At 37.1% G+C, this 72,089-nt stretch overlaps 4 protein-coding genes across 6 annotated transcripts; 2 read left to right on the forward strand and 2 right to left on the reverse strand.

Moving 5' to 3' along the window:
* Nucleotides 1-15,244: 15,244 nt before the first annotated feature.
* LOC131008027 (uncharacterized) lies at nt 15,245-16,608 on the reverse strand. Its single transcript, XM_057934931.1, has 2 exons — nt 16,413-16,608; nt 15,245-16,317 (listed from the first exon to the last, which is right to left on the reverse strand). The coding sequence occupies exons 1-2, from the start codon at nt 16,606-16,608 to the stop codon at nt 15,245-15,247; spliced, it is 1,269 nt and encodes a 422-aa protein (XP_057790914.1).
* Nucleotides 16,609-19,848: 3,240 nt separating this feature from the next.
* LOC131011314 (OBERON-like protein) lies at nt 19,849-23,173 on the forward strand. Of its 2 annotated transcripts, none has more exons than XM_057939097.1 (3): nt 19,849-20,194; nt 20,751-21,907; nt 22,384-23,173. In XM_057939097.1, exons 2-3 carry the CDS (start codon nt 20,770-20,772, stop codon nt 22,971-22,973), a joined length of 1,728 nt encoding a protein of 575 aa, XP_057795080.1. In that variant the 5' UTR covers nt 19,849-20,194; nt 20,751-20,769; the 3' UTR covers nt 22,974-23,173. The 2 variants fall into 2 exon arrangements, with proteins under 2 accessions (XP_057795080.1, XP_057795079.1); XM_057939096.1 differs by having other exon boundaries at nt 19,897-20,318.
* Nucleotides 23,174-23,983: 810 nt separating this feature from the next.
* LOC131011315 (glucan endo-1,3-beta-glucosidase 1-like) lies at nt 23,984-26,944 on the forward strand. Its single transcript, XM_057939098.1, has 3 exons — nt 23,984-24,209; nt 24,355-24,603; nt 26,628-26,944. The coding sequence occupies exons 1-3, from the start codon at nt 24,155-24,157 to the stop codon at nt 26,666-26,668; spliced, it is 345 nt and encodes a 114-aa protein (XP_057795081.1). The 5' UTR covers nt 23,984-24,154; the 3' UTR covers nt 26,669-26,944.
* Nucleotides 26,945-41,461: 14,517 nt separating this feature from the next.
* On the reverse strand, nt 41,462-53,201 carry LOC131011316 (uncharacterized). 2 transcript variants are annotated; one of them, XM_057939100.1, is made up of 11 exons: nt 52,832-53,201; nt 52,103-52,291; nt 51,950-52,003; nt 51,512-51,622; nt 50,244-50,306; nt 49,888-50,142; nt 49,612-49,758; nt 49,500-49,527; nt 46,428-46,498; nt 45,968-46,027; nt 41,462-41,805 (listed from the first exon to the last, which is right to left on the reverse strand). In XM_057939100.1, exons 1-11 carry the CDS (start codon nt 53,057-53,059, stop codon nt 41,737-41,739), a joined length of 1,275 nt encoding a protein of 424 aa, XP_057795083.1. In that variant the 5' UTR covers nt 53,060-53,201; the 3' UTR covers nt 41,462-41,736. The 2 variants fall into 2 exon arrangements, with proteins under 2 accessions (XP_057795083.1, XP_057795082.1); XM_057939099.1 differs by lacking the exon at nt 41,462-41,805 and having other exon boundaries at nt 45,746-46,027.
* Nucleotides 53,202-72,089: the final 18,888 nt, after the last annotated feature.

Here is a 72,089-nt window from a genome sequence, read left to right on the forward strand (position 1 = left end):
TCAGCAGTTCAATTCACCTTCATCAAGCAGGTCAAATACAAGGAAAAAGGTGAAGCAATAATTCAGATTTACATGTGTCGTCAGGCCACGATCATGGTGGGCTTTCTAAACTCAAATTTGAAGTGCACACTATTTAATGATGTTTACATGAGTAAGGTTATATTAAAGTTATTGACTTGCCAAAACTTTTATGAGCTTGTATAATACCTATCTGGCACCAGAAGTTAATCGAATTCGGATCCTGTTCTATCCAGATGTTAGACAGGATTAGTGTACACAAGGGACCGTGAGCCGATCTAGCATATCGGCCGGCCTAGGACCGTGAGCCGATCTAGCATATCGGCCGGCCTGGGACCGTGAGCCAGTTTAGCGTATCGGTCGGTCTAGGTCCGTGAGCCGATTTGGCGTATCGGCCGGTCTAGGACCGTAAGCCGGTTTAGCGTATCGGCCGATCAGTGACCATAGAAGGTGGCCACCTTCTCGACACACAGTTATCATTGTAGATATGGTAGAGTACAAAGAAGTATGTCTGTAGACGCATATGATGATAATTACATGGAAGTTTTACAGTTTTGCATGCACAGGTTATTTAAATAAAACTCATGTGTGATGCTTGAGATGACAAGTTCAATTTATAGCTCTAAGAGCAATCTTTCAAGTTATTTTGGCATGTGACCACTGAGTGCTTTTTGGTACTCAGCCCTGCATATGTTTTCTAAATATGCAGGTTAAGCTGTGATGCAGATGGAGGCGAACAGAGCAATGCTTTTGATATAATGTATTAAATTAGGCTCAGGATTCCATATCTTCATACATGTAATCCACTTAAGTTACTCCGATGCAACGCTTAGTGCGTTTTACTTTATTTTGCAAAGATTTCAAACTAATAGCTTACAGAATTATGCCACTTGATACTTAGACAACTTGTCGTTATGTTATTGTGAGTTGTCTGCTTTTGAGTTTAGAAAAGATAGCTTATGATTATGATGCAGGTAGAAGCGTGAAATATATTTGATACTGATAAATATACGAACTCCGTTGATAACCATTGTATACCGGAATACGTACAATAAAGGTTAATCCGTTGATTCACTCATGAATGCTGGAAGAACACCGCGAGAAGGGAACAATCCCACCCTCTACATTTTAACTCTCAATTCAACTCCCATAAAATATAAATAAAACTCCTATTTATAATAAAACCCTAAACATCTAAAAGGAAACAAAATAACTTGACCAATAAGACAAACCAATAATTAAAGATATAATATATTATACGATTCTATCTTCATCATTCTCTCCATCCTTGAAACGATTCGTCCTCGAATCGGAAACGTCCTTGATGATGTTCTGCATAGGGTCGATCATATTGACCCTGTAGGAAGTCAAAGATCTCTCGATTCTGTGCTCGTAATTCCTTGAATTGTTGAGACAGAAGGTCGTCGTCAAGATGGAGATAATCTTGAACATTCTGAACTATTGATTGACGGGGAGACATCGCGTAGGAGCGTAGCAAGGCTCTGGATACCAACTGATGCAGGTAGAAGCGTGAAATATATTTGATACTGATAAATATACGAACTCCGTTGATTACCATTGTATACCGGAATACGTACAATAAGGGTTAATCCGTTAATTCACTCATAAATGCCGGAAGAACACCGCGAGAAGGGAACAATCCCACCCTCTACATTTTAACTCTCAATTCGACTCCCATAAAACATAAATAAAACTCCTATTTATAATAAAACCCTAAACATCTAAAAGGAAACAAAATAACTTGACCAACAAGACAAATCAATAATTAAAGATATAATATATTATACGATTCTATCTTCATCAAATTACCAAATATTTTGGTAAATTATTGTTTAAGCAGGTTAGTGATTAGTCTTGAAACCAATTTTTCTTTTTCATTTTCTTGCTCCTTTTCCAGTCACACCTTTCCCCGACTTAACTATACACTAGCTTAGGTCGGGCCGTGACAAATTACATCAGTAAAGATATCAGTTAGGCACAAGGCTTTGATTGATATTCACGTAAGGTTTCAATCTTGATTTTAAAATAGATGAGTGTTATGAATCTTACTGATTATCCGAAGATTTATCAGTTAGACTAATAACACTGGCAGCGGAAAACTTATCTTTTGAAATAGCCTTTGATTAACACGTTGTCAGATTATAGTTTCACTTTGCAATTAATCAGTTTCAGTTAAAAACAAGTTTATGCACAGATAACAAAGTAAAACTGAAAGCAATAAACGACAAAGGATTTTTATATGGTTCGGAACAAGTTCCTACGTCCAAGGTCAGTTGAACACACTGACAACACTCTGGGCTTGTGCTTGTGGGTGCACAACAAATCTTGAACTGAAAATACAGTTTTCAGTACCAGCACATCCCTAGTCCCCTCTCTCTTCTTCATAAGCTTCTCATCATCCCTCTAAGGCACCCTCCTTCATCTCTCCGTCTTCCTTCACTTCTCTGTCTCCCTTCTCATCTTCCTCCCCACTGGCGTCTTCCTCTTCTGCATCTCTGGACTCATCATCTTCTCAAATTCTCTCACGAATTTCTGAGAATAGGAGTTGAGTACCATCTGATCATAGCTTCCATCATCAGCTCTATTTTTGATGTTGCCAAAAAGGGGGAAAGTAGAAGTAGGAGAAAAATCTTCTCAAAGTTGGTTCTCTGCATCTTCTCGAAAGACTGAAGATGGTAAAGCAAAAGGATCACCAGAAGTTTTAAGGGTGGCGTTCCAGTAAGACCTCAAGTCAACGGAAAATAAGTGTGAGAGGAACAAGCTTAGGAACATGAAGATGAAGATGATGATCAAAGAAGTTCAAGGCACAGACAAGCAGACTGCTGGAGTCCATGGGTTTCCATGTGTTTTTGTTTTTCTTACTCTCCTGTATGTTTTGCTCTGTACCTTAACTGATTTCTCATCAGTTATATTCTATCAATGAAAAGAACTTCTTTTTTATCTCAACCTGAAGACAATAACTTTTTGTCCAGGCTCTGATTAATGTTTTTCAGTTTTGTCTTCGTTCAGTTTCTTTAAACTGTTGTGTTCTTCCATTAAAGTGCAAGTTATAGGTTCTATTGTTAAGGGGGAAATAGAATTCACCCTGTTTAGTAGCTTGTGCTTTGAGTTCAGTCTTTTTCTTGCTTAGAACTGTTGTGTGGTTTTGGCATCATCAAAAAGAGGGAAATTGTTGGGAACTTAATGAAATATCCTAATCCTAGTTTTGATGATACCAAAATCAGTAGGTTTCACTTGTAATATACTAGAACTGTTCGAACTCAAGTATTAGAGTTCTTTTTCTAGTTTAGTTGAAGTTCTGAAGACTAAAGACTGAAGAATGAAGGACTGAAGACTGAAGATACGGACTGATGTAACGATTAAGGCAAAGTCAAATACTGATATTTGACTTATCAGCCGAAGGATCAGTTTTGACTGATTAATTAATGCGCGCCACGTGGATACAGCAGACTGATACTAAAGTCAAAGTATCAGTTAAACATTCCTCCTCGGACTGAACCTCCAACGTTCAAAGGAAGCCACGCACTCCAGAAGTACAGTCGCATTAAATACAGAGATCTCAGGATCGTCCTTTCTCTGCAGAGGCCACTCCTTTTGGTGATTACCTTTTCAGAGATGTCCCATCTCCTGCTCTTCAAAGTAGCCGTTCTCACCAAACAAGGAACCTCGAAGATTGAAGCCTCAACCCAAGTCAAATTACTCTCTAACGGAAGAAATCTTGAAGACCATCTCCGCCAACGGATCTATTCAAGATGTGTCCTATAAATTGCGCTCGAGGATCACTTCAATCTTCACCGATTCAACAACATAAGCTGAAATATTGCCGAATTCGTTACTCAGCAAAACCAAGCCTCCCCAAAGTTTGAATCGAAGAAGAGAATCACAAAGCCAAAAATCAGTCACTGCTGATTACATACATTCTCTTAGATATTAGGCAAATATTGTATATCCAAAGCCTAGGTAAAACTGATTGCAAAGAACTTGTTCTTTGTGGTTTAGTTGGCAAGTTTTCAAACATCTTTTCAACAAACCGAATTGAGTGTTTATGTCGAAAAGAAGTTCAGACCAGTGCTCTGTCTCCGTGAGATCTTGGTGCCCAGTGTGCGCCAGGAGTGAGAAATCCAACCTAGTGTGTTGGTACTGAAGATAGGATCTTCAGTCGTCTCAGTTTGTGTGCACTCGCAAGCACACGTTCAGGTTTGTTGTGCACCCGTAAGCACACGCATCGATTTACAGTGCACCCGTGAGCACTTGCTCAATGAATTTGTTGGTCTGATCAACCGACCGTGGATGTAGGAAGTATTTTCCGAACCACGTAAAAATCTCTGTGTTATTTACAGCTTTCAGTACTTACATTTTTACTTGTGCTCTTACCTTCATTAACTGAAAACTAATTAATTGCAAAGAAAAACTTAACGACTGACAACGTGTTTAATATCACAGGCTATTTTGAAACAAAAGTTTTCCGCTGCGTGTGTTATCAGTCTAACTGATCTATCTTCTGATAGTCAGTAAGATTTATAACATCTCTTTATTTATCAAACTCGACTGAAGCCTTACGTGTATCAGTTAAAGTCTTTGACTTAACTGATAACTCCTTACTGAAGAGCATTCAGTATCAGTCGTCAACCCAGTTTTGACAAAACTCTTTTCAGTAAATAGTCAGTTTGTATTTAAAGTTTCGTTTTAACTAAGAAAAATAGGTGTATTCTCCCTATACATCTATTTGAGATCCTCCGGATCTAACATTTAAGGAGTGAGGTCTAACATTCAATTACCAACCTTCCTCTCTAAAAACCAATCCTATATACGAGGCTTGCTGGCACCTGAAAGCGGCGAGCTTGGAGCAAGGAAATTGTTTTTCTAATTCTCTATCGATGCTCCCAAATTGAGTTACCTCAACTCCAATACTCCATGTGGAGCCTTCTTATTTAATTCATTAAATCATTAGGGATGTTTATTTTGAATGATAGGATAAATTCATATATAGAAAAATGTTATGCTACATAGCTTATGTAAGCTCCTTATCTGAGCACCGCTCATGTTTAGCATTCGTTAGCGTTATCTTTTTTGATTTAAACATTTACTTTTATTCTAATACTTCATAAAATGTTATTGATATAATTAGTTTTATAAATTACATAAAAATCAAAGTCCAATTTGTTCATATTCCCTTTAACTTCAAATAATTAATAAAAAGAACAAATTGAACTTTGATTTTTATGTAATTTATAAAATTAATCATCTCAATAACATTTTATGAAGTATTAGAATAAAAGTAAATGTCTAAAACAAAAAAGATAATGCTAACGAATGCTAAACGTGAGCGGTGCTCACATAAGGTATGTAGCATAACATTTCTCTCTCTCTCTCTCTCTCTCTCTATATATATATATATATATATATATATATATATATATATATATATCAAGTTAATTTATTATTTATTTTAATAAATTAATTAATTTTACATTTATTTAATTATTTTATCTTTCAAATATTGAATCATATATTTTTTTGATCGATTAATAGTATTAAATAAAGAAATTTAAAGGTCGCGCTACGGTGGACCAGAACTTAAGACATTTAGTCTAGCTTAGACATTAATCACTTTACCACTTAACACGCGCATGCTTAATCATATGTTTTATCAATCTATACGGTCACTCAAAGTAAACATCTTTTAAGGAGGCATTTAGTTCGAGCGATAACTGATAAAATAATCAAACTTAATAAAGTGTTTGGTTTGAATGATTCGGCCCATAATATATAACTCCTGCACTTTAATCATTCAATTAAATAATAATTATTTATTACTTTAAAATTAAAGAAATTATTTAGTCTTCCTTCAATTCTATGCAGTTGGGATCTCCTGTCCCACAATTTAGTCTGTACCACCGTGTACCACTATTAATTTATTATAATTTTTAATTATTTTTTCTTTAATTTTAATTTATTATGCTTTAATATAATAAAAAGATAATTAACAAGGATTCACTCATCCAATTAGAATTTATAATTATTTTTTTATATTTATTTAAATTAATAATTGATTATTTGGGTAATTAATTTAAAGTTAAGGATATAATTTTTTAAAATTTTATTTTTTAGTGATAGATATTAATTAGAATTTATAATATTATAATCTTTTTTATTTTTATAACAAACAATTATAAAATAGACAAATTAAGGGGGGTGTATTCGTTGTGGAATTTGATGGATTTCTATGGATTTTAAAAGTCTGGGTGTATTCGTTCAAGACTTTTAAAAGTCTGCAGAAATCTAGGTGTATTCGTTCAAGACTTTTAAAAGTCCATATAAATCTGAGTGTATTCGTTCAAGACTTTTTAAAATCCATACAAATCTAGGTGTATTCGTTATTCCATTGACTTAAAATCCGGAATTACTTTCATGGATTTCATCCAAAAAATACACACGATGAAATCCGGCCAAGAACCACGAGAATTGAAATTCATGAAGTTTTAAGCGAGCGCTGAGTTCCAGCGCCGGCGGCCAAGAAGCCAGCGAGCGCCGGAACTCAGCACTCGCTGGAACCCACTTATTCCACTTATTCCCAGCGCTCGCTGGAACCCAGCGACAGCGCTCGCTGGAACCCAGCGGTTGCTGGGTTTCCAGCGGTGCTGGGACTCCGCAGGCGTTGGTTTCATGGAATTCAATTCCAAAATTATCCCGTAAAGTCTTCGAAAATCAGTGAAAATCGGGGTGAAATCCAATCACGAATTCTTTGAAAGTCGTCTGGAATCTATGTGAATTCCATGGAATTTAAATTCCATTGACTTTTTAAAGTGTGTGGAAATCCACAACGAATACACCCCCCTAAAAGTGGTACACGGAGGTACGCACTAAATTGTAGGACATATGATCTTATCCGAATTCTATGAATCTTATTTATCTCATCGACTAAATCAAACGTTATCAGAGTAATATTAATATGGTGTGACGGACTTGGAATGTAGTCAATGGATGTAGTGGGAAAAAAGGGAAGAGGAAAAGGACAAGCGTCAGAAGTGGGAATAATCTAAGGAGGTTATGATTCTTTGATTGAACTATAATGTACGATGGAAAAATTATAAAATATAAAAGTAATGTGTAACATTCCCTCTACCACCTTGATAATTGCAAAAACAACAAAACATTCTCTCTCTGTCGCAGTCTTCCTCCATTCATGTTCTTGTCTTAGTGCAACTTGGAAGGGAATGGCATGCAATAATCAAAACTTGCAGAATTGATGGGATATGCATTTAGATTTTTATATGGGAGAGGAAGAGCCCCCCACCTTTTTACATTAATTAATACTAGATATATATAATCCATCTTCGAAATGTCCAAAGATATATTGGTTCGAAAATTAAGATTAGGGGCTTGATGCTTGTCTGCACCCAGGTGTTTTATATGTTGATTGCATGTTCACATTAAACATGTTTCGAAAAATATATACATGACTTAATTTGCAAAATATATTATTTTTACTTTCATGATATCATACACATCAATGGTTTTATATGGTACATAATATTGTTAACGAGCAGCAGCAAGAATGATAAAAGCAAACGTAGCTATTTTCATAGGCACCATGATAGTTAGCATGGAAAAAACAATTCAAATTCTTGCAAGGCAAAACATAATTATTGAGAGGAGAAATTAACAGAAAGAAAAATTTGAGAAGAAAAAAGTTGCATGACCTGCAATCCCATCTTGTTCATAGGCTCATGTAGAGAGAGAGAGAGAGGGGCCAGGGCATCAATCCAACCTATTATTCCTCCAAACACACCCTTCCATGTGCTACTTCTAACTCCCTCTTTTGGCTGTTTCTCCTCAACCCCTCCCTTTGCCCTTTCTCCCCACACTAACACTATGATCGTACTTTGCAAGATTGGCTCCTCATCCTCTTCTTCTTGTATTTTCCGCGTTTTTCGCCGATTCTCCCCCTTCTTCTCCCCTCTCTCTCTCTCTATATATACGCAGAGAGAGAAAGAGATACATCCATTAATTAATTTTCTCTCCTTTGAAAAAATGGTGAGGGACGACGCGGATCACAGCGCCCTTTCTTCCATCGCCCTACTGCAGGAGAGGTTCAGACAACTGCAGAGGATGAAAGAGTTAAGACAGGAGAGAGAGCTTGTGAGAACGTCGTTGTCCGAATCCAAAATTAGTCGCCCTCCTCCACGGCCGCATTGCCAGCTGGCGCTGTCGCTCTTGCCGGATTCACACGCAAACCGCGCGCCGTCGGATCTTGCCAAACCCTACCATTCTCCCACGCAGTCGCCACACTTCAATCTCCACACTTGCGACACCGACATTGATACCTCTCTCCGTCTCTGAATAACGACGACCTGCATCCTTTTCTTATTTAGTTTTTAATTTTTTTTTTCTTTCCCGGGCTATGATGTGGAGATCTAAAGTTGATCTGGTATGAGCATCGCAGCTTATCACATTTGTACGTATCAATGTCCAAGTATTATCTATGAAATAATTCGTGGCCATCATGCATAGGTGGTAGCGGATCTAGCTAGGGGCTCAAGCTCCCTCCTAAATTTTGAGCCTTTTTAAATTTAAATATGTATTTACTTCATTCCATCTTATTTGGTCTAGTTCTTTTTGATACGATTATTAAAAATAATAAGACTTTAGTATAAACTATGTTGGACCATGATCTGTGGCGGACAAATATGTATGTTGTTAATTACATACAAATATGCATGATATTGCTACATTGATAATTCTTAATCTATTAGTTGATGGGTCGCCTAGTACAATGCATATTCGTGTGCTAAATTATGCATATATGTGTTTATAAAAAATTATCCAAATAATTCTTTTATAATTAAAAATAAATATCGCTTCACTTGAGATTAGGCATTGAAAAGTTTCTCAATCACATGATCATGTGATAAATATTTCACGTCATTAATTAATTGGATCTGAAAATGCTAACTAGAATGATACAATTGAGCGATTAAGTTGTAGTTGGTCGATGTTGTAAGTTTGTAATTTTGTATTTCTAATTGACACATTGTAAATTTGTAACTGACTTATGTTACGCAAAAATCTTTTTTTATATATAAGTTCATTGTTTAATTTATTTTGATGTACACTTTACGAATTTAAAGGCAACAATTAAAAACATATGCAAACATAGCAAAAAGTTTTTTTTTTTAAATACAAAAGAAAAAATTGGTTCACGTGGTTCGTAACCGTGAACAGGCGGTTTGAAACCGTCAATTTATGGTTTGAAACGTGAAACGTGAACCGTGAAACTCTGTACACAGACAGTTCTTGTTTCATCTCTGCCAAATAGTAAATCAGTGTTTCCGAACCGATTCGGATTGAAACTGGGTCGTGAACACCTCTAAATTTGTGTATGCATATAAAGTCTGACACATTCATCGCACGAGCAAAATAGTACTCTCCGTCCCATTATTTATGGCACACACCTTCTCAACACGAAGATTAAGGAGAAGAAAATTAGTAAAAAAAGGTGTGTGACCCACATGGATTGTGTATAAGGAATTTTTTTTATATTCTTATTTTGTGCATTTAAAATGTTTATTTTTTTTCCTGCCTGAAATTAAAACTATATATGAAATTAAAAATTTCACAATTCCTTAGTTCAATTAAATTTATTAGATTGATTTTTTTTTTTTTTACTTTTATTTCCCACCTACTGTTGTTCAAAAAACCCATTCCCACTTAAGAGCATTGGCAACGCCTTACTCGAGTGCCTACTCGAGTAAGGCGTTGCCTTCGTGTATGTACGTTGCGGGGGGGGCAACTCGAGTGCTCGTGTAGCACTCGAGCGGCGCGTGCTGTGCACGCGCCTGAAATAAAAAAAAAAAAAATCCAACGGCTGTTTTCAATATTTTTGATTTTTTTTTCAACGGCTCTTTTAGCCGTTTGAGCCCTATTTTTTTTTTCCTCTTCTTTTCTCTCTATAAATAATACTTCTCCCTCCCTCATTCATCACAACTCACTCTTCATTCATCACAACTCACTCCTTCTTCCTCATACAATTTTTCTTGCAAACTATCATCTTCGTTCTTCCAAAAATGTCGTCACCCGAACATGATTCTTCGCCCGATTCCGACGAAGTAACTGAAAATTTCATGGAGTTGGTTGAGTTGCAGAAATAAGTGCTTCAATCATACTGCCCCCAACTGGTGCCAGAGCCGGTGCGTGTCAAACGTCCCCGATCATACGTCCATCGTGATCGTGAAGAGGCCCATGTACGTCTCATGCAAGACTACTTCATCGACAATCCAACGTACGACCCTACTTTTTTCCAGCGTCGTTTTCGCATGCAGAAGGAGCTGTTTTTGCGCATCGTCGAGGCTGTTCAAGGTGAAGATATTTTCTTCCATATGAGCACTGATGCACTCGGTCGAGATTCTCTTTCTCCATTAAAAAAAGCATGTCGGCTATCCGCCAATTAGCCACCGGGGTTAGTGCGGATGTTTTCGATGAGTATCTCAAAGTGGCGGACTCAACCGGGCGTGTATGCCTCAAGAAGTTCTGCAAGGCGGTCATACGGGCTTTTGGAGCCTATTACCTGCGCCGTCCAATGCCAACTGACGTGCAACGCCTACTTCATATGCATCAGGCGCGACATGGTTTTCCCGGGATGCTCGGGAGCTTAGACTGCATGCATTGGGCGTGGAAGAACTGCCCAAAGGCGTGGCACGGCACCTACACACGCGGGGATCAGGGAGAGCCCACCTTGATATTGGAGGCCGTTGCATCTTTCGATTCGTGGATTTGGCACGCCTTCTTCGGCGTCGCTGGTTCAAACAACGACATCAATGTGCTGAATCAGTCGCCTCTCTTCTCCGACGTGTTAGGAGGAACTGCGGTGCCGGTGGTCTTTCATGCCAACCAGCGCGAATACCGGATGGGCTACTATTTGTGTGACGGCATATATCCGGAGTGGTGTTGCTTCGTCAAGAGTCCATCAATGGCAACCAATCTGAAGGAGGCAAAGTTCAAGAAGATGCAAGAATCGGCACGGAAGGATGTCGAACGCGCCTTCGGAGTCCTTCAAGCTCGGTGGGGAATCATTCGAAGTTCGGCGCGCAATTGGTACGTAGAGCACCTGAAGGATATCATGTTGTGTTGCATCATTCTTTATAACATGATTGTGGAGCACGGAGGTGAAGCGGCTGTCAACTGGAGAGATGATGACGGGGCATCTAGCAGTGCTTCGACGGAGAGTGCTGGACAAACACCGGTGTCCTTCGAGGAATATGTGCGAAGGGATACAATTCTCCGAGATAGGCATCTACATGCTCAGCTCCGAAATGATTTGGTGGAGCACCTTTGGGCACGTTTCGGACCTCTAGGGCCAGAGTAGTTAATTTTTAGGAATTGTTTTTATTTTATTTAAGTTTTATGTAATATTTAGGATTTTATAATTAATGCAATTTAAATTTGAAATAAATTGTGTTATTTAAATTTGAGCAATTAAATTTAAATGAAAAACATAAAAATCAAATTAATGTTATCAAGTAGGCTATCAAGTAACCCCAATGCAGCACTATCTACTCAATAACACAACCCACTATCAAGTAGGCTATCAGGTAGGCTATCAAGTAAGCCCATTGCGGATGCTCTAAAATAACAAAGCATTAAGGCTAAAATATTAAAGGAACACATTAGAAGTTCCTATGGGTTCGAGCACCCTGTGGCGCGGTTTTAAATTTCTTTACTTAATACTGTTAATTTATAAAATAAAAAAATAAAAATAAAAATAGCGCCACTTTTTGTGGGCGCCATTTTCCATTAAGGCTAGAATCTCAAACATACCAAAAACTTCAAATTTCATTCAAAATTCTAAAATTTTTAATTTTTCCACAAATCTAACAACTTCAGCCACCCATGAATACAAGAACTTAACCGTTTCAGATTCACAACTTCTAAAACTCCACCAAATTTAGTTTATAGCCAAAACCAACAACACTATAAAGAAGCCAAAAAAAGAACACATCTTCAAAATGCCTAAAAGAAAAGATATTTCTTCTTTTGAAAGGACATCTATCATCCAATTCCTCTTAGAAGACGACAAAGATGGAAAACCTACTAGAGGCAAAATCCAAGAAGCAATGGTGAAGTGGAGCAGTTCAAGGTGAACAATTAGTCGGATATAAGCAAGAAAACAACAACAAAATTGTGAGGTAATTACTTGAATGAGTCATAAAATCGGAGGGTTACCTTCTTGGGAGAAAGCCCGAAGAGCCTCTTCTCTGCACTTATTTTTTATCACCTTCAATTGAAGTCACGCCTCCATCGCACCGATCTAAGCCTCCTCGGATTGAGATCTATCAAAAGATAGGGCTCCATACATAGAGTACGGGACATAGGGCTCCGTGAAGATTTCCTCAAAAGATAATGGATCTACAGTGTTGGGAATAGCAAATTCCTTTAGTGTTTGGGGATCTTCCCAAGGAAATGCCATCATAGGGAGTAATCGGCGAACGAAGATAGACGAAACCACAGAGCAGGGCTTAGACTAGATTTCGACAGAAATGGTGGCGTCAGAAGATGAGAGACGAGTGTAGAGAGAGCTAGGGTTTCACCCAAGGGACGCGAAGAGAGGCGAGTGCAGATAAAGTGAGTAGAACTGATTTTAACCCAACATAGGCGGTAGAAGAATCCAAACAGATCTAGGGTTTCACCAAAAGGAGGCGAGTGCAGAGAGAGAGAGAAAGGAAATGATTTTAGGGTTTCAACTAAATACACGAGGCAAAATTTTCCAAAGAGAAATAGTTACGTAATAAAATAAGGGATTTATTATATGTTGTTACTAGTAAGTAGCCCGTCGAAATTCAACGGGGATTCATAATCATTTAATGTAATTTATTTTGAGATTTAATTTTTATCTTGAAGGCTTAGAGCTGTTTGATCGCCTTTGGACTCTGTATTTAACATCATTTAATGTAATTTTTGATTTATGAATTTCATTTCACTAAAATAGAGTATTGAATGATGAAATTGCGGTCGATATATAAAAGAAAAAAGAAAACGTTTAAAACCCTTGAAAGCACAAAGAAGCAAACTAAGGGCCGAGCCTCCTTATCAAAGAAAACTTTGATAAGGAAAAAGAGTGTAACACCCCGAATATTTAGATTTATTATATAAGTTTAATTATCAGTATTTTCTTGTTATAGCTTATTATTATTTTAGATAATTACATGATATATATATATATATATATATATATATATATATATATGCATCATTAAATTTATCTAGGTTATTATTATTATTATTATTATTATTATTATTATTATTATTATTAATTCGATTCCTATTAGAATTAGAACTCTTTTTATCATCTTAATTCCTTATCTTATTAGGAGATATACATAGAATATAATTTACATATTGATCAAACTCTTTGAAGATTAGTATAAATAAGAGTCAATTTTTCATACTAGAGACGCACCATTTTATTCGGCAAATAACTTTTTTTTTAGTTTTGAATTTAAATCCTTATTTTTTTTCCACTATTGGGAGTTGTGACGATTATTCAAGGTAATTATTTCGGTTTTAAATGTTTGATTAGTTATTTGCAAATTGGCTACTATATATGTGCATGATGTCAGAATAAAGTTTCAATTTCTTTTAAATACTTGAATGTCTCGAAAATTTTTGTTGATGATTTAAGTCAAATAAATTTCTGTCTTATTAAAATACAAACTCATCAATTGGATTTTTAAGTACAAATTTTTAGTTTTTAATTGAAGGTCCATTACGTATGTACATATACATACTTGTAAATTGACAATCACTTTTATAAAGTTTATTTTCAGTGAAACCTAAGTTTTGTTTAGGCTCTTAATAGATCTTATATTTTTTTTTCATATGATTAAGTTTTGTTTAGGCTCTTAAGTTATTGTAGGATCCATATTAAAACATTATATTTATTTAATTAGGTGCGGTGCGATTAAGACCCTCATTCCGAATTTGATTTATAAGTTTCGACATTAAGGTGATGGATTATATGCCTGTAGTTATATTCATGTATGTTTTTATATGTTCGTATTTCATGTTTGATTATACTTGCTCAGCCATGTAAAAATACATGTTCAGAATATCAGCCATGTTGAAATACATGTTCAGCCATGTAGAAATACATGTTCAGAATATCAGTCATGTTAAAATACATGTTCAGCCATGTAGAAATACATGTTTAGAAAATCAGCCATGTTGAAATACATGTTTAGCCATGTAGAAATACATGTTCAGAAATTCAGCCATATTGAAATACATGTTCAGGGGCTTCAGTTCGCCCATCAGATTATCAGTATGTGTATGACAATGTGAATTATTTGCATGTTTAAGCGTATGTGAATATATGCATGGTTCCTCACTGAGTATATTTTCAATATGCTCACCCCTTATCTTTTCAGTTTTGCAGTTCTAGAGTCGAGGTGGCCACGGAAGTCGAGAATGACTAGAGATTATGTACTTTCACAGAAATTTAAGTTGAACTTATACATTTTAGTTTATCGTTTTATACCATGTTATAACTTTAGTTTTGGCAAGATGATTTTTAAATTAGTTTTAAACTTTTGAAATTCAAGAAATTTTAATTTTCCATCTTTAGCACTTCTTAAGTTTAAAATCGTAAAGTTATGAAAATTGGGGCGTTACAAAGAGTGCTCGTCTAAAGACCAACAAACGAAACAAAACAAAGGTCGGAGATCGGGAAGGGCCACTTCAAAGACATCGGCCTAACCATTGTCCCCAAGCAGCCCCGGTCTCTCACAAGCCAAAAAAAAAACCCAAAGACGACAACCCAAAAACTAGCAAACAAAAACGCAGCAGACCATCCAAGCCTCCCCCAAAGACTCAACCTCCAAAACACCACCCAAATTCGCATGGGAACCGAGACATCCCACCGCAATCTGCACACCAACTGAACGGCGAAAAGCCAAATCACCCAAGCAGCCGACGCAACAAACACCTAGATTCGCAGCAAACGCAACAAACACCCAAGCGGCCGACGTTCCAAGAGGTCGGACACAACCAGAAACAAGCACTACTTGATACGAACAAAACTGTGACACGACATATCTTTCGAAGTAGCATTCTGGATAACATCAATACCGTAAGGCCACCAACCTTCCTCCCGATCATTATTAGCCATGATGTCCGCAGCCGCATTTCCCTCATGGAAAATATGAGTGACCTACAATTGAAACTCCGAAAGCAGCAAAATAGTGCGCTTCCAAAGCGCAATGAAACGCCAAGGGACGTCCTCTGATTTAGTGACAAGAAGTTTAACAACATAGGAAGAGTCGGCTTCAACCCAAAGTTTCAACCAACCGCGCGAATGAGCTATAGAAACCGACGTTATCACGGCGAGGAGCTCCGCCTCAAACATAAAACCTTGACCATCTTTAACATGAAAACATCCACGAACATGACTCCAATTGTCCCGATAAACACCTCCAGCGGCAATAGGGCCAGAAGCTCCTAGAGCAGAGCAGTCAGTATTCACCTTAATCCAATCTCCTGAAGGCGGCCACCAATAAACATTCACCATGTCCGGAGGGGAAGCCGCCCGAGACCGAACCCCAATGTTACGAGTAATAACATAATCCTGCCAAGCACTCGAAACATGTCCCAGTTTGGTAAAATTTTCCCCCATCTCCTTGAAGTAAACTTTAATAAACTTCAAAACACTAAGACCATGAAAAGAAGCATTTTCAAACACAACCTTGTTCCTATCCTGGCAGATTTTCCAAACCAACGTCATAATCCCCGCCTTCCAGTAACTAGTAATCTGGGAGCTAAAGTTCATATTCCAAGCACACACAAAGAAGGAATGAATGTCCACACAATCAAGAAGATACTCCACATTAAGCCAAATGAGAAACGTAGTGTAAATCTCCCTCACGCCATCACAAGTCCAGAAAATATGATCAATAGACTCTGAATCCTGCCGGCAAATATAACAATAACTAGGCATGATTAAACCACGGCGAATGAGATTATCGAGCGTAAGCAGCCGATGATGAAGAATTCTCCAGCAGGTAATTGACCGTCTAATCGGAACATACCTCTCCCAAATCCAGCTTCCCCAAGAGACTTTCGGGAAATTATGACAGTGCTCATGGAAAGCAAGTGCCGTGGAAACTTCGCCTTTCAACGAATGTTTCAAGAAGCGCACATCATTGTCCAAGCCAATAGGAAGAATGAGAATGTCATGAACAATATCAGGATAACGTTCAACAAAGCTAGCAGAAAATGCCAGATCCCCTCATAATAATAATCAGCGATCGAGAACTTGAAAAAATCATTATCAACCAGTTTATATCCTAGCCAATTATCCGTCCAGAAGAAAGTGGACTAACCCGTTCCAATGTAGAAATAAGAGTCCCTTACCAGATCAGGAACTTCCTGCTTTAACCCAATCCAAATCGAAAAAGCAGCGATATTAGGTTTGGCATTACCGAACCCATCCAAATACCGAATTCGCAGAATCTTCTGCGCCCAATCTTTACCTTTAATCACTTTCCATGCAGCTTTCATCAAAAAAGATTTGTTCATAGTAACGAAGGAACAAATACCCAAGCCTCCTTCCTCCTTAATCGCACAACAACGACTCCACTTTACCGAGCAAGCGGCACTCTTGTCCACACGACCAGTCCAAATAAAGTTTCTGCATTTCTTATCCAACTCAGAGATGAGGGATTTTGGCCAACGGAACACCATCATCGAATGGATAATGGAACTCTGGATGACAGACTTCACAAGACAAAACCTCCTGGCCATAGAAAGTTGACGCCCTTGCCAATTATAAAACTTGTGAATGATTTTATTTTATCCTTGATGCTCTTGAAGTAAATAGCTTTAGGGTTTCCAACGAAAAGTGGGGCTCCAAGATAAAATAACCGGAAGCTGACCACGAGAAAATTGTAACTCTCTTTGGATAGAAGTTCTCAACTGCCTAGAGACGCCATCTCCAAGAAATAAACTCGACTTATCATGACTGCAGATTTGACCCTCAAGAGTGTCGTAGTAGTTCAGAATCGCCTTACCTTTCCTCGCATTACGGACAAATGCTTTGCAAAAGATGATAATGTCGTCCGCATATAAAAGATAAGTAGGAAAGTTAGTCGCGCGACTAAAACCCATAGGAATCAAATGCCTAGAAGCCACACAATTCTTAACATGATGACTTAAGACGTCTTCCGCGATCCCAATTAAACAAGATAAGCGATAATGGATCACCCTGCCGAACACCTCTTGAACAACCAAAGTAGCCAGAGTATTGAATAAAATAGTTGTAAAATAAAAAATTGTAACATTTATTTGAAATTGACCTAAATTAGATGTCTTCTAAAATGTATATCTAAGAAGATTAGTGACCTAGAAAATTAATATGGTTCGGATCAGATTGAATTTTAGAGAAATTTTGAATTTTCGATCAGATCAGATCAGAAATTCGATTCGAAATTCAAATGCTCACCCCTAGGTATAATCCAACTAGTTACATGGAATTGCCTTATCTGAAATCGAATAAGAAATTTAGTGAAATCCGATAAACTCATAATCATTCTGGCAATGGAAAACTTCTTGCCCGTGTTATTTTTTAAAATGAGTTTGCCTTAAATTACGTGTTCCCCAAGTTGAATTATTATCAGCCTAGTGTTTCTAAAATCTAAACCTACACTCTCATCTAGGTGGATTATAATTAATGATTTGTTTATTAGGACTTTAATTTGATCGTAATTATCTAGTTGGTTAGGCTGATATGCATTTCGATTTTTTTTTGTTTTCGAGTTTTTTTTTACTGTTCAGATTTTTCGATTTGGATCGAATTTTATTCGAATTTTTTTGAATTATCGGATTTGAATTTTTGGATAGTATGGTTTGGATCAGATTGAATTTTAGGGATAATTCGGATTTTCGGATCGGATGGATTAGGCAGAAATCTCATCCAAGATCCGAACGCTCACCCTACATTTTGGTACGTCCCCCAAATTTATGCATACCCTATCTTTAAACACTCCCCCACACATAATTTTAACAATTATTTTTATTACCTACAATCTACTTAACAATATCCTTAATAAAAAAAATGTTTAGAGTATAATCCATTATTTATTAGGATGGATTAAAATTATTAAATATCTCCAAGCCGTTTATAATTTTCATCATTTAAGATCTTGATTCATATCCCCACCGAAATAGTGAAATTGGAGAAATTCTTGTCATGAAAATAAAAATATTCAGTCATATATATTTTATCAATCATAAAAAGTACATATGTTTATTGATCTAATGATACGTACAATTGTCCATGACTAAATACAGGTTTCGGTATGCATAATCCTACATTCGAAAGAGATTGTCCATGACTCTTGTTTATTGTCATAGGAAAACAAACACTTAATGATTATGCACGCTTGTTTCAATTTAATTTCATGACTCGACAATCTTGAACACTTGATTGTGTTGAGATATTCAACTAAGAATACTTATTCATTGAGGTCAAATGGCCCGCAAATGTAGTCTCTTAGAAATCAATGAATTTATCCTTCATACATCAACATAACCATTTATACAATTATACTGCATTTCTCGCACTAATAATCCATTCCACTTATCAAGAAAGGAAATTAAGAAACAAAAGTTCAGACGGTCTCTGGTCAGAACATCCTGAAGAAATCTTTATACTATTCCTTTTCTTACATCTTCTTTTCAAGATTTAAATCTTTCTCATCTTCTTCGAGACGACTTCTACTTTAATCTTAGGCAATTGAAAATGATGAGCCAATAACATTCTTCATCATTTTAATCTTTATGATTATGATACTGTTTTGTCCAAACAAAACATGCAGAAGAGCGGTAAGGTAAGTTGGAACACCCTAAATAGAATATACGAGTCATAAATAATGGAACCAAAGACTAGTTGAAAAATAAATTTTAACTTGCATACTCCCTCCGTCCCACTAATTTAGTTTCCTTTCACTTTTCACACATATTAAGAAAATGCATTTAATCTTCTTTATTAATCAACTCATAAATTGTGTTTTTATTTTTTATACCCTTATTTATTATGTTTACACATCATTTTCACATTTAAGTGAAACATTAAATAAGGTTAATTTAGTAAAACAATATTTTTATATATTAATTAAAAAAGTGGACTATCTTTTTGGGACATTCCAAAATGGAATAAAGGACTAATTTCATGGGACGGAGGGAGTATTTGTTATGCAAATACTCTTTCCGTCCCTCAAATATTTTTCTATATTTCTTTTTTGGGACGTCCTACAAATAACTTCCTATCTATTTTGGACATTACCCCACCACTAATAATACTTTATTTATTCTTATTTTTCAACTTTTCGCTAATCTCAATACTAATTATAATACTCCCCCCATCCCAACGAAGATGATATATATTCATTTTTGGGTCGTCCCAACAATGATATTATATTTCTAAATATGGAAAAAATAAGGAATTTTAATTGTTGAATTACAACTAATTAATCAAACCTTATCTCTCCTACTTTATTACTTTATTACATTTTCTATTATATTTTATTACTTTATTATTTTCTTTAACCTACTTTATCATTTATACTACACACTTAAAACATTAATCTACAATTTCTTAAATTTCGTGTCGAAAAGAAATATATCATCTTGATTGGAACAGAGGGAGTATTTTTCATTATTTTTAATATTAATTATAATATTCTTGTTTCACTATTAATATAGTTAATAATTTTTTCTTAAAATTCGTATGATTTCATGCTATTAAGTTATTTGGGAGACGGAATGGAATAAATGGTTTTGGGAGGAATGTAAAATGTAAAACGACTTTAGTGTGGTGCGTAGACAGCTTCCGAGAAGGAAGAATCCGAGTCGGAGTGAACAAAAGTCAAAGGCGCAGAAACAGTAAAAGCAGGCAACGGTGGGTCCCACCATCAGCTGACGACCGTTAACCTCCCAAAGCGGTCATAGCAAGTCTCCTAATTTGTTGAACATCGATCGACTTTCCACTGCTCAAAGAGGTAAACCCAGAAGACTTCGAAGCTAGCAATTCCCCCAACTGCTCTGGGGCGGGCTAGGGTTTCTGAATCCAAGTAAAAGGGGGGCAATTATTGAGCTCAGTTGCCAGGTTTTGAATCAATTCCCACCGTTTTGATCGTTTCAAGTTGGAAAAGATGCATCTTTTTTCAATTTTTTTTTTTCGCTGCGTAGTGTAAATCTTGGTGGTGATCTCTTTGGCGTGTTTTCGTGTGGTAGGTTTGCATTTTATTTATGGGCTTTGTTATCATGGTGTTCGTGTAGGTTTGTAAAATTAAATTGTTCCTATTTCTTGTTGTGAAGCCTGGATTATGTATTGATGTTGACATTATGGTTTAGTTTGAAGAATCCTGAAATGCTTGCATTCTGTTACCTTTATGAAGTCAGTCTTTGTTGAATTACTTGATACTCGCTTTTATACTTGCACGTCTTGATGCTGTTTGCTACCCCGTTATTTAAATGCTTTTCTTTCTTGTTATAGTGTCGCTTCATTTCTACCGTGTTCGTGAGATGTATGCCATCATCCTCCACCTCAATCCCACCTTCCAATTTTTGTTTTTGGAGTTTTTAGATAGAGTGAAGAGTGAGAGAGCATATGCTAACCTTGAATAGAGAGGTTATTAAGTCTAATTTATGCTTTACTCCAGATTTTTGAGGTATTGTCAGATGGGGACACCGTCTGGATCTCACTTCAACAATCAATCCTCGATGTTGCCTCCTCGTCAACAACCTCGCCCTGGTGGTGGGGGGCTGCAGACCTCCCTGTCCTTAGTTTCAGCAGATGCGTGTGGATCTCCAAATCTTGAGCGCGGCTCGAATTCTGATCAGGTGCATGAATCTCCATCAGAAAGTGCCAGTTCACGAGAAACCTGGCCCACAGCTGATGCTTTAGTAACAAAGAAATTGGAGAAGGAGAAAGAGAGAGAGAATGGATTTGCTGAGCACTCTGTTGTCCGCCACTTTTCAAGCTCTGATAAGATGTCTCTTCGAGATGTGGCACGAGAGAGGGTGGACATTGTAGCAGAGAAGATGCAAAACCTCCCAGACAAGTATCTTGACAAATTTAAAAATGAGCTCCGTACTTTTCTTGAAGGCTTGGGTGGTTCACAACAAAGAGAGGAGTTCCTATTTCTTCAGAAGCTGGTTCAAAGTAGAGGTGATTTGACAGAGCAAACTCTGGTCATGGCCCACAGAGTTCAGCTAGAAATTCTAGTTGCTATAAAGACTGGAATTCAGGCATTTTTGCATCCAAGTGTTAGCCTCTCCCAAGCTTCTCTTATCGACATTTTCCTGTACAAAAGGTGCAGAAACATAGCATGTGGAAGTGCATTGCCAGCAGAGGACTGCATATGTGAGTTGTGCGCAAAGAGAAATGGTTTCTGCAACCTTTGTATGTGTACAATCTGTAACAAGTTTGATTTTGAGGTTAACACATGCCGCTGGATAGGGTGTGATTTATGTTCTCATTGGACTCATACAGACTGTGCTATTCGAAATGGGCTTATTGGAATGGGACCTTGTGTTACTAATGGTTCAAGCTCTGCAGAGATGCTTTTTAGATGCCGAGCTTGCAATAGGACTTCTGAGCTAATAGGGTGGGTAAAAGATGTCTTCCAGCACTGTGCACCTAGCTGGGATAGGGATGCACTAATAAGAGAACTCGACTTTGTTAGTAGAATTTTCCGTGGGAGTGAAGATCCAAGAGGCAGAAAATTGTTCTGGAAGTGTGAGGAGCTTATTGAGAAATTAAAAAGTGGGGTTGCAGAAACTGTGGCTTGTAAAGTAATCTTAATGTTGTTTCAAGGTAAGGTTCTTTTAATGAGTTTGTCATACCATTGTGCCTGTTAGTTATACTGGATATTCATCTTTGTGCCATGTTAGTTATACTGGACACATCGAGAATTCATTGAAGATGCATACTTGTTTTGTTTTCACAATTTTTACTTTTAGCATATATGCATATATGGACAAAATGCTAGACAGCCATTCTGGTTTTCACACTGTGAAATTGGTTTATCTGCTGGTAGTTTACTGCTTTGCTTCTTCATGATTCGGATATGCCCTTTTCTGTTTTATGATGTTAACATGCCAAAAAGAAAAATCAGTTATCCACTTACCTAGCTCGTCTATCTGCTTTCAATGTCCAAAGCTCTTGAAGCACCCTGCTTTATGCTTGATCATTTTTGACGAATTAGAACTTTCTAAGCTACTATGATATTTCACATATTTCCTTTACGTGTCTTTCTTGGTCCATGAATTCTGAGTGTGTTTTGTTTCCAGAGCTTGAGGCGGACCCCTCAAAGAACCAAGAAAATGAAGATGGCAGGATGATATCGCCACAGGAGGCATTCAACAGAATAGCTGATGTGGTACAAGAAGCTGTTAAAAAGATGGAAATTGTTGCAGAGGAGAAGATGCGAATGGTCAAAAAGGCCCGCTTGGCTGTAGAAGCTTGCGAGCAAGAGCTGAAGGACAAAGCGCGGGAAGTTGCTGCTCTGAAGATGGATCGGCAGAGAAAAAAGATTCAAATTGATGAGCTCGAAAGTATTGTAAGGCTTAAACAGGCTGAGGCAGACATGTTTGAGCTGAAGGCAAATGAGGCTCGCCGTGAAGCTGAGAGGCTGCAAAGAATCTCACTTGCCAAGACTGAGAAGTCAGAAGATGACTACGCTAGTAGATATCTCAAGCAAAGATTGCACGAGGCTGAAGCCGAGAAGCAGTATTTGTTTGAAAAGATCAAGCTTCAGGAAAGCTTGAGGCCAACGCAAAGCAGTGCAGGAACGAGTGAGCCTCCCCATGCAATGTACAACAAAATCCAGGACCTGCTGAAGAACATGTACAGTACATCATCCAAGGCAGATGTGGAATAGAGCGATTTATGCGTTTCCTTGACTCTGTCAGTCTGTAGATTAGATCTTTAAATTAAACATGAGATGCTATGATTCCTGTTTCAAACTTCCAATGTATGCTGCTGAACCTTTTCTGCTAAAACAGGGACAGGCTTGTCAACTGTTGATGGAGAAATGTATAATTCTATCATTTGTTATATTGTCAAAACCATCTTAGCTTATTTTGATGATTTGCTTCTTGTCCCTAGTGCACTCTTCAAGAAATCGGTAGACGAGGGTAGGGTGCCGTTACCTTCGTGACGGGTAAATTATATTCATTACGTCCCATAAAAACATGCATATTGTGAGACGACATAAGTTTTAAGAAATCCTGTAAAGTATAGTGTAAGTGGAGAAAAGGGTCCCACATTGATTGTGGTGTTTAGCGGGAGAATTATTACTATAAATGGGGTAACGTATGTTTAGGAAAATTATGTATGATTTTATGCAACCGAAGAAATATTTAAAAACTCAGATCTGACAAGCTCGGACTTCTAGATACCGAACCACGTACTTGTGCAATGACACTTCCAAATTACGGGTAAATCACATTTAAAAAATTAGATGTGACAATCTTAGATGCTTTTTTTTTTTTATTATTTCTAATGGAGAGAGCCGTAAGATTTGAACGGTAGATCTCCATGCTCAAATACTGAAGTTTACATACACTAATAATGCTTGTTAAGAAAGAATTGTTTGCTTTATTTATTTGTTACTTCCTCCCTTTCATTTTCAATAGGTGATTACAAGGATCCGACATAAATGTTAAGACGTAAATAGTTTATAATATAATAAGAAAGATAAAATATTTTTTTTAAAAGTGAAAAAGATAATTATTTCATGATTCATAATTGCATTTGGGTAATAATGAGTTATATGGAGTGTTTGTTATGTATTGATTTTTCATTTTAGAAAATAACTTATTTTGAAATGAGACGTTCAAATAAGACAATATTATCTATTGAAATGGGACCGTGGAGGGACAAGATTGGGATTTCGAAAAGTAGATCACATCTGAGTCATGTTTGTGTGAACTCAAGATCTGCGCTCAGTTTTAAATATTTCCATATCTTCACTTGTTAACAACCTACACACATCATATCATCACTTCCTGCATCCTCATAACTTGCAGGTTGTATACAAGCTGCTTCGACCACCAATCAATGGCCAACGTTCTACTTGTCATCATCATGTTACTGTCGTTGTCGATGTGTTCAGGTAAAATTCTTGCTTACAACCCCTCATCATCATCATCAATGAGGGGAGATACTCTTTTTTCTTTCTTTGAAAATGAAGATAAAAAATGTTTCTCAATTTTCGAGTTGGAGGGGAAGTATCTTACCAATTGAATTGTCTCGAGTAGATGCACAGTTTGAGGACTACTGTGTAGCAGACGAGCAATACTCGGAGGAGGAGCTGATGTATGCAATGAAGTGGGCGTGCAAGAACGGCGCAGACTGCAGCGCTCTTGAAGAGAAGAAGGCGTGCTTCTTCCCCAACACCACAAAGGATCATGCCTCCTATGCATTCAACAGCTACTATCAGAACACCAAGAGCATTGGAGGCAGCTGCTACTTCATTGCTGCTGCAATTTTAACCGCTCTTAATCCAAGTAATTAACAACTTCTTCTCATCTTTCTATTTAAACCCCACTTTGCTAACTATAACCTCATTTACTACAAAATTAACTAGCTATTAAGGGTGTGTTGTCTTCTCTTTCATTGCATATCTACCATAAGAAAACGAGGAATAACAAAATATAAAAAAAAAATTATTACTCCATTCGTCCCATAAAAACATGCATATTCCATTTATACATCATAATCAATACGAGACTCTTTCTCCACTCACACTATACTTTACTGGATTTCTGAAAACCCATGTCGTTCCATACTAGTTTTTATGGGACGGAGGGAGTACTATATTTCAATGATTCTCATTTTTTGTATTCCATGTCTTTTAAGGTGAAAAAAAAGTTTATCATCATCAATTATTTTCGCTCATGATAAAAGAGTGAATATGTTGAAGAGTGAAAAATAAATTTTTTTTCAGTATTTTTCTTTAAAAATAACACACGTTACACACCATATATAATGAGCATAAACCAGCCCTTGTCTAGAACGTTGTATGTCGTCTTAGATCTTTATAGGTTATATATTAGTATCTTATTTGATTTACAAAGACAGATACCAAAATAAAATAAGAAAATCAGAACAATGTAAGTTTGGCGAAAGAGAAAATAGATAAGATTTGAGTGATAGTGCAAGCACGCACACGCACGTATATATACCTGTATGCAGAGAGAGAGATTGTTTGAATGATTAACCTAAACATACTGAATTTGTTAAAGGGCCTTTTTTTTCATTCATTCATGTTTTAAGCATTTTATGTGTCAGATCTTCTTTCTTTTTTCTTTTTTTTGTTGATGAAACATGCACATTACATGTCTTTTAAATGAAAACTTATTTGTTTATAAATTTTTAAGTATCCCATAAAATGCAAAGAACTATCGATATCAGGGTATGTTTTCTTTGGTTGCAATTTTATTATAAGAAAATATGGGACAAAAAAGGGGGTAAATTTTATCACATTCACTTTTTTTTGGGGAGGGGGGGGGGGGGGGTTGTGTTCTCTGAAGGTGGAAGAAATCACATCAATATTCGATAATAATATTGTAATAAATTTTATTATTATAATGAATTTATAGTGAAAATGAAGGATTTTTTTTTGTCCGAAACAAAATTCCATAGCCTATAAAAAATTATCCATCTAAAGAACATGTGAAAAAAAATGTCAAAAGATACGTTTCCACACTTTTCTATCAAAGTGAAAAAGTCAAGGCAAAAGTGAAATGAATTTGAATTTAGAGGCAACACCCATCAAAGCCCTTTGGTGGTAGGAAATTCTAATCAAACGAATAAAATTATGAAAATAGTAACTTTTTGATAAAAATACTCTTGTAATATGTAATAGTGTAAAATACATTATTATATACTTTTTAATCGCGAAAAGTATGTAACAGTGCATTTTGCACTGTTACATATTTTTTTGCAATTAATCACACACTTTTACTATAATTACTATAATTTTCACAATTTCGTGTGACGGTGTATTTTACATTGTAACGCACATTTTTGATAAAGCGTGTAACAATGTAAAAGTATGTAATATTCATTGGGTAGTGGCGGAAGCGAGGCGACAATGATGCTAAGAATCAAGGAAGAGAGACAGTGAAGGTGAGAGAGGCAGAGACCAGGGAGAAGGGGCCTTCAGCGGGGACGTACGTGGAAGCAGAAGGATATGATGGTGCAGCGATGCGAGGAGCGGCAACAAAAGGCAGTGGTGCTGCGGGGCGGAAGTAGCAGCGCCGCATGCAGGTGGAGGGAAGATGGGGGATGCGGTGGGAAATTAGGGTTAGAAAGGGGAAAGGGAGACATGTTTTGGAATTTGGGGGGTTGTTTTGCATTTTGTTTAGGTTTTTTTAAAAGAAAATTAATAAGGATTAAATGGTACATTTATATTAGAAAGAGTTAGTTTTTCCAAAATAAATTTATTTCATAGATATTTTTTTCATTTTACTAAATGAAAATCATAAATTGATCTATTAACTTTTTGAATTTATTATGCATGGCGCAGGTCATGGCTCGTGCATTTTCGTGTACATCCCAAACCCATAACAAGAGAAGCACTCAGATATTAGGATTGCAAATTGAGGTAAAACTATGTGTTTCTGGGAAACCCTTAGCTTTCTCTAATGTGGTGCTCGACTTAGCAGCGTCCGTTGTCCATCAAGCCTAGCCTTTTGGGACGTTTCCGTTTTCTTTTTCCATACTATGTGCGTTTTTTTTTTATTATTGTTTTTCAATTTTAATTAGTTGATAACTTATTGTACGCACAAGAATTTAAAATTTATATATATATTTTTACTAATTTTATATCTTTGTTTATTTTGATATCTCATGAAATCCAAGATTAAATAAGATACATTATTAATTAAGATATTGTCATATCTCAAAGATATATATCAAGTTATTTGGCAACAAGTCAAATCTTGATATTGATATATTTCTCAAGAAATTGCGCCACATTAGTTCTAGGCCCATAATGATACGGGTTCAAACCTAAAGTCAGGCTCTTCTTACAATTATAAATATGGATCTCCATATGAATTTAAACAAACCAAATCATAATTCAAGAGCGCAAAAATTGGACGAGAATTTTGTACAGTGAACTTCTCTCCAATATTCAAGGTATCCCATTGAGTTTTAAGGCGTTCTTCGTGGAAGCAGTCCAGAGCCATCAAGTCCAACATTCAATCCAAAAATACGGCGTAGGCCATCTACATCAACGTTATAAAGTTTAAAGCTCAAATCTGACCTAAAGATCAAATCAAACCCAACGGTTGATCCAGAAATAAGGCAAAGGCCCTCCCCATCAACGTCAAAATGCTCGAAGATCAAGTCCTAGAAGATCGGGGACATATTTCTCCAATAAAGTTCAAAGACTACTTAAAGTCCATTCAATGATCAACTTGAAGACAAGAATCAGATGATCAAATAGAGATAGTAACCCTATACAAATATATTTCATCTACAAATATTGAAGTTGTATGCATATTTGTCTTTACAAAATTTGGCATGCTAACTCCATCGAGTACCAAGATGTTTACAACTCTAGAAGATCAAGCTTATTGTGAAGTACTCGCCAAAAAGATTCAAGATTTCAAAATTGTAAAGTTGAAGAAAGCAAAGATTGTTGATACAAATGACGAGCAAGTGACGGATAAATAGGAAGTCGAGATATCCATGAAGCCTAAAACATGCGCTAGTGGAAAGTCTGCAACTAAGCACCTTGAAATATCTTCTAATGATTCAATACATATCGATCAACTCAAAGAATTCATCAGGGTTCAATTAAAGACAAGTTTGAAGGGACCTCGAAATCATCCTAGACTTATAGAAAGCTATATACAACAATGATTGGCATCTTGAAGATGCTAATATGTTATCAGCCTCCGAAGTTTCAACAATTTGTGGCAAAAGAAATCCAAAATAACATATAGCTCACTTTGTGGAAACATGCAATGATGCTGGAAAAAAAATTCGTTCGTTCCTTGAAAGATAATGCATTTGATTGGTATATTGAATTGGAGGTAAATTTCATTGATAGTTCGAGGCAATTGGAAAAAGAATTGGAGAGACTTAAGTCTAAATTGCAATTGGTTGAGTTTATCAAGTCAATGGAAAAGAAGAGTATGTCATAAACTAAATCAATCATTGAAGAGACTTAAGTCTAAATTGTAATGATCGATTGTCGAGAACTTCATCAATTGAAATGTGCATTCAAGGCATGAATTGGAGTCTTCGATATATATTGAAAAGAATTTGAAAGAAATTTAGTGCCTAAATTTACTACAAAACATGTGTTCTTGATAAAGATACAAATTGTATAAAAGATAAACTTACAAAATAAGTTAAAGTTTAATGTGTTGATAAGTATGTTACCAACAATGTAACTAAAAAAAATAATGTAACGGTCTGGATGTTGTCGTTCCCACGATGACTTCTAGACGCGTTTCTGATGAGTAATATATCTCTCCGGATTTCCCCTAAAAAAACAATGTAACTAAAAACAAAGGAATTTAAAATGACACCAGAAATACTTTATGCATATTTATCAAACATGATAAATATGTGGTTGCCTCAATTACGATAAATTACTATGATGAAAAACATAATATTTTACAACATAGACTACTTCTATATTCAGCACTTATAGATCTCAAATCTATCTAAGGTTGAAAAAATATCTATATTTAATCTAAAGCTAGATAATCAAACTAAACAAGATGAGAACAACTTTACAATAAGAAATCATGTCAAAAACATGATCGCCTGTCCGTAGGAATCTGCTTAAGACATTATCTATCTAAACTTGATTACTCTGATTTTGTTTCGGTAGTTATCACCAATGATCTTCATAATCGCCGCCCACTCCTTAGAAAATTGCTCAATCCACTTTATTGTATAAACTATAGAAACATATAATATATAGTGGTATAGTAGTATATTAGAAAGATAAAACTGATTAAATAAATAAGTAAAAATTCGCATGGATAAACAAATAACGATTTTCATGTATGTTAGTTATGATTTCTATAAACAAATCAACTAACAATCAACAACATTGTTAATACAATTATTGGTAATACACCAACTAACAAATCTATAAATAAAAACCTTAACATAATTCAACTGAATTGAGGAATTAACTACTAAAAATACACGTGTTACTTAAAATACACATGCCTAACGGGAAAGTGTGTAACAATGTAAAATTAACATTTACACACTTTATAATTAAAAATGTGTAATAATTTATTTTGCACTATTATACACTTTCCCCTTGGACGTTCAACTAAAAAGTATGTTATATATATTAAAATACTTATATTAACATTCTAATAATAAAGCAAAAAAAGTTTGTAATGGTATTAAAATCTATATATTAAAATGAACTTATAATTTTTTTTTTTAAGTTTTAGAAATTGTGAACTTATATTTGTAATCAAAACAATAAACTGAAACAAAATTACTTATTATGAATGTTAAAAAAATTATAATAAAGCATAGAACTTCTTGTGTAATAGTGCATTTTGCATTGTTACACAATTTTCCACTGGGACGATTCTATTTCATAAATTTTCACGCCTTTTGCATAATACTTTAAATAATCCAAACTTCAAGTAGCATATCATTTCATAATATACAAGTATGTTGGGTCCCGGAGGGTTTGCTGAATAGGTGTACGGGGGGGAGGGGAGGAATACACATGTGGGCTATTTTTGCGGAAAACAAACAAATCAAACTTCAGTTGGAAAATGGTTGTAGACTAATACTGAGGTGACTTCAGTATTTTGATTTCAGTCAAGCACAGAGCTTTAACTGATATCCACGTAAGGCTTCAGTTTAGAGTTTGTAAAACAGAGTGGAGTCACAAATCTTACTGACTATCAGTTGATTGGTTAGTTAGACTAATAACTCAGCAGCGGAAATTTAAACTTAATCCAAAGTCTTTAGAAAGTTTGTCACTTAATGAAATCCTTAGTTTCTCTTTTCAGTTAAGCAAGTTCAGTTGTAAATCAATTTCAGCGCAAATAAGAATAACTGAAAGCAGATAAAAAATATAAGGATTTTTACGTGGTTCGGAAAACAAGTTCCTACGTCTACGGCCAGATGATCGATCTGACAAATACTCTAGGCTAGTGCTTACGGGTGCACAACAAACCTTGAACTAAAAATTAAATTTTCAGTACCAACACACTGGGGTTGGATTTCTCGCTCACTCTTAGCACGCTAAGACACACAAATGCCTTTTCCAGCGCCTGGATAAGATCTCTAGAGTCAGAGCACTGGTCAGAACTCCTCTCTACTCAAACACTCTTTTCGCTCGGTTGAAAAGGGGTTCAAAATCTTCCAACTAAGATTACTGAGAACAGGCTCTCAAGTAATCGATAACTTAGGCTTAGGGTAATACAATGATTTGCCTAAGGTAATAAGAGAATTTAGATAATCAGTTAACTGATTTAGACTTTGGGGATTCTCTTCTTCGATTCAAACTTTGTAAGCAATTGAAGGCTGAGTTGCAAATTTGGCAGAGGTTCAGCTTGTGCGTTTGAATCGGTGAAGATTGCAGTGTTCATCGAGCTCTATTTATAGGTGAAGTCTTGAATAGATCCGTTGGTGGAGATGGTCTTCAAGAGTTCGTCCGTTGTGAGAGTAAGTTTGAATTTGGCTGAGGCTACAATCTTCGAGGTTCCTATTTTGGTGAAGGACGTCGTCTCAAGGTACAACAGGTAGGGCGCCTCTAAAAAGTTTGCACCAAATAGGAACTCTCTGCAGAGAAATGACGATCTCCAAAATCTCTACATTTAATGCGGCTGCAGGAGCATTTAATGTCGGTTTCAGCATTTCAGTTTGATGAGGAATGTCAACTGATACTTGTCATGAGTATCAGTCCGCTAATTCCACGTGGTCCGCATTAACACTTCAATCATCACTAATAGTTCAATGAGACTCTCGTCTAGTCAATACATCAGTATTTGACTTTGTCTTTTTCATAGCTGTCTTCAGTTGAGGTCTTCATTTTCAGTCTTCAGTCTAACTAGAAAATATGAACTCTAACACTTGAGTTCGAAAAATTCTAGTCTATTACAATAAGAACTAGGAGTTTTTGTATCATCAAAACTAGGGATATAATATTTCATTAAGTTCCCAACAAAGTACATGATCCAACTTAATTAATCTAAATAAATAAGAGCTTTAAAAATATCTCAATCAAACAAGTTTACGATAAAACATCAAAGTTTCTCATTACTCAATGTGGGACACCTCCACCGAGTATGACCTTCTTGTTGACCATTCTTTGGGACACGCACAAATCTTCTTTCCCCACCCTCGTACTTGTCATTTAACATGATCTTCCATAGGATAAAACAATGCATCACAGACTCATCTGTAACACATACAAAATTTTCATACTAAAAATCACCTACTTAGAAATAAATAAAAATGATTAAAATATTTAAAAAGAATCATGAAAGGTAACTTATTCTTTTTATTATTTCCATAAGTTTTAGCAAAAAGGTGTGTAACAATCTAAATTGCACTGTTACACGAAATTTGTGAAAATATATGTAATAGTGCATTTGGCACTGTTACACACATTTTTGTTGGGAATGGCCACATTTAGTTGTTGTATGCATTTAGTAATAGTACAAAATACATTGTTACACACATTATCATATGAAAATGTGTGTAACAGTGTAAAGATCGACCATTACACATATTTTTAGACGATAATGTGTGTAATAGTGCACAATTTGAACTATTAGACACATTTTACACATAATTTGCACTATTACACACATTTTGGAAGGATAATGTGTGTAATCGTTTAGTTTTGCGCTGTTATACACATTTGCAGACGATAATGTGTGTAACAGTTCAAATTGTACATTGTTACACACATTATTGTCCGAAAATGTGTGTGATGGTCAATTATTATTGGTAACGGTCTAACTATTGGTTTTACTGCGTAAACATGCATTTTTTTTCGTGTAATCAAGAACATAGTTCAAAAATTCCAAATCAATAACCAAGAACAACATAAATGTTCCCAAATACTATACCAAATCAAACAAATCTCATGGTTTCCAACATCACTATAAAGGGGATTAAGACCTTTCTGTTATCAAGTTTTGCCCAACGAAATTCAAAATTTTCATATGAAAAAACTTTCAACAAAATGAAAAATAAATGAGATTAAGATTAAGTGATTTGCCGGAAAGAAGGACAAGTGGAAGTGAAGAACTACCGCCGAATATCGCCGCAAATGGCCGGATATCAATCGCTGGATATCGCCGGAATAAAGTCACCCAAAACTTGGGGAAAAAGATGGTTGTAAAACCTTTTTTTATCCAAAATATGGTTTCACCCAAGATCTAGGTTTTCTTTATTTTTTGAAACATTTTTTGTTTTTACTAGTTTTTGTTATTTTTGAAAAAAGAAATAAACTAATGAACATATGTTAGTAAGGGTAAGTAAGATATTTCAACACTAAAAAGGCTAGATTTTTCATATTTTTATCTTCATGAACAATTTTTCCTACAACTAAGAGGTTTTAGATAGATTAGGGGTTTCACTCTATGCATATTTGTATTCAACTATATGCATAATTATGGCGTCGGCCGTGCGAAAAAAAAACAACAAAAAAAATCTACAATTTTTTTAATATATATATATATATTTAAATTTCTAAAAATTTTATTCATATTTTGCCCCTGGTATATTTTGCCTTGGAAGGTCTTGGAATGTCTCCGCCACGTGTCATGCTCTTAAAGCGCCACATACACACATTGTTGAATTGAAATTATTATTGCAAAAATAGAAGAAAAAAGAAAAAACAACCTAAGAAACCCTTGAAAGCACAGGCGCAGACACGGACCGAGCCTCGTTAAAACCTTCTTAAGGAAAACCCAAAGAGAAAAACCCTAAGACGGAAAAAAGAGTACCCATCTAAACAACAAGAAGAAGAGAAAGAGTGGAGATGAAGCTTTTTTGGGAGCTCCGGTCTAACTATCGCCCCCAATAAACCTCTTAATGATACCCCGAAAAACTTGAAAAACTCAACACCGAAAGAAAAGGCCTAGAGGCCCCATCTATCGTGGAGCAATCAAAGGAGTACATCATCCGAGCCCAACTCCAAGCGCACCTGAAAGTTATAAAAAACGCCAAGAGATGCTCCAATGACAACCACCAAACACATAAAGAAGGAGAGCCTCAAATGTCGTAGCAGTTGCCGCCCGCCATTTAACGACTGTTAGGTCCGAAGGGTCTTGAATAGGTGTATGGGAGGGGGGGAATACACCTATAGGCTATTTTTTAAAATCAATATCTCAATACAGAGATCAAAAGTGAAATTACAAACACAAACTCAGACACCTGTTTACAGAAAAGAGTTTTGACCAAAACAGGGTTAACAACTGATAGAACCGATCACCTACCCACCGTGGGCAAGCATAACGTGCCCACCATTGATGTGACAATTTTAATTAAGAAAGATAACTAATAAATCTTACTCTAATTAAAATTATCTTACTATAATGGTCTGGTCCCGGGTCGGTCCATTTTTTAAAAAAATTCGGGTCTTCAAACCCGGCGGGTCGGTCCGGGTCGGTTGATTCACCTAAAAAAACACTTCTTAAAATATAAAATATGAACCATTTTCAGCATTTAGATCATCAAGATCTACGGTTGATTCATCACCTTGTTTGATGAATTCATGGTTTTGAGTTCGAATCTCATAAGTAGCAAAAAATTTATTTTTCGCAATTCATACATTTACACAATGAATTCATACGTGTTCTACATATAATTCATACATTTTAGCTAGTTCATATTTTATATTTTAAGAGTTGTTTATATATATATATATATATATATGTATAGAAAGATTCAAGTAAGAACCACTAAATAAAATAAGAACGGAGAATCATTTTCAGTTATTCAATCATCAAGATCTACGGTGGATGAATCATTTTGTTAGATGAATGCACCACCCGGATTCGAATCATGGAGGGAGCGAAATTTTATTTTTTTCGAGTACATTAATTTTAACAGCGGATACATTAACTTTTATAGCAGATGCATTAATATAATGGTTCTCATGTTTCTAATTTATATTTTAAAATAATTTTTTATTTTAGTGTAGAATCACCCCTAGAATTAAAACGAAGAACCAATGTAGGCCATTGATAAGTTGAAATCCAACGGCTAAGATATAAATGAAATGTTTAACACGGATGAAACATATGATATATGAATATGAATTACATAAGGGTAAAAGGATAATTCATAAATTCAATAATTAATTATCCGAACTATAATGTGCATTGTGCTACCGTTGAATTTAATGAAAATTTAAGTATTTAGTAACAATAAATCGATTTAAAAAAAAAACATGCTACCTTAATATGTGTACAGTTGGTGTTTAATATCCTATATCCAAAAACATGCGATCTAAGAATTTTCCGTATTATTGTAACAAAAATTAAATGTCTCGTTTATACAATATACAATTCGAAACATTAAAGTATGCATTTTATTAATAATAAATCAAACAAAAAATTATTTTTGAGCTAAAAACGCATGCGTGTACTGTTCCGTGTCTAATGTCATGTACACAAGAACATGCACCTAAGAATTTTGTGTCATACTGTAAATAAAAATAAATGTGTTATCCATACAATATCCGGTCCAAAATACTAAATTATCATCCCAGTGTCAACAATTCAACCCAAAAAACCATGTTTGGGTATACAAATGTATTCGTGTCCAATTTCATGTATTCAACAATGTACGTTTTAAAAAAAAATGAATTTACGTACCTTAACCAAAATGAAGTAGGATATTACGGGATCGAAGATATTCTAAAACTCTACCTCCCCATTTTTTTTTCAAATTTTTTCTTTAATTTTTTTTTTAATTTAAGATGATAAATGAATGTTTATATATTTTATTCCAGTGTAAATTACCAACTTTTAATAAATACTTATCAACAATCTCTTTGAAGAATAAATAAAAAAGAATTTAATGCAAATTTTTTTCTTTTAATTTAAAATAAAAACAAAATAAATCTCATTATCTCTCCTCTCTCATATCATCAATGGGGTTTTGTTGTCCATTTACTCTAAAATGGCTAGGTTTATTATACTTTCAAGGTGACTTTATAAGTTTCAACAGTTATTTTTTTTTACCATACATATATATTAACACATATTTGTACTACCACTACATGAACTTTTCTAATAGACAACAAATTTTATCCTTTCTCAATAACCAAAAAAAATGTTATTGACTATATAATTGTAGTATATATGGAGGGTTGATAAATAACATGTACTCTTTTCGTCCCATTAAAGATGATTTACGTCTTTTCAGCACAGAGATTAAGAAGAAAGTGTAAATTGGATAAAAGTGGTTGGGGTCACATTTTTCAAGAGTTAAATATTGCCTTTTGTGAAAATGAGTCATCTTTGATGGAACGACCCAAAATAACAAAACGAGTCATCTTTAACGAGATGAAAGGAGTATAACCTAATAGATAATAGACAACAAAGAATTTTCTAGGGTAAAGTGTCAAATCCACCCCTAACATTGACACCATTTTCATTTCTGGCTCCCTAAACTAGACTTTGGTTCAACTAAACTCCTAAAATCTTAAATTTGGTTCAATTACACCCTCTGCCCTAACGGTTGTTTAACTCTGTTAAGTATTTTTTTTTAATTTCATTGGTGGTGGGATCCACGCCTTTCTTCTTCGCCAAGCTCGCCGGAAACACGCTGGAAAAATGCTCGGCGGGGATCTGCGACGGCCATAGCAGCAGCTGAACCAAGCGTCCCAGTCTCCGTTTAATGATTAGCTTTTCGTGATCCACACAAATTTTTCTTCCTTTAACTTCGATGAATGATTAGCTTTTCGTTTCCTTCAATCAAAACAAGAGATTCTTAACTACCTAAATCAAACAAAATAACACCCTAAACCTGTCCCAATAGCGAAGTCAAATCCCCTTTGCCACCACTACTCAAGCTAGGTGGCATAGAGGCATTGCGCGTTGGCAATTGAGGCAGCTGCTGCTGTGGTTTGGGAAAAGAAGAAGAAGATTTCACTGAGATGTTCCTACGAGATTCGAAGGGAATACATAATCCCAGTCCGAGAAATTAAAGCTGAAGGCCTTGCTAATCCTGCATGTGGAGGCGGAGGAAGACGTCCTGGTGGTGGAGGAGGCGGCGGAGCAACTAGAAGGGGGAGTTTGGGAGATGCGGCAGAAGAGGGGGCCGAGAAAGTGTGGGGTTTGGGAATCATCGGAATTAGAGGACGTCGTTCTGGATTTCTTGCTCAGTAGTGGCCTCTCCGGTTTCCTCGGACTTGATTACCCGTTGTTGCCCTCCTTCATGTCTTTTCTCTGTGTGTGTGTGTGTATGTGTGTGTGTGTGTGAGAGAGAGAGAGAGAGAGAGAGAGAGAGAGATGCCTCAATTGCCTCATAGTCACAGTGGGGGTGGAAGATTGTCGGAGACTGGGACGCTTGGTTCAGCTGCTGCCATGATCTTCGCAGATTCGCCGCCGAGCGTGTTTCCAGTTAGCTTGGCAAAGAAGAAAGGTGTGGGTCCCGCCACCAATGAAAAAAAATTAAAATTAAAATACTTAACAGAGTTAAACAATCGTTAGGGAAGAGGGTGTAATTGAACAAAATTTAAGACTTTAGGGGATTAGTTGAACCAAAGTCTAGTTAGGGAGCCAGACGTGAAAATGGTGTCAATGTTAGGGGTGAATTTGATACTTAACTCAATTTTCTATTTTTTTTTCATTAAATAGACAACATGAAAAATCGTGTTGGCTATCAGACAATAGATAAGGGTGATTCATTGTCTACTAGACAACAAAATATGGATAAATATTTTTATTTGTCGTCCATAAAAATAAACCACAATATTTCTTACAATTGACATCGATAGTTATCCTTTGTCTATCTTGTAATAGATACTGAAATAGACAACAAAGCATTTTCATGTTGTCTATTATTTTCTCGGTCCACGATAAGTGTGATCTTTTTGTCATTTTCGTCCGTCCAAAATAAGTGTGGTCCTTTCATTTTAGGATATATATATCTTTATACTTTTACCTCACAAACCATTTATTAATTACCTAACAAATCAACTATGGTGGTACCCTTCTCCATTTTATATACATCTTTCAATATTTTCTTAAAACTTGTGACCACCCATCCACGCCACACTTATCGTGGATGGTTGGTGTATTTCGTAAAATTTTGTGTATTTTATCTATCATATTTGAAATTCATGTTTTACAAGTAAACCAATATACAATAGAGAAATACTTAAATATCATACAACTCTCTTACTGACTGAATTTGAGGTTTATTAAAAAAGAAACCCTTGAGAGCACAAAACGCAGACTAAGGGCACGAAACTCAAAATGAGATCGTTAAACAAATAAAGGAAAGGTTACTAGCAATCCCATAAATCTGGATAGTCGTCCATTTCATCCGACCAACGTCGACGTGCTATATTATTCATTGGACGCATGCTAGCACTATTGCTACAATCAACCACATAGCCCATTTCCCCCCATTCCTGAGGTGCTCTTTTTTACCTTCTAGAGCTGCTTGCATCGGCTCCCTTCCCATGCCCTTGCCCGTGCCTTTTGGACGGCCACGTCCTCGCTTTGGCACGTCCGAGAGCAATTGCATCCCCTGACTAACCTGCTCCTCTAACTTACTAATGCGAGCAGCATAATCGTTCGGGCCAGGAGCGGATTGTCCAGACTTCGTAGCTGCCTGTGGTGAAGAACCCTTAGACCCGGCCGCTATCTCTCTTTGCGATCGCGCTGCCGGGCTAGCGGCCTCGCTAACGTCTGCAATGATCTCTTCATCCACGGAGCTGCAGAAAACTCCATAACAGCCGTGTCCTCGTTGCTAGCTTGATCATTCGAGCCATCAACAATGGGCCGATCGAATACAGAATTCTGAATCGGTCTAATTAATGCCTCCAGTAAATCTGGTCCCGAAAGAGAGTCATCTCTGCGCGCTGCCGTATTGTCTCCATTCTCTAACTCCATACCCTCCAGCACCTCAAACCGATTGGTTTTTTCCACAGAATTTCCAACAGCAACATGTTCACGTTTGGGAGAGTTGTTGCTAGTTGTGATAATCGGCCGCATTTCTTTCGGTTTCCAATTGTGTCGTGGCTTGATCTGAGTAAATCCTTCCCTAGGAGCAGCATTCTTCACAGCCTCATCCTTGGTGGGCAAGGCTTCAATCTTAGCATCCTTGCTGCGCAAATTCACAGCTGAAGTGTCATGCTTATCGTCTATAGCGTCGGCCCGCACAGTAGCAACACGTTTAGAAATAAAACGCTTGCATTTATCGACCGTATGACCTGTAATCTTGCAATGATAGCAGTAGAGAAGGAGTTTCTCAAAGCAAAAATCCACATAAAATGAATTGTCCGAACAATCAACCAAGACAAATTCTGGAAGTGGATTAGCAAGATATAATTCAATGAGTATACGAGCATAGTGACCAACCTCACCCTCCGCCGAGGCTCCATTGATTTTGATAGGATACCCAATCGCTCTACCAATACGAGTAATAACATATGTGGTCCAATATTCAACAGGCAAGTAGTAAATTCGAGCCCAAACCTGGGCCAGAGACGATAACTCCTTGTACGGATCAAAGTTACGGGACCATTCTCTAAGACGAATAGTCCCCTTAGATAGCGTCCACACCATCTTGCCTTGACAGCCTTCTTATCCTCAAGAGAACAAAAATAGATGGAGAAGAAACTCTTACCCATTGGTATAAGCTTCCATGGTTCAGAAGGCTGCCAAACGGATTGAAGCTCGTTCTTGATATCAATAGTCGTCCGGGGTTTGTCTCCCTTGCGTAGAAAAATCTCCCGATGAGAGCATACTTGAACTCATCTAATCGAGTTTGGAAAGAGGACTGGGGAATCGAAACAATTACAACATCTATTTTTCCCATTTGAGTAGAAGTTAAATGATGAACTAGCACATCGGGTTTTCGGGCATGGATCGGCCGAGTGATTGCAGCATAAGATGGATGTTGTTTACCGGCCTCACCAGTAGGATTAGGGTTTGACACGAGCGTCAAAGACTCATCATTATTACGCAGCGACGGAAGGATTTCACGGGTGGCAGCAGAGGCCACACCAGAGCCGACTTTGTTGACGGCTGAAACCCCCGAGGATTTAGGGTTTGAAGAAAGCAATGAAGACACATCATCACTATGGTTGAGCCCAAGCTTAGCCGGGGCAGAGGAAGGGTTGGTAAAGTTATTTGAAACCGGCGGAAGCCAGAGAGCAGACTGATCTCCGGCCATCAAACGGCAACAGCGGAAGTAGGGTTAGGGTAGAGCCGCCATCCTTAGAGAGAAAACCCTATCTATCCGAGAGCGAGAGCCATACAACTCTCTTACAATGTTAAGAAAATTCATTTGTTTTGATTAAATATCAAGACTTTCTTATGATGATGGACAAATGATGTGGTCGGAACTACAATAGTGCAACAACGTTAACTTTTAAGTCCGATTTCAACCACACCGGTGATCTAATGGCTTTGGGTTACTTGTTGAAAATTTACGTTAGTGATTAGACTCCAATTTCGTGGCTATTGGTCATCGTATCAGGAGTAGTTTCGACAAAAAAAAAAAAACTAATGCCATATTTTAAGCTTGATTTGGTCCATAATTAATCAATCTCAAAGTTTAAAACATACAAGAAGATAATCGAAGTTGAGCTATAAACTAAAATTCTTTAAAAGTGTTGGCTTTACACTATAACTAACCCAATATCCATGTGACAATATCAACCGAATTTGTCTTAGTTTATACTCCCTCAATCTCATAGTTTAGAACATAAGAAAAGATAATCGAAGTTGAGCTATAAACTAAAATTCGCTAAAAGTGTTGTCTTTACACTATAACTAACCCAATATCCATGTAACAATTTCAACCAAAATTGTCTTAATTTATACTCCCTTCGTCCGCAAAAATAGTCTCATTTTTTCACGAAAAAAATTATCATTTAACTCTTTAAACTATCACATCCTACATTATGTCCTATATTTAACTATAAATTGTACTTTTTTCTATTTTTTAACTAATAATGTACTTTTATTCTACTTTTTTATACTAATAACACTATTCCTATAAATTATACTTTTATTCTATTTACAACAAATTTAACAACTTTATTAAAACTCATGTCCAACATGATGTGAGACTCTTTTTCGTAAACGGAGAAGGGAGTATTTAGCTTTTTATTTCTAAAATTCTTTTGAATTCAATTGACTTGGACATCGAAATCAGAACTGTTGCATTTTATTTTCATCACCTATGGGTCGTTTATTTTGAAGGATTAACCTTGATAAATAAAATTTGTAAGGTTAATCATTTATTTACTTTGGTGGATTGAAACTTTGTAATATCCCCAGACCCTTAATTATTTCTTTCATTTTAGCTGTTTTTGCTTGATTCATATCTTATTGAAAGAGTGCGATTGAAGAAATCATACTCTTGAGAATTTCCAAACATACATCTTACCAATCATGCAAAATAAACACTCCCTTGTAGATTTCAACATTAGTGTCATAGTCCTTTTTCTTTTCCCATTACACGAGACTTACTATTTCGAACAAGCTCAGTAGATAAAACTTGGAAACAAATTAAGATATCACAAACAAAATGAAATAGCTCAAGCTGGCCGTTAAATTGATACAAACTTGATATGGAGGAATGATCTGTTGGTTAAAAGCAAAGAAGAATTCCACATATGAAAGTTAGGCGGCGATCTTCCTAGATCGGAAATTCAATTTGATCACTCTAGAGCATAAAAATAAAAACCTAGACCTATTGGCTATATTATTAATGAAGAATCACGATATAGTTAAACATCATAAGACCTTACTCAAGTGTCTTGATAAATTCTATAACAAGTAAAATACTCTTCAAAGATAATTCAATTCACACGGTAAATATCAATTTTCATTTATCACCAATATCTCCAAATACATATAATTATAGGCTCAAAAACGACTTTTGAAAGCCTAACATAACGCACTTAAAGACTCATAAAAAGACTCATAAGAACATAATTATAAGTCATAAACATTTGATATGACTCCTGCGCTCAAAAGTCACTTATTAAATACTAATATAAATAAACTAAAATGGCTCTTCAGAAATGAATGTATCTATTACACAATTTCAAGAAGCAGGAACTTCGATTCTACATTAAATAGTTTACATCGTTATCCAACCAAAATCTAGTGTGTTACCCACCCCACTTTCGGGGAAATTCTTCTCACATGATAAAATTCTATTAATATGAATTAAATTAATAAAAAATTATAATGTGAAAAATGTGAGTGTAGTACATGTACATGTACTATGTAATTTCCCAGATAGCATAGAGTATTCTTCGGGGAAAGTAAAATTGGTAAAAGAAATATATAGTAAATCAGAAGAAACAAAAATATGTCATGGCCAAAAAAATGAAGAAATAAACTTTTGAGGCAACTCTTGTGATTACCTTCATGCCAGATTTCCTCATTCCTGCGTACTGATCATCTTTAGATTTCCTATTAGACGTTAAACCTAAATAGCATCACATCCCCTTCTTGCACGACATAATCTTTACCCTCAGATCTCAACTGCATCACATCACAAATTAAATTTATTGAATGAAGAGGTGAATTAGAAAAACTACAGCAACAACTGAAATTGCACAGCATTATATATCTTTAAGGGTGTGTTCTCTTTGGTTGTAAATTTATCAAAGGAAAAGGAGGGATAAACAAAATTTCACTCTTTAAATCCTCCTTTTCTTTTTTTCTCATTTCCTACAAAATAGAATTTGGCCCTTTACTCATTCCTCATTTTCAATACAAAGGAGGGATAATATTATCCATCCATTTTTGGTGTGATAATATTATCCCTCATTTGTAGTGAAAATGAAATGAGGGAAAAGAAAGGAAGGATTTAAAGGGTGGTGAAATTTTGTTCATCCCTCCTTTTCCCATGATAAATTTACAACCAAAGAGAACGCACCCTAAAAGTAAAAAGGTTAGATCCTTTTCTGAAATATTTTAGAAACAAACTAGCAAGTTTCAGGTCGCAATTGTTGGCATCACGATGCATGGGCGCAAAATAGCAGCAATATCAAGACATCCAACAAATGAGAAGTTACGATAGCAATGATACAATGTTACGATAAGGCACTGCATGAACCGCACAAGAATTGGATAAGCTACTGGAGAGGGAGAGAGCATCACCACTGTTTTTCTAAAAGGAAGCAGAATGTGACATGTGGCAGAATAGTTACTAGAACTATTTAGAATTAGCAAGTTTGTTATGAGCTGAGATTCGCTAAGTCTACTAGAAATGGATCAGTTGTAATCATCATTGGAAACATTATCTTTTTCTCAGTTTCAATAGAAGCCCTATTTCACTTTCTCCTCGTCTTCTCACATTTCAACTGCACACGTGCACCCGAATTTTGGAATTTCCAGTGGGTTCTTTCGTTGAATTCATGGTGATTGTACCAGCTTGGGATCAGAAAATGTGATCGACGTGACAAGTTAGTGGTTCAGTGTAACATTTGGTACCCAAGAGTCATTGATCTATCCATGCTACAACGTATGCCGCGGAATAATCCGAGAATGGATAATCATGTTGAGAGCTTGGAAGATAAGCTTTAATCAGTTGAAGCAACAACAGATGGATATGAATCAGTCAATGCTGGAGATGATTAAGCAGAAGTTCAATGATCTAAAGAAAGAATTCAGGAATGGAAGTATGGAAAAAAGAAAAGTGGAGCGGAATCCAACCCAGCTAAGGAACAAGGTAACTCGCATAACACCACTAATTCACATTTTCACATGCCTAAGTTAGATTTTCCAAAATATTTTGGTGAGAATCCAATGAAATGGGCGCACAAGTGTAATAAGTACTTTACCATTAATCCAATGCCAGATCCGGAGAAGATAATAACTGCTGCAATGTTTATGGAATGAAAGGCAGATTCATGGTTTCTTGAATACATGGAGGGAATTGAGGGGATTTTGTGGCAAGAATTTGGGAGTTCAGTAATCGAGCAATTCCCAAATGTGGAAGGAAAAATTTGATAGCACAGTATAACAAATTAAAACAAAAACATGATGTGATGGAATATACTTTGAGATTTGAAGAGCTGAAAGCCTTTATGGTCAGTGAGGATAAGAATTTGAGCGAGAAGTATGGTGTAATAGCTCGACCCTTAAATGATCTCATATAAAGGGAACCTTTCATTTGATCTGAAGACGTGGAGCAAGCCTTTGATAGTTTAAAGAGGGTTATGGTTTCAGCACCAGTCCTACACCTTCCCAACTTTACACTTACCTTCATACTCAAGACTGACACATGCTATAATGGTATAGGGGCTGTATTGATGCAGGAGGGTCACCCCATAGCCTTTATAAGAAAGTCCCTAGCGCCGAAGAACTTGGGTTTGTCTATTTACGAGGAGTTTCTTGCCATTGTGAAATGGTGTTCTTATGTCTTACACAGTAAATTCATTGTTAGAACAGATCATCAAAGCCTGAAACTTTTGTTGAAGCAGTGCATTTCAACACCAGTACAACATAAATATCTCACAGAGTTGCTCGGGTTCGATTACAAAATCGAGTTAAGAAAGGGTGGAAAGTATGGTAGTCGAGAGACCAACAGCAGGGCGAATTATAAGCCATTACACTCTGTACTACTGCATCGAAGGGGGAGATAATTAGTAGCTATGAAGGGGATGCAATGGCTCAAGAAGCAATCGCTGAATGTATAGCCATTCCCACTAATCTGTCACTCTTTTCTTATGAGAATGGTTACTATGCTACAAAGGAAAGTTGTTCGTGGGGTCTAATGGGGATATGAGGGAGAGGATTCTGCCTTTCATGCACAGTTCAGGGATGGAGGTCATCTGGTATTATTGCTACCTTCCAACGCATCAAAGCCACTTTTTTATGGCATGAGCTGCACGCTGCACAGCAGAAAATGATTTCTGCATGTCACCAGTGTAAAATGAGCAAGCATGAGACTTGTCGAACACCTGGACTTTTGCATCATTTGCCTATTACGTCTCAAGCGTGGTATCACCATGAATTTAATCAACGGGTTTGCCACCATCGCACAGCAAAGATAAAATCTGGGTCATTGTGGACAGGTTCACTAAATATTCCCATTTTTTATCTTTACATCACCCCTATACTGCTTCACACTTAGCACATTTGTTCCTTGACACTATATACAAATTGCACGGCTTGCCAATTAGCATAGTACTATAGTCTCTGATCGTGATAACATATTCAATAGTGGCTTTTGGAAAGAATTGTTCCATGTTTTAGGAGTCCAAGAGCCTATCACCCTCAAACCGATTGTCAAAGTGAACGTGTCAATCAATGCTTAGAAACATATTTATGATGAATGTGCTGCTAGGATCCTAAAAAATGGTATAATTGGCTGTCTTTGGCAGAGTTTTGGTATAATACTGCATATCATTCATCTATTGCTCTAACACCCTTTGAAGCTCCCTACGAGTAGTCGAGTACAAGCCTAAACCGCTAGCTTTGGCTACCTACAGCCAACCACAGGTCATCGGAGTGGAGGCCACCATTCAAGACAAGTTCGACATACAGCTACATCTCAAAGGACTGCTTCAGAAAGCACAAGACCGCATGAAGCATACAGCTGGCCATCAGCGCCAGCATCGGGAATTCCAACTCCCATGATTGGGTCTACTTGAAACTAAAGCCATATAAACAACATTCTCTTCTAGCTCAGCCCGCGCTGTGCGGGACCATTTCAGATTGTTCGTTCTATAGGACCAGTTGCCTATGAACTCGCCATACCAGCGACAGGCAACAGCAGAGACACATCCTGTATTCCATGTCAAACATACCAGCAACAGCAAAGATACATCCTGTATTCCATGTCAACCTCCTCAAACGCAGCATGAAGACCAGTCATCATGTGATCTCTTCATTACCAGATTTTAATGAAGATGAGAAGATAACGCTGCATCCCATGAACTTACTTGCTCGCGGAATTGTCAAGAAAAACAACAGCATTTGTGCCTAAGTTTGGTGTAATAGGACCACCTACCAGAAGCCGAAGCTACATGGAGTAATTGCTACAATAAGGCATTGTATGAACCGCACATGAATGGGAGAAGCCACTAGAGAGGGAAAGAGCATCAATTCTGTTATTCAAAAAGCAAGCAGAGCATGATACATGGCAGAATAGTTACTAGAATTAGTTAGAATTAGCAAGTCTATTATAACCTGAGATTAACAAAGTCTACTAGTATAAAAAGGGAATGAATCAGTTGTAATCATCATCAAAAACCTAATCTTTTTCTCAGTTTCAATAGAATCCGTGTTTCACTTTCTTCTCGTCTTCTCACATTTCAAGCGCACAAGTGCGCTCGAATTGTGGAATCGCCAGTGAGTTCCTCGTTGAGTTCACGGTGATTGTACCAGCTTGGGATTGGAAAAGGTGATCGATGCGACAAGTCAGTGGTTCCGTGTAAGATACAAGGAAATGACACACTACGAAAGGATAGGATTATGAAGTATAAACAGAAATGCAGAATTATGAAAATTACAAATCCCCTTCACATAGACAAAAGTAGTCTGTTTTCCAGCTATATTTGGAGAGTATTGTATTTATGTTTCACTGGGGCTTGGGGGTGGGAGAATTTGACGATTCATTGAGAAACAAGTTGCAGCCTATTAAATTAATGCAGTAGCCATAGGAATAAGAACTTAGAACAGAGCATCGACTTACCAGACCCTTCTCCCTTGCGGCCGAAAATGAACCAGCAGCAACAAAATCATCATAGGCAACCTAACAAACCATTTTATTTCAAAAAGTTTAAATACAATTGATGATAATGCACCAGGCATATGATAGATTTCCTTATAATTATAAATTGCATCTTTTAGAAAACTAGAATGCACATGAATCAAATCTAGGTCTATTGGAAATGCTTTATTCTAAGTAGACCATGTTCAATTTTTAAATAATTTTTTTTACAATATCCATAGATTTTAAAAAAATAGATAATTGATTCTAACTAGTGACATGTTATCGAAAAAAATTACAGCATTAAGTAAAGAATATGAAACCAATACTTAAAATATTCTGGATCAACTAATTTTGTCACCTTTATAGTTATTTGGGAAAAAATATAAACAATTATGGCGCTGCTCATAGAAAGCTATAGCATTGTATAGTTAACTATTACCGTTTCAGCTCTAATAAAGCCCCTCTCAAAGTCGGAATGAATAACACCAGCTGCTTTCGGTGCAGTCATTCCTGCATATAATGAGAATTAATAAGATATAATTCATGCATAGAATCAGCATGCATGTACCTTACATATCTCATCCAAGAAAATGTTATAATAAACAGCCCAGGTTTAGCCAACATCTTTAGGGCAGAAAACACATAAATTCGAATTATTGTTTCCATTAGCAATCTTTCAAATTCTCCAACAGAAATCAAAGGCCTGGAGGAAAAAGAACGAGATGGCTGGATTGAAGGTTGGAAGTCAGTGGTTGGAGGAGCCGGATTGTATCAAGTTGGCAGTGAAGACCCACTTCGAAAGTTTCTACCGGAAGGGAAGTAGAGTCTTACCGGTCTTGCCTCAGAACTTCACGGCGAAAAAGCTTTCGGAAGAGGATAGAAGCTGGTTGACCAGACCATTCTCAGAACAGGAGATTAAAGAGGCAATCTGGAGTTGTGAGGGCAATAAAAGTCCAGGTCCCGATGGATTCAACCTTTGTTTTTGGAAGGCGTCTTGGGAAATTATTAAGAAGGACTTCATGAAGGTTATGCAGGAGTTTCATGTCAACGGGAAAGTTCCTCGAGGTTGTAATACCTCTTTCATCGTACTCATACCGAAAAAAGAGGAGGCATGCAACCTGGATGAATTCCGACCTATCTCGCTTATCTGCAGCCTATACAAGGTGATTGCTAAGATATTGGCCGGGAGGATCAGGACGGTTATTGATACAATTATCTCAGAAAACCAATCAACTTTCATCAGCAATCGGAACATCCTCGATGGAGTTGTCATCCTTAACGAAGCGGTTGCAGAAGCGAAAAGGAGCAACAGAGGAAGAGTTATCTTTAAAATTGACTTCGCCAAGGCGTATGACTCAGTTGAATGGGACTTTATTGATGCGATGCTTGAGAGTTTTAACTTCAACTCCACCTGGAGAAAGTGGATTAAGGGTTGTCTCTCCTCAGCAACAGCAAACGTTCTCATCAACGGATCACCTTCGGGTGAGTTTCGACTTGAAAGAGGTCTCCGGCAGGGCGATCCTCTTTCCCCGTTTATTTTTCTCATTGTCGCGGAAGGGCTCCATTCTTTGGTCGATAGAGCGGTGGGAAGACAAATGATTCGACCGGCGGAGATTGGCAAGGACAAAATCAAAGTCACACCTCCAATACGCAGATGACACGATCTTTCTTCTTGAGGATTCGGACGGCAATGCAGTTGCGATGAAATATCTCTTGATGCTTTTCCAGTTCCTATCAGGTCTTACGGTGAACTTCAAAAAGAGCAGTTTGATCGGAGTCAAGATGGATAATGACAAGATGGAACAAATGGCACGGGTGCTTAATTGTAAAACGGCCACCTGCCCGTTTACTTACCTTGGGCAGAAAATTGGAGGAAAAAGAAGTAGAGTGGCGGACTGGAGCTTTCTTGAAGAGAAGATAAAGAAAAGAACCGAAAGCTGGAAGAACTCGAACCTCGCGCTGGCAGGGCGCATTACCTTGGTTAAGTCGGTACTGCAGGCTATCCCCCTTTATCAACTCTCTTTTGATGTGATTCCTAAAACAATCGTGAGGAATATTAATTCCCTGTGCGCTAAATTCTTGTGGGGGGGAAGAGCAGCACTTGGGGTGATAAATTGGGTGAAATGGACAGAACTCTGTGATAATTTGCAGGAAGGGGGTCTTGGATTTAGAAATCTCGAGTGGTTTAACGAAGCGTTGGTGAAAAAATGGCTTTGGAGGTACCTCGCGGGGGGCGATCAACTGTGGGTTAAGATTGTGAGGTCTTTATATGGGGATATCAGGTGGGGCGAGGAGGGTCTGGAACTTGGGGGAAACAGGGGGTGTAAAAAAGGATGGTGGGCGAATATTGTCGCTGGAGGAAGGGGACAGACGGGGACTTGGTTCGTGAGATATTTACACAGAGAAGTTGGGAATGGAAGGGGAACAAAATTCTGGGAACATAGGTGGGTGGGGAACAAACCTTTGAAACTTTCTTTTCCTAGACTTTACAACCTTTGTTCTCAAAAGGAAGCTTTCATTAGTGATATGGGTTCTTGGGTGGGGAACTCTTGGGAGTGGAATTGGAGGTGAAGGAGAGAACTTTTCAATAGAGAAGTTCAGTTGGTGAATGATCTGTCCGCTGTTGTTGCCGATGTCAAGCTTTGTGCAGGTGTGGACGATGGATGGAAATGGACTGCAGATAAAGAGGGAGTTTTCTCCACGAGGACAGCTTATAAAACCATTAAGGAAATGCGATTGGAGGAGACAACAACAGCAAGCCTCAAGGAGAGATATGCGAAAGCATGGGAGATTCGCGCTCCCCAAAAGGTGAAAGTCACAATGTGGAGAATCCTGAGAAACCGACTGCCTACCTGTGATAACTTGGTTAAACGGAGGATCCCACTTGGAGAAGAGGAAGTTTTTTGTAATGCATGCTGCCAGAAGGAGGAATCAGCTCAACATCTTTTCCTCCGATGCCCGAAGACAGAAATGGTGTGGAATGAAATACAAAAATGGGTGGGAGTTGACTCAGTTCGACCCGACAATGTCGAAGCACACTTTGAAGCCTTCTCAAACCTTGGGACGAGGAAGATCAGTTCGAAGTTCCTCTCGGTACTTTAGGCGTGCACCACCTGGTTTATTTGGAAAGGGAGGAATGAAAGCAGATTCGAGAGCAAGAATTGGGAGATGGATAAGATGTTAGGAGGTATTAAAGCTAGATTGTGGAGTTGGAGCAAAATCTTCGACCTGTTGGAGAGCGAAGTTAGCTTTCAGGATTGGATGACAAAAAGCATCTCTCATCTCATTCTGTAACTTCCGGTACCTCTGGTACCTTCTTCTCTATCTAATAATATTTCTTTTTCTGATAAAAAAAAAAAAGCAATCTTTCAAATTCTTTCATGAATTAAGTTGTTTGAAAGTATCTACTCAACCAAACTTTCCATTCAGGTTGCTCCAGTTTAGCAAAGGCAAGGTCTATAGTTTTCATGAAATGTGAATAACAGCTGACAGAAAGAGAAATGGGAAAGACCTGCTCGTATGGTCCAGGCTTTTGTTTCCTAGAATTAAGAAGAAAAAAAAAGTTTAAGCACCAAAGCAAGAATACATTTAATGCTCAAAAGAACCATTCAGTTATGTTTCACCTTCTCGCCAGAAGTGAAATAAGTGCGCAGTCCTAGAAGGCTGTATGTTGCCCTTATGAGATTTCCCAGCCCACTTTCTTTAACTCCAAGAGATGTCAAGTATTCAATTCTTTCTTCTGGTACCAATTCACTAAGTTCTGCCTCAACCTGGAATTTTAGAAACATAAACTCAAATATCTCGAATAAAAAGGTTCCATCAAATCCTCTTCTGTGAGGATAAGATGTCTTTTTAACAAATTCTCTATTAATGAATTCTGTTACGAGGAAACATCTGACCTGTGCTGAGACAGTTATTAGTCCAGATTCTAACTCAGAAGCAAGGTTCATGACTTCTTTAACAAGAGAATTGTTTCCAGGATCAGCTAGATCAGATTCTGCAACATTCGCTACGTATATAACAGGTTTCATAGTAAGTAAACAAAGATGCCTCACTGCATCCTTTTCAAAATCTGTCAAAGAAACTGATCGTGCTGGTTTTCCATCCATGAGTGCCTTCTCGATTTTTTCCAGAGCAGACTTCTCTGCTTCCTCCTGCAAGCAGATTAAGGATACATCCAGGACTGTTTGCTTTCATTCCATTTATGGGCAAATTGTAATAGTGAAGAAAATGCTATGAGCATGTAGAGCTAAACCTTCATTTTGGATTGTGTGTCTTTGGCTTTGCCTTTCCTGAGCTTATCCAATCTTTTCTCAACCTGCACTCTTGCACAAGGCACAAATTCAGTTTTTACTTTCTTGAACCACACTCGCAGTCTCGCATAGAAGTGCATGCTATATTATCACAAAGCTGTAAGAAAGTGCCAATGTCTCCGGGTTATCTTGAAGTGATTAGAACAGATAAGATAGATGCATTATGTGACATTATCCTGATAGCAGTGCGCTAAGTGCACCTTTGAAGGTGTATTCTCGGCACAAGAAGATGGCAGGGCAGCCTGTTTAGTGGATTTTATTTGCAGTTATTGGTTATTAGTTGCTATTTATTTATTTAGTATCTCTTCAAAAGGCTTTTACATGGGCCTTAGATGAGTCAATCAAGTCCAGATTTAAATAGTGGGTTTCCCCTTAAGATTGGTTATCAGGTCAATCATATTTGTCGAACAGCAATTGTTGTGCTAGGGTATTCTCTGAGAACCTCGGCTCCAGAATTTATTTCCTATCAATTCAGTATTTTCCGATCTTCAGCTGCCTTAACTGTATCATATACATAGCTCCTTGAATTCTCGATGAGTCGCTACAGAATGTCAGTATAAAAGAGAGAGAAGACTTTTTGATTCGATCTAAAAATAGCCACCAAACAGCTAGGTTACTCTTTACTTTCAATCTCCAAGTTATGTACCCTTATCAATTATGGTAGTCAAGTTTAAACTGTATCTAATGCTTGGTAGCTCCATCTAATTGATACTCCCTCTGTCCATGAAAAGTGGGGCATTTGGTGGGCACAGGTTTTAATGCAATGTTTAGTGATTTCTATATAATGGATAAAGGGTCCCACCATTGTATGAAATGAGTGGTTGGGGTTGAATTAAGTGTGGGCTAGGGGTGATCTTTTGTAAATAAAGGATATTTGTAAGGGTAAAAGATAAGGAAAAAAATGTGGAGCCATGTACTAAAGGAAAGTGTCCTAGTTTTTTTGGACGCTAAATATGGCAAAGTTGCCCCACTTTTTATGGAAGGAAGGAGTATTACTTTTTTGATTTGCACAAGATATGTGTGGTTGGGGCAGAAGAACGATAAAGTTATACAATTTGGTAGTCTTAAATGTTGGTATGAGCCATATCCAATGGATTCCAAACAATGAGATTGCATTAAGACAACTGCAGCTATAGGAGATTGTGACACTACATGTACTATGCATAGAGAAAAAAAAAATGGAATTGCAAGTAAGTACTTGATAGCATACCTGATCTACATCTGAAAATACCAACTCTAAATTGATGACGTCGATATCAGATTTTGGATCAACTTTTCCGCTTACATGAACAATGTCATTATCTTCAAAACAACGCACCACCTAGAAGGGTATGCAAAATTTGATAGCGCATAAAATAACATACACATTGCAGACAAAATACGGGAAGAGGAGCCAATACAAAATTTAACATGAAGATATATGGTTGATTTATCATGAATTAAGAACCATTTTGATTTCTCCCCTCCCCTATCATTAACAAAGAAACCCAAAATAGAAAATAATTAAAAACAAAGGTACATTAAATCAACAAAGGCTTGCAAGAATCCCAAGGAAAGCATAATGCAAGTTTTATGTTAGCAACTCGTACAATACACCTACTGAGAAGATTAATTGATCACTAAATACAATCAACGTAAAGTTACATACTTGGAGTATAGAATCCACTTCACGAATATGTGATAAGAACTTATTACCCAAACCCTGCAACCATAATATCATAAACAAACCACAAAAACAATAACATTAGAATTTTCAACTATTGTAAACCATAAGGTATATCATCAGATTAAAATGCTTCACCTCCCCTTGACTAGCTCCCTTTACAAGACCAGCAATGTCGACAAACTCAATGGATGCTGGGACTCCTCGCTGAGATTTGCTGAGCTCTGAAAGTACATTGAGGCGTGGATCCGGAACAGCAACAATCCCCACATTCGGTTCTATTGTACAAAATGGAAAATTTGCAGCCTGAGCCTTTCCATTTTCAACCTACAAACAATGTTATCAAAGCATAATGAATAGATAAAAATAATATAGGTTAATCCATTGTTTACTAACTTATATTGGAACCTTGGGATACCCCAAAGGCCTTCATAATTTCGATCATTTGAGCTACTTTTTATTTGATTCACATCTCATTGAAAGGGCAGGATTGGAGAAATCCTAGTAACAAGGATAAAAATACTCAATCATGTATCTTATCAATCATGAAAAATAAATGCCCCTAAAGCTACAAAGCACATCCAAATTTGCTTCAAAGCATAAGCTGAAACCAAAACGTCACTTTTCTTATAAATTCAAAATGTAAAAATATTCTGAATGGAAAATGAGCAAAAAAGATAAATGAGAACTGTGCGAAACAACTTGAGCTAACGAGCACCCGAACCCGAAAGGATTTACAGGAGCATTCCAATTCTACACAGTTTCACATTGAACAGCATTTATGAAAAGAAAATTAAAACTTGCTCGACGAAAAAGAAAATTAGTTAAGTTACTCGAATAATTCAGAAAACGGAAAAGGATGCATACAACGGCGTTGAAGAGAGTGGACTTGCCGACGTTGGGGAGACCAACAATGCCGGCTCGCAAGCTCATGCTTATCTTGGCGGCGGAGAAGCGGCGGCTGAATAAGAGCGTCGACAGAGGGGGTTTGGAGAGATGCGGCCATTGGAATAGGATAGGAAACTTGTGAGCAACAGATAATGATGCTGATGATACTGAAGGAATCAAATGAGGGCTCAGAATTATTCTCGACATTAATGATGAAGAGCTCTCCAGCAAACGAAGAGGTTTTGTGGTGGGCTGTGGTATTAGTGTGTATGTTTCTTTCTTCGTCTTCCTGATAAAATTTTCTGTCAATTAGTAAAATTAACATTTTTTAACATTGGGAGAAAGAAAAGCTCTGAAAAAAAAATGAGTCTTCTCGGATTTTTTTTAGGGGTATTGGCCAATAAATACATCAACTTTCCCAATTTTCTGGAATATAACATCACCTTTAGTTTTTGCTCCATAATACACCACCTTTATGATTCTTCTAGTTTCTCCCATGACTATTTTCTGAAAATTCTAAAACTACCCCAAAATAATCAAAATTGCAGAATAACCCCAACATATTTAAAACCAAGACAAAATACCCTTATTATGATTTCTAAAACAGTTTAACAATTAATCAGGCCCAACATGCTTCCGTAACACTTCGAAATATATCTTAGATTTAAACCAACATTATACCTTTATCGACTGGTCTTCTTCAGGAGTCGGTTTTGTTGCGTTTTACGGCTCGTCTGCCCACCCGGCACGCACCAACCACACACTCGCAAGAGATGGTTGCAACCCTTCTCCTTCACTAAGTGTCGACTCAATACTTTGTTGGAAAAATAAAGAAAATATTTTTACTCAACCCGGAATAGTTGGACAAAAACTAAGCGTTTATAGAGGAATTATATAAAATTTAATTTATTTCATAAAATACTCCCCTAGGGAGGAGACTAACTTGTTTAGCTACTCATAGTAGCTAATATTTGTGTACATAAAATAAAAGGAAATTAAAACTAAAACGAAAAACTTTAAAACAAGAAATTAAAATTACAAAGATAATTTTTCTAGAGAGAAGATGTGTGTTGTGTGAAATGGGTGTGATTTTCTGATGCCTTCTTCTCTCCAGCACTTGGGTTTATATAGAGGTTTGAACCCCTCTATTATTGCTCGGTTGTTAGCCTCGGATTTCATCTTCGTGGCCAGCTGTCTTGATTGTGACATCCACCTTCTTTTGTTGGCCATTATTGCCGACACTTGTTGGTGTCATCACATGGTGCTGGACCCTTGCTTTATCGCTTTGTGATAATGCTGGTAGGGGCCGGCTACTTTTCCTTCCACTCACTTTTGTCCTGGAGCATTTGGTGAGTGGTTCTCCTGTCATTCCACCCACTTTTGTCGTTTCTTTTGTGGGTGCGATCCTTGCTGTGAATCACATGATTCACTTTGCTTTGTTGGCCACCTTACTTTTTTGGTGCCCGCGGGGTTCTCCCCTTTGGAGTCTGGTGCTTGTCATGCTCATCAGACCGGAACCTCCTTTTGTCAGGTTTCGGGAAGAAACCTTTGCCGAATTCTGGCTCCTTCTGCAACGAACATTGGTCACAGACTCTCTCGATCCAATGGCTCAGATGAGCCATATTACAGAATTTGCGACGAGTCTCCTTGCTCCCCGCAATCTTGTTGTCCCACAGCGTTTGCCTTTTCTTCTCGAAGGATTTTTCAGCAAACTCGGTTGTTGTTCCTGTCATTGTGTTAACCAGGAACGTTCCCAGATCCGAACTTTGAAAGAACTTGAATCTGGACTTCATTTTGTCCATCTCTGTGAGACAGACCCATAGACCCCATGCTCGTCTCGTGGAGATTTGATCCTCCGTAAATGTTGAGACGATTGCAGCTTGAAATTCGGGAACTTTGATCCGGTTCAAGGCTCCCGTATCTGGTCTCCGAAGCTTAATAAAGTGAAAAGCTTCATGGACTCCTTTTCCGACAGGTTCTGGTGCTGCGCTGAAGAAGTACAGTTCCAGAACATCTCCCCGTTTAAGGGACTCGTTGTTCTCCCAGGCTTCAAACACCGTTCTCTGGATCCATTTAGGTAGACCCTTGATTTCGTTGAACGCTGGAGAGGTGGTATAAACTGAGGCCAAAGCCCCAAACTCATACCATTCCTTGACGTCGTTTGGATTGGCTCCTGGGGTCATCCAAACTCTCGGATATTTTCCTGCAACATCAACCCGGCAATTTCCCGGATTAATGCCCCTTCTTATGAGAAGTTTCTCCCACCTGTCTTGATACATCTGCCAAGAAGGAGAAATATCAATAAAATTAGTATCAACCTTAACTTGGCCTGTCATGGGCCTAAGATTGATCTCTTCCTCTTTTACCCCAGAGGTGGAGGGTTGACATGTTGATTCAGGGAGTGATCCCTTAACAACATCTTTTCCTCGAGAGTCTGGCTTTGAAACCATTGTCTCAGGACTTGTGCTAGGGGTACTTGAATCCCCTGCTACAGGTAATCCGCCCTGTACGGAAAGCATTGCTTTAGCCCGATTTTCACGGACAGCGCGCAAAAGCGGCTTGTTGGTTGCTTCCTGAAGATTGAACATCTTCATGAAACATACATCGATTTGGTTAGATACTTTAGCTTCATCAGCCGCTTGTATCTTTCCTGCTTGTTTGGTATGTAGCACACACTTGTGCCACTCTTGTTGTAGCAGCTCTAGACTTTCAAAGAGCTGCCCCTGTATTGCCTCGATGGCCTCCACTTCAGGGAGCTCCATCCCTTGTAAGGAAATCTGCAAGAACATTCTGATCAGATTTCAAAACGACAATATCATAATCATAATATTGGCATTCTGCTTGCCATCTAATTAATCTAGCCTTTTCAGGTTTAGATTCAATCTTTTTGGTTAAGAAAGCTTTAACGTTGGTGTTATCTATTTTCAAAACAAATTTTTTAGCCAGTAAGAATAGTGGCCATTTTTTGAACGCCTTTCTGACTGCAAAAAACTCTTTCTCGTTTATGTGCCATCGCACAGCCTCGTCGTTGGAGAAAAGACCGCTACAATATCTGCAAGGTTCTTCTCCATAAGGGGTGATCTTTGTGAGCACTGCTGCCCACCATGAGTCACTTGCGTCGGTGTAGAGGACCAAGTCATCCTCGTCTTGTGGTATTGAAAGTTTCGGGAGATTTTTGCAAATCTCTTTCAACTTCTTCATACCCTCTCGATGTTCCTCCTTCCATATGAATGGAACATCTTTCTTCAGTAGTGGACTGAAGACCTTTCTGTGTTCTGCAAGGTTTTTGATAAACATCCCTGCAAAATTGACAACTCCGAGAAAACTTTGGAGCTGCTTCTTCTCCTTGAGATCCTCTGGAAAATTCTGGACCTTCTCCACAATATGATCTTGTAGAATGATTCCAGATTCATCGATCTCAATCCCCAGAAACTCCATCTTCTGGGTGGCTATGACTGCCTTCTTTTCAGACAGTACAAGTCCTTCTTGTTGACAAACATCCGCAAAGATTTCCAGATGCCTGACATGTTCATGAATGTTTTTTGATGCAATGAGAATGTCATCAATATAAACAAACATAAACGAAGAATAATCTTTGAAAAGATTATCCATCTTCCTTTGGAATATCTGAGGCGCGTTGGCTAGCCCCATTGGCATGACATTCCAAACATAATGTCCTTGAGGAGTTGAGAAGGCTGTGAACTTCTTACTTCATTCCTCCATGCGAATCTGGTAGAAACCTGATTTGCAATCGAACTTTGAGAATACCCTTGCACTTCTGATGCAGTTAATAAGGTGTTCTCTGCTCGGGATGAAATATCCGTCAAACTCAAGAATATCATTAATTCCTTTATAATTAATGACCAGTCTTGGTTTTCCTCGCTTGATCTCCCCATGATTTCTCACCAGAAATCCCGGACTGCTGTAGGGTGATCTTCCTTCTTCGATCAGCTTTAAATCAAGGTGTTCCTTGATTATACTCATCATATCTTGTTGATCTCGAGGGTTCATCAGGATAGGTCTGAACCTTACGAACTCATGCTCCTTTCCAGTTTTAACTTTCAAGGTTGCTCTGAGCTGGTTCTTGTCCCACCATGCCAAAGGATTCTCATGGTAACACCTCTGAATCCTCCTTTTGACGTCGGCCATGGACACCTGTTCTTCTTCCTTGATATCTTTGTGTGATATCAGGGATACTTTGAGGATTTGAGTTTCTTCCTCAGAGAGATTTGGGAATCCCTCAGTTCTGCATTTGAGCAAAACTTCTCCGAATCTCCTTTGATCCTTCATTTGAGGTCTCCGGAGTCTGCCATCATCACCACGCTTGCTGCGGAACTTGATTGGCATTGAACGATGAAAGGCTCCATTGAGCCTTTGTACAATGATCTTGTGATCACAATTGGTTGTGAACACTAGCCTCCTGGCTTCATTGTCTTGTATGTATCGCTTAAAGCTTTGCAGAAAATTATTTCCAAATAATATATCTGCTCCGGTATCATGGAAATAAATTGGTGGAGTCTTGACCTTGTACCAAGGTGTCTGTCCTGCTCCGCCGATCAGTATTTTCATCTGTTTCACTCCCTTTGATAGAAGTAAAATCTTTTTGGAGAAATCCCTTCCTGCAATTCGAGGTAGATCTTCTTCAACTTCTGCTGGAAAGACTCCTCGTTTTGCTGTACAGATTCCTGCTCCTGAATCCACATAAGCAGCAAAATATTCTGCTTTGTATTTCTCGTATAACATCCCTACAGAGATGTATATCGAGAATGGACTTGTCATTAGATCATCAATCTTTGCCTTCCGATTGTGATCTCCATTCTTCCTGATTTCCATGACCATGGCTTATATTTGTCAAGGAAATCTCGTCCTAAAATCAGGACGTCTGCTTCTTGTCCGGCTTGGCCTTCGGTCTGAATTTCAAAGCCTCCAACCTCCAGAGTTCCGATGTATCGGTTGTCCCCTGGATTTGCCAAATAATACAACGAACTACAAGGAAACTGGTTTTCCCTACTTGTTGTATCAAATCTTGTGGAAACTTGTCTCCATCCTTCTGGACATTTGAGCTTGACTCTCATGTCCTGACCTGGTGTTTCCTGGATCATCCTTCTCTCATATGATTGAGAGAAACTTCTTGTTATAGGTCCTGAAGTTAGCCTATTTCCTTGGAATGATAGCCTCGGTGCTCCTAGTCTGAGACTCTGAGTGTGGTTGAGCACCTGCTTGTCTCCAATGTCGATGTCGATTTCTCCGATCTGAGGAATCTCCACTCGGTTTGGATGGACTGCCTTGGCTACCTCTTTGAATATTTCTGGAATTTCAATAAATTCCTTTCCCAGAAATAACTCTGTGTGATGGGAATTTGATAAGGCATACGAGACTTGATAAGTCAGTGAGTATGGCCTATTTCCTCCCGTCATAAGCTCCTTCTTTTTGTAGTCCTGATAGAGGGTCAGGGCTCGACTAAAGGATGAATCTTGTAGATTATAAGAGATCTGTGGATAGAACTCTGTTATAATCCTTTTAGCATAGAGATTGCCCGAGAATGCTCCAAGAACTGACGCTCTAGCATCTCTAATCCTTTTATCGCAAAGTGCGACGTCAATTGGTTGGTCTGTCCCTGGGGAGAGGGACGATTTGATTACCAACTGAATTGCTCCAATATGAATCCATTTCATCGTTCTTGCGACTTCTGGCTTCATTTTCTTAAGATCCTGCATAATATCTTCGGCAGGAATCAGCTGGATCTCCACCTGATTACTTGTAATCTCAATTGGAAGCGCTGTTTCTTGGTTTGTGACACCAAAATACACATGATGCTTCCTCTTGGCTGGAATCAAGCTATTTAAAACTCGATTCAATCTTCCATTAGAAAACCCTTGGTATGTCTGTACCTCTCCAGTTTCCCGGTTGAGTTTCCTTACAAGCTTCTTCACCACTTCTTCCTGTGGAATCAGAAAATGGCTAGTGAATCCATTCTGATCCTCCTTCTGGATATGGTGGACCTCGTGTTCCTTTTTAGTCTGACTCGTCACCGGTTGATCCACCAGTCATTTCCGAATCTTCAGAACTAAAGACTTCTTCTTGCTCATATATACTCTCATCAGAGGATATATCTTCGAACTGATACACGGGTATCAATTCCTGATGATAGATTGCGTCTTCGATATCCGGTATGGATTCGAATCTCCTTATCTCGTTGTCTGGGCAATTGGTAGATATATGCCCTTTTGCACCGCATGTCCAGCAGTTGCAATCTTTAAAACTTTCATTTGTTTTGGCTTGAGTACGCCTGAAAGTTTTTCTCGTCGGGATTCTCTTTTGTTTTGAGAATCGGTTTCTTGATGGTCCGCTCCGTTGGCCTGACTTGTAGGAGCGCGCCTTCTGTCTGGTCCACATAGTTCTTGGCTTCCAAGAACTCCTTCTGGACTTTCTTTCATAGGGTTGATACCTATGTTTCTTTCGGCTTTTCCTTTGATACAGCAATTCAGCACCAATCTCTGTTGGAAGATCAATGTTGTCGTACATCAATGGAGATTTCTTGTTGAGTCTCCTCAATCTCTTGAGATTCCTCTGGTCCGCTGCCTTCTGGCACCATTCGGACAGCTTCTTGTGAACATAAGACATCCTCCTTGAAGCACTGTCAAGTGGATATCCTCCTGGTGAAACATACTCATTGATGAGCATTTCCCTCCATGGACTTGGAAACTTTGGAAAGAAGAGGTCCATGGCCTTCTGCTCTTCCACCTCCCCCATATGGACATATAGGGTATACAGACACAGAAATTTATCGAGAGCTTTTGGCTCTAGCACTATCAACCTTAGATTGTAAAGTGCCTGTTGATATTTCTTGCGCTTCTCCTCTGCGGATCCTTCGAAAAAACCCATTCCCAAGAAATGGATTTTAATTTGTTTAGTAATTTCCTTAATGATGTCATATAAGGATGTGCTACTAAACAACTCTTCCCTGGTTTTAACTTCAAGTTTTTCCCAGTATTGGTTTGCCATGCCTGCCAAACTAGCTTCGAAGACTCTGGCAAATTCTTTTTTGTCGTAATCAATTGTGGCAATCACGACTTTCAATGATGAAGCCCATTCGTCGATGAGACCCTCCCATTCTTTGAAACTGGCTTCGTCGAGGTTGAGAATCAATCCGTATGGATGGATTGGTTCTAGTGTGACCTTTCCTACAGGAGTATCCTGCATCTGAGGCCTCCGTCGCTTGGTTCTTTGGAACTGGCTTGCATCGTCTTGGGCTGACCCCTTCTTTGACGATTCTCCTTCGTGAGGCTCAGTTTTAGGAACCTCATCTCCTTGGTTCATCTTTAGATCAACCATGTTGAGGTTAGCAAAAGATTCTGCTAACTCTTGTAGATCTTCTAATCCGATTCTGTCAAGGCTATTCATGATATTTGCCTCTCATGATTCGGATTATGTCCTTCGGCTGCAACTCTTTGGGTGTTGCATCGAATAGAGATGTAGACGTCGGGTCTTTGGACCATTGATTCCGAATTTTTCCGGAACATGGTTTTCGCCTTTCGATCTCCTCCATTCTCTTCTGGATATCACGCAAGAGGGTTAGTATTTCCTCTTGTTTGAGTGATATTCTACTCAGCTCCATCGGTAGATCGTACAGCTTGACGCCATAATATTCCACCGTCTTCTGGATCTCCCGCAAGTTGACGTTGTCGGAAGAGCTTGGCTCGATCTTGTGGTAGCTTGGAAAAGCTACTCCCGCCTTGTCTTTTGGTTCCATCAATCGTGCGACTGATGGGCCTCGTCTCTTCTTTGTTCAATGGCCGTTCTGGCAGCGGCCATTCTCATGAGGTGCTCATGATAGCATTGGATACTCGCAATAATATCGCGAATAAGCTCGATATCTCCTCCTCGTCGTAGGTTGGTTACGAGGACTCGATTGTTCCATTTGAGATCGCTTATAAAGCGACTGGTTTCTACCTCCAAATTTTGGAGAGAGTTCCTGTAGTGTACACATCTCGGACACTCGTCCGGATCCATAAACTTTAAATGGAGTCTCCTCCCACATGGGTTAATCATAAAATAAATTAAAAATAATATAATTCCTCTATAAAAACCCGCTCTGATACCATTTTCAACAAGGATCTTTTAAACTGTTTTTTGCTTAAGAGTACGTGGCATTGTCTCACAGTCCAGACCCAGATTACAAAGTAATCTATCGGGCACGAGGAAAGTTTCCAGCCGATATACCATTTAAGCCCAATCTTATGCACATTTAAGGTATAAATTGTCTTTTAGTCCAAAACCAAAAGTTTTAGGGGTCAAAGTACAAAGAATTTTATAATGGGGTTATTTTTTAATATTCCAAACTTTGGCCATGGGAGATTCTAGAAAAAATTGAAAGGTGATGTATTATGGGGCAAAATCTAAAGGTGGTGTTATAAACTAGAATTTGGTCATAGTTCATGTATTTAGGGGCAATAACCCCTTTTTTTTATAAGGCTCAAAAATCAAAATCACTCGTTTTATGTCCTACTTTCTTCCTTCACAATAATATAATCTTTTTTATTATTTTTATATATTTATAATAACTGTGATCTTTTTATTTTAAGATATATACACTTATATTTTCACACTCGTTCACACATAATATTAATAAAAATTTATCGGTTTAATATGCAAAAACACCCCTAACATTACCACCCCAACTACACTTAAGCCCCTAACATAATGTTGATAGCAACTAACACCCCAAAGTTCATTAAGTACTACAATTAAATCCATAAACAAAATTTCTTTCACAAAATTAAGAAATTCAATTTTTTTAATTTATATAATATATAAAAGGGGAGTTTTCTTCCTCAATTTTTTCCCACCATTTTTTCTCTCTCTTCTCCCATCATCATATAAATAAATATTTTCATACACATGCATAAATAAATGAATTGTAAAATTTTAACAAAGAAAAAAAATATTTTAAAATTTTAATAACTTATTTGTTTTAAATTTATTTTTAATAATTTTTATACCATATTAAATATTTTGTTACAAACTTAAACATAAGATGCTTATTAAATATTTCTTCATAAATTAAATTTGATATTATTTAGAAAAGTATTAAAATTGTAAAAGAAAAAAGAGATGAAAAAATTGATGGGAGAAGAGAGAGAAAAAATGGAGGGAGAAAACTCCTCTTTTATATACTCTCTCCGTCTCACAAAAACATAAACTTTTATAAGTGGCACGGGTTTTAAGAAATGTTAGATAAAAGTGTATTGTGAGTGGAAAATGGGTCCCACTTTATGAAAAGTAGAGATGAAAAGTAAAGGTATTGTGGTGTGGGTTAGTGTCCCAAAATAGAAATGTTCATGTTTTTGTGAGATGCCCCAAAATAAAAAAATGTCCATATTTTTGTGAGACGGAGGGAGTATTATATAGATTAAAAAAAAAATGAATTTCTTAATTTTATGAAAGAAATTGTTTGTTTATGAGTGTAATTGTAGTACTTAATGAACTTTGAGGTGTTAGTTGCTATCAACATTAGGTTAGGGGCTTAAGTGTAGTTGAGGTGGTAACATTAGGGGTGTTTTTTGCATATTAACCCAAATTTATCTTACTCTCTCCGTCTCAGCTATAGTGAGACTCTTTTCTTGAGCACGAAAATTAAGAAATATGTGTTTTGTGGTTTAAGTGTAGTAGGTATAAAATGAAAAGTGATTAGTGTGTTATTGAATTTGTTTTATTCTTTTTTGTTTTTCTGTTTTCGGACGGGTGAAAATCTGAATATTTATAATTTCATTATTTTAAACAGGGATGAAATCAATAGGAAAGGTCTCCTCTGACTCTATACCCACCACTCTGCCATCACCCTCGTCGCTGGCAAGCCCACTGACCTAGAGATCCTCTTCCTCACTATCGGATTCTAACAACAGGTAAGCAGGTTGAAGACCACATCGGATCCAGTGTGGATCTGAAGAAGCCACCGTGGTATGTGCTATGTGGGAAAGGTTGGCATCTACCTTTCCACCGCTTATTTCTGTCATCGCGAGGAAGGTGTAGGGAAGCGAGTGGGCGATAGGATAAAAGGTATAGGGAGGCGAGGGGATCTTAAATTACCGTATCTCCACGGCTTCGTAAGGCTGCCCCGCCGTCGGCGAGCCCACTGACCTCGAATTCCTATGTCTTTGTGGGAGGAGGAGAGTTATACAGAGGGGTGGGGGTGGTGAGGGTTGTCAATAGCGGGAAACAGACGGCAAGGATTTATCCATCCATCGTCACCACCATCGTCGTCATGGGGAAGGGCTTCGGCCATAGCTTTTAGGGAGTGAGAGGGCGGCGGGATAAAAGAAATAGGGAGGCGAGAGAAAAGTCGCAAATTAGGGTTTCAGGAGAGAAATGGAGAGAGAGTGTGTATTGCGAAAAGGGGGAGGGGGGAAAAGTAATGTGATTACTTTTTGATAATGTAATTAAGTATCCCTAATTTTAAGTTAATTATTTTTGTATAAGGAAGGGTCTCAAGATAGGTAGGACACCTAATAAGGAAATAGTCTCACTACAGCTGGGACGTATGGAGTATAAATCATTTATTAATTACCTAACAAATTAACATGATGATCATTTTCTACATTTTATACATATCTTTCAATATTTTTTTAAAACTCATGTAATCTCATCCACACCGCACTTATGGTGGACAAATGTGATGCCCGGGACAGAAGTAAGGAGTGATTGTCAATGCACAAGGCACGACAGCTCATGTTAATGCTTCAAAGCAGAGAGGTACATGAACGAACCGAAACACACTAAAAAGATAGGGATTCCAAAAATATACAGGTATGTGACTGCATATTCACGAAGAGTTTAAATGATTTGATAGGTGTTATTCATACTAACAAGATGCATATTCTTTTCTGGTGACCACATAGAAGAAACCCCAAAGTTAATCATGCTTGGCTTGAAGTAATCCTTTGATGTGTGACCACATGGAAAGTTTCTCAAAGAGCGCCAAATAAAGATAAAACATGTCAAAAAAACTTGTATCGGACTGTGGGGACAGTTATCAAGTTTGGAGTCGGGTCGTTACAACGAATGGAATATGTAATTGTCGATATTCATTTATATAGTAACTAATGTTGTATACATGTGATGCACGATAAAAAAATATGTAAAATTTTGCATGTATGAATATCGGTACACAAACACCAAATTTATTGAGATTAGTCATATATGCATTCACCATTTAACCATATCTGAAGTAGAAACAAGTACTCCCTCTGTCCCAGCCAAGATATACATTTCTTTTCGGCACGAGATTTAAGGATGTTGGGTCCCCTGAGGGTTGAAAGGACAGGTGTATGGGGAGGGGAATACACATGTAGGCTATTTTTCAAATGTTTACTTAAAACAAACACCTTTGTATTGAAAGACAGTTTTACAGCTTTGAAATGCGCAGTTCAGTTGACAAGAGATGGCGACTGATATTGAAACAGAGGTTCAGTTGGTGACTTCAGTTAATTGAGCTGGTCAATTAACTTCAGTCCAAGTAAGGCTTCAGTCGTAAGTAAAACAGAGTAGAGTTACTTATTTAACTAACTATCGAAAGATTGATCAGTTAAACCTATAACTCTAGCAGCGGAATATTAAACTTAGTGAAATAGCCTTGAAAGATTTTCTTCACAGAGAATCTCTTAGTTACTCTTTTCAGTTAGTTAGTATTATAAAAACAGAGATGTGCGCAAATACTGAATATAAAAGTAAGTAAGAACACAAGGGATTTTACGTGGTTCGAAAAATAACGTTCCTACATCCACAACCAGAACAGATCTGACAATCACTCTGGGTATATGCTCACGGGTGCATACCAAACCTAAACACGATGCTTACGGGTGCAACGTAAACCTAACTGCAATGCTTTCGGGTACAAAGCGACCTATACTGATAAGGAAACACCTTACAATAACCAACTCACTGGGTTGGATTTTCACACTTAACTTGCGGGTGCTAAGTAAACCTAACTGTTTAGTTTACTGGTACTAACAACCACTGAGCTTGGTCTAAGTCTCAAGCTCGATTACAAACACTCTTCTCACTCTTTTGAAAATGGGTGTTGTAATATACCAACTAGGATTACTGAGTACAGAATCTCAAGTAATCGGTAACTAGGCTAGTGATTTATCTATGTGAAAATCCTAGTTACAATAAGAGAGTTTAAGTAATCAGTGAAACTGATTTTACAACATTTAAATCCTCTCTTCATCGATTCAATGCTTAAGGAACATTAAGCTCTATTTCATTTTCTGATGTAGCTTTGGCATTGTGGATTGAATCGGAATCTTCTCTTATCTCGTCTCTCTCTCTCTCTCTCTTCTCCTGAGAGATCTTCTGAGCTATTTATATGTGTCTCTGAGGAATAGATCCGTTGACGGAGATCTTCTTCTTCAAATCCTGCCGTTGGGAGATAACGTCTCTTTTCTGGCTCAGGTACAAGGACATCTTCTTATAATGTCAATGCTTCTGACTTCTTCATTAACGGCGGCGTGTCTTGGAAGTTATTCATGTGCCCTTTCTTTCTTCAGTCATTCTTGATGTATTTTCCTTCAGTTAGGAGCTTTCAGTTGAGTCTGCATCTCTGGGTGTGCTCTGGACTTGTGTGCGTCCTTCAGTTGAGAAAGTCTTCAGTTGAGCTGAGATCTTCAGTTATCTTGTATTCACTCCAGTCTAGGTATCCAAGAAACTCAAACCACCATTAGCTAGAATGTGTCTTTCAGTGGTTTTGGTATCATCAAAACATAGGATTGGATATTCTTTTATTTCCCAACAAAGGAGTTGTAGATTAGTGTTTTAAGTGTGTAATAATAAAGTGATAAAGTAGGAGAGATAAGGTAATAAAGTGATAAAGTAAGAGAGAGAATGTAATAAAGTGATAAAGTAGGAAAGAGAAACTAATAAGAGAATACTTAATTAGTGTTAATTAAGTGTTTAAAATCCCTTATTTTTTCTAAATATAGAAATGTATCATCTTCGTTGGGACAACCCGAAGAGGAATATGTAGCATCTTGGCTGGGACAGAGGAAGTATATGTTTATCCTTTAAATAAGAACCATCATCATAACCATCAATGTACAATGGATAAGTGTTTGATATTATCTTGTGTAATGAATCTTCAAGGTTCTCGGCATATTTTTTTGTTAGTCTTAATATAATTCGACTATAGTACAAACAATGTCGACATCTGAAGAATGCCAATGAGAATTTAATTTAGGAGGGCCAACTCATGGGGTATGTTAAAAAAAAGAAGCTGAAAAATCCGTAAAAAAGGTCAAAAAATAAGAAAGAAAAGAAAAAAAAATGAAAAGTTAAAAAAAAGGTCTTAATACGACACTTAGATCAAGAAGCCTCATCAAAACAAAGGTACAATTGCTATGATTTTTCGAGGGCCAATCGAAGGTAACTCTAACCAGGCCATGAAGGCTTATGTTGGGAACTTAATGAAATACCTTAGCCCTAGTTTTGATGATACCAAAATCCTTAGATTTTCTTTGTAATAGACTAGAACTTTCCGAACTCAACTATTGGAGTTCACTTTCTAGTTTGTTTAGTGTTCTGAAGACTGAAGACTGAAGAACTCGACTGAAGTTTGCAATAAAAGGCCAAGTCAAATACTTATGTTTGATTGAACGAGTTTCTCAACAGAAGAATCAGTTATGACTTATTCATCAATGTTAGCTACGTGGATTTAGCGGACTGATACTAAAGACAAGTATCAGTTGACATTCTTCCTCGGACTGAAACTCCAGAGTTAAAAGGAAGCCACACACTTCAAGTACAGCCGCATTAAAATGCAGACATACTGAGGATCGTCCTTTCTCTGCAGAGTATTCCTTTTTGGTGATTACTTTTCAGAGGCGCCTTACCTCCTGTACCTGAGACGCCGTTTCTCACCAAACAAGGAACCTCGAAGATTGAAGCCTCAGCCAAATTCAAATTCCTCTCACAACGGATGAATTCTTGAAGACCATCTCCTCCAACGGATCTATTCAAGACCTCTCCTATAAATAGAGCTCGAGGATCACTTCAATCTTCACTTATTCAAAAGCACAAGCTAGAACGCTGCCAAAATTGCAACTCAGCCATTCAAAGCCTTCAAAGTTCGAATCGAAGAAGAGAATTCACTAAGCCAAAATCAGACTGCTGATTTCATACATTCTCTTAGATCCTTAGGCAAATACCTTGTTTTATCCAAAGCCTAAGTTCCGATTACAGAGAGTCTGTTCTCTGTAATCTAGTTGGTACTTTGAACCTCATTTCAACTGAGCGTAAAGAGTGTTTGAGTAGAGCGGAGTTCAGACCAGTGTTCTGACTCCAAGAGATCTTAGCCACCTGCTGGTAAAGGCATTGTTGTGTCTTAGCGTGCTAAGAGTGAGCGAGAAATCTAACTCAGTGTGTTGGTACTGAAAATCTGATTTTTAGTTCAAGGTTTGCTGTGTACCCAGTGTTCCGAACCACGTAAAAATCTTTTGTCTTTTATCGCTTTAAGTTTTACTTTCTTATCCGTGCACAAACGTCTCTAACTAAAACTGATTAATTGCAAAGTGAAACGATAACCTGACAACGTGTTAATCAAAGGCTTTTTCAAAAGATAAGTTTTTCTGCTGCCAGTGTTATCAGTCTAACTGATCAGTCTTCGAATAATCAGTAAGATTCATAACATTCATCTGTTTTTAAAGTCCGACTGAAGTCCCCTTTGGATAACAGTCAAAGTTCTGTTGTTTAACTGAAACTTGTTCTTAGTGTTGACTTCAGTCAAACTCTATCAGCATCAGTTGATATTGTTTCAGTTAACTTCAGAAGAGTTTATGTGCTTTTGAAAATAGCCTATAGGTGTATTCTCCCCCCCCCCCAATACACCTATTCTAGACCTTCCGGGACCTAACAACTTATGTACAACAAGCTCAGATGTAGGATAGTAAGGGAGCCATGAAAATCAAAGGAGTAGCTCCCCCCGAAATCTCTTTCGGGCTTCAAGATAGTAGACCCCTAATTTGCTCACATGATGATGCTTTAGCTATCATAGATGATATAGAAAGATATGATATTAAGAGAATTTTTGAGGACCAGTGGTTGTTGTTTTGTTATTATTTGTGTCATTTGTTTGGTCATTTTTGTTGTCGAATTCTTGCAAAGCTATGTAATTTAATTGTAATTTTGATTTTAATTTGCCGACTAAAGCTTAGTTTATCGATTTTTGTGATTCAATTCCTCGTTCTTTGAAATGAAAGAAAATGATTGTAGAATGTGGAAATTTTGAAGTTGAGATGAAGAAAAAAAAAAGTGAAAAAGGGGGAGAATCTGAAGTCAATCACCGTCACGGTTGATGGTCAGCCAATGGTGACTTATGATTAACTAAATTTCAATTCTAGAGTTCATGTTATTTAAATCGAGAGTTAATTTTTTTGTGAATGATTTGTGCTTGTCCGATTAAATTGTTCATCTTTTGATTATCAATTGGCCATTGGTTAATCTTGTTAAATAATGAATGTGATCGATAGATGAATTTGTTATTCGATCATTGTTTGATTGGAGTTAGACTTAATTAGAAATATATAGTTTAATTATGAATCAATTCTAGGTATTTAATTTGCATAGTCTCAAAGCATGAATACTAAAGTTACTATTTCGGACTCATACGTGAAGTTGTTGCTGGATTTGATTAGTTGCTCTAATATTTTGCTAATGTGTTTAACTCTCGACGTAAAGAATTATGGATCCTAAACTTGTTTTACACTTAGTATTGTATTAGATTTATTTTGCTATTTATCTTGAATATATTTCTTATCTCTGAGATATGATATTTGAATTATTGGATAGAATGTTTATGATGTATTTAATTTCAATGTGTAATAAGAATCACTTGCCCTATTAAGTCTTCTTCGTGGATACGACTTGAGTAAACTAGCTCCTATAATAGGCATTGTTCTCTTGCGAACAATTTAAGAATACACTCTAGGTTGAATAATTGTGGCCTGACATAATCTTTGAGGAATGTTACAAGCAGTTGGACATATCTACCAGCTTGCATTTAGTTGTTATAGCTCTACATGCCTTTGCACGAGAGGTTATGATCCCTTTGGGTTTGATTGAGTTAATGATCACACCTGAGGGGCCAAAAGGCTCTAGTTTCTAGACCCATCTTATTTAATGTGGTTCTAACCATATCGTTTTATAATGTCATTTTGGGAAGACCTATTTTAAACTCTTTTCAGGCAATTGTCTCAACGTATTACATAAAAATAAAAAATTCTGTCGGAAGTATGGCGGGAGAAGTGTTTGGGCATCAGACTTATTCTAAAAAGTGTATTTGCAAGTGGTTAAGGAAAGAGAGTCGCAAAAAATGAGCAATCCCAATAGACTCTCGAACAAGTCAATAATTTTGATGAATTAATCAATAATCTTTATGAACAAACATTTTGATATGAGTTTGAATCCTGGAGGAGCGAGATTTTAACCATATAATTAACTAGATACGCATGTTTATTTGTTCTATTAATTTATTAGAAAAATTTATTAATTTATTCATTATTCTTAATTATCAACATATTAAGCATTCTATATAGAACCACATCATATATATGGAAGAGTTCCAGTGAGATCTCCTATATGGGGTGAGATCTTAGATTGATTTGTAGATGTTGATTTAATGTATCCTATGGCTGATATTTACCTGCATGCCAAATTTTTTTATATTCGGGTTCGAATTCTGTAGGGAGCGAAAACTTTACCAGTTTTTTGAATATCGTTATTCATCACTATATACTACCTTATTCATTATACTTTTTTTGATCAGCCCTTATTCATTATACTACCTATATATATATATATATATATATAGGGTGCGGTTATAGTGAGAACCACAATTATCGTGAGAACATAAGAACCAATAAAATTACTGCATCTACTATACAAATTAATGCATCCGCTATTAAATTTAATGCATCCAAAAAAAATAATTTTTTTGCTCCCTTCAGGATTCGAACCCAGCATCTGCATCCATCCACCAAGATGATGCATCCACCATAGATCTTGATGATCGAATGGCTTAAAATGGTTCTCTGTTCTTATTTTATTAGTGGTTCTTATTTGAACCTCTCCCTATATATATATATATATATATATATATATATATATATATAGGAGAGGGCAAAAATAAGTACATTTCATAAGATATAAAATAAGAATCATTTGCAACCCTTAGATCATCAAGATCTACGGTTGATTTGTAATCCTGTTGGATGGATTTATAGTCCTGAGTTCGAATCCTAAAGATAGTAAAAATTTATTTTTCACAATTCATACCTTTATACAACAAATTCATGCGTGTTCTACATAAAAGTCATACATTGAAAATTTCTCTTATTTCTTATTTTAAGATGTGTTATCACGGTAGCCCACCCCTATATATATAGGGGTGCACTCCAGTGAGACCCCCTATTTTTCGTGAGACATTGAGTACAATGAATAAGACATATATACTGATGAACAAGGCAGTATATACTGATGAATAACGAAATTTAAAATATTTCGCACCCTCCAAGATTCGAACCCTGAGAAAAAAATTCGTCCTCTAGGTACAATATCAGCTATACGATTGATGAAATAAACGCATGGGATCGTGTCTAAGATCTCACTAAAACTAGGGGATCTCATTGGAGCGGTCCCCATATATATATATATATATATATATATATATATATATATATATATATATATATATATATATATATAGGGTGCGGTTATAGTGAGAACCACACTTATCGTGAGAACATAAGAACCATTAAAATCAATGCATCTACTATATAAATTAATGCATTCGCTATTAAATTTAATGCATCCGAAAATAATAAATTTTTTGCTCCCTTCAGGATTCGAACCCAAGATCTGCATTCATCCACCAAGATGATGCATCCACCGTAGATCTTGATGATCGAATGGTTTAAAATGGTTCTCTATTCTAATTTTATTTAGTGGTTCTTATTTGAACCTCTCCCTATATATATATATATATATAGGGTTAGGTTCAATGAAAAAGGCCTAAATGTAAGAAAGAAGAGAGAAGTAATCTCATCCGTTGATCTAATCTAATCTAACGGACATGATTTGTTCACGCCATGTTCAACGGATTTTTTCGTTGAACATTCGTGAACATATACAATATTTTTGGGGGTTCTGGGTTTCGACCCCCCATATGTTCAACAAAAAAATCCGTTGAACATGGCGTGAACAAATCATGTTCGTTAGATTAGATAAGATCAACGGATTAAATTACTTCTATCTTCTTTCTTACATTTAGGCCTTCTTCATTGAACCTTGGCCTATATATATATATATATATATATATATATATATATATATATATATATATATATATATAGAGAGAGAGAGAGAGAGAGGGGGGGGGTTCCATTATCAAAAATTAATTATTTTGTGAAATTGCGAAACGTTAAACTAATCAATAATTTTGATGAACATACGTGTTTGTTGAAAATCTCGTCACTCCAATTTTCAACCCCAAACCAAAACACTTGTTCATCAAAATTATTGATATGTTCAACAGTTTGCAATTTCGCAATATATATATATATATATATATATATATATATATATATATATATGGGTGGGATCATGTAGTATCCACTCCCCTTATAGTATATAGGTCCATATTCTGGATCACACAATGGGGGCACGTGGCGCGCTAGGAACGCGCCACATGGCAGCAGCCTCCCAAGAGCTTCCAAAGCCTTCCAAGGCCAAAAACATGGAGGGGTAAAATGGTCATTTCAAATTTTATTTTATTTTTTTAATTTTTTTATATACTGAAAATTTATTTTTTTCACGCGGCCGTCGTCAAAATTATGCATATGATTGTACACCAATATGCATAAAGATAAACCCAGATATGTATAACGATGGATAGAAATATGCATGGGAAAGTATCAGTATGCAAACCATCTGGTGTCTCTCGCTGTCAAAAAATGTATGCATATTTGTGTGTAATGTTATGCATATTTATGTTTTTCTTTATGCATATTCGTGTTGAACTATATGCATAATACTATGCGACACCGTCAGGTAGCTCTCGCCGTTGGTCACTTGACGGGTCACACACTGATACTTTCTCATGCATATTTCTATCCAGCGTCATGCATATTTGTGTTTACCTCATATTGGTGTTCAATTATATTCACAATTTTGACGACGGTATAGGGAA

This window comes from Salvia miltiorrhiza, chromosome 2, assembly GCF_028751815.1.
Source record: "Salvia miltiorrhiza cultivar Shanhuang (shh) chromosome 2, IMPLAD_Smil_shh, whole genome shotgun sequence".
In the NCBI taxonomy this organism is placed as follows: domain Eukaryota; kingdom Viridiplantae; phylum Streptophyta; class Magnoliopsida; order Lamiales; family Lamiaceae; genus Salvia; species Salvia miltiorrhiza.

Bases quoted from the DNA above. Each gene is read 5' to 3' on its own strand.
- LOC131008027 (XM_057934931.1), bottom strand. From the start codon at position 16,608: ATGAACAAATCTTTTTTGATGAAAGCTGCATGGAAAGTGATTAAAGGT. The intron at 16,318-16,412 runs GTTAGTCCACTT...TATTATTATGAG, and splicing joins TTATTTCTACATTGGAACGG to GGGATCTGGCATTTTCTGCT.
- LOC131011314 (XM_057939097.1), top strand. From the start codon at position 20,770: ATGGGGACACCGTCTGGATCTCACTTCAACAATCAATCCTCGATGTTG. The intron at 21,908-22,383 runs GTAAGGTTCTTT...TTTTGTTTCCAG, and splicing joins AATCTTAATGTTGTTTCAAG to AGCTTGAGGCGGACCCCTCA.
- LOC131011315 (XM_057939098.1), top strand. From the start codon at position 24,155: ATGGCCAACGTTCTACTTGTCATCATCATGTTACTGTCGTTGTCGATG. The intron at 24,210-24,354 runs GTAAAATTCTTG...TGTCTCGAGTAG, and splicing joins GTCGTTGTCGATGTGTTCAG to ATGCACAGTTTGAGGACTAC. The intron at 24,604-26,627 runs GTAATTAACAAC...TGCATGGCGCAG, and splicing joins TTTAACCGCTCTTAATCCAA to GTCATGGCTCGTGCATTTTC.
- LOC131011316 (XM_057939099.1), bottom strand. From the start codon at position 53,059: ATGTCGAGAATAATTCTGAGCCCTCATTTGATTCCTTCAGTATCATCA. The intron at 50,143-50,243 runs GTTTAGCTCTAC...ATCTGCTTGCAG, and splicing joins ACACACAATCCAAAATGAAG to GAGGAAGCAGAGAAGTCTGC. The intron at 49,528-49,611 runs GTGAAACATAAC...TCTTAATTCTAG, and splicing joins ATTTCACTTCTGGCGAGAAG to GAAACAAAAGCCTGGACCAT.